The sequence below is a fragment of the Capsicum annuum genome, unplaced genomic scaffold (genome assembly GCF_002878395.1).
Source record: "Capsicum annuum cultivar UCD-10X-F1 unplaced genomic scaffold, UCD10Xv1.1 ctg3318, whole genome shotgun sequence".
Classification (NCBI taxonomy): domain Eukaryota; kingdom Viridiplantae; phylum Streptophyta; class Magnoliopsida; order Solanales; family Solanaceae; genus Capsicum; species Capsicum annuum.
The window spans coordinates 581,825-653,913 of NW_025839942.1; positions in this window are offsets into that span (position 1 = coordinate 581,825).

Consider the following 72,089-nt stretch of genomic DNA (forward strand, 5'->3'; position numbering starts at 1 on the left):
ATTATGCTAACTCTCACAATGAATTCACAAGTTACATAAGATGAACCATACGCTTGCCCTTAGTGTAGTACTCAACTAATATCAGAATGTTGAAGCTTAGGATCAAATAGGTCTTTATGGGTTATAATATAGGCTAAGGGATGGGTATAAATTATTCTGGCCAATAATAGTGACTATCTTACCTAAGTGCTTTAATACATCAGCTTATACAATTAAGACAAATCTCTAAAAACCAACTTACACCACTTCTATCTACCCATATTTTTTGTTTTGCCCTATCTTATTAAGCTCATTCATATACAATATGGTGGAAGTGTTGTCTATTAATTCAAAATTCAATTTAGAGCACAAATTTCTATCACTCCTGACCATAACACATTAATTCTACATACCAGTAACTATCATTTTGGGGCTTTATATTCACCTTTTTCCAACTTTTTCAAACTCCTTACTCAATTAATTTCAACTTAAGCACTTAGGAACTTTGGATTATATTAAGGTCAATCAAAAAAGGGGATTAGGATATATATGAGGCTACAAAAGATAATAGCTAAAGGCTCAATGAGGTTCACTAGGATTATGCAAACGTAGGTAAAAGAGGGTATAAATATGTCTATCTAGGAAATGCCTATATCATCTCCTAAAAGAACACTCTTTATTTCACTTTGCATACACACCAGACATGTTCTAGCACCAAATGTAATAAGGAATATACAAAAAACTCAAACACACATGGAACATGCTCAAATCAAGCAGGATCATCATAGACTCTCAGCTAAACACACATGAATTCAACATTAAGCCAACAAGTACAAGAGTCAGAAACATGAGCCTAGGAGTCTCAAAAGTAGTAATTCGCATAATCAAAATGCTTTTTACAACAAAAATACTCACATCATTCAATTGTATATAGCACCAAAAAGAATACTGCACTTATTCCTAACACAAAATTTTTAAATTACTCCTAAAAAGGGGATTTTCCCATCCCACATTTAAAAATCTACTTTGTCCCTAAAGTATACTTTAAAATTAGAGATAGAAATACTTCCTTAGGCCTCTAGGTATAGATAGTAGTATCTTTTTAAAGTAAAAGTGTCTTGGGACCCCACACTTAGTCTTCACTATGCTCCTTAGCTCAGGTTCTCTGGTACTCAAACTTCCTATCAACCTATGATTTAATGAAAACTAAATCTAGTTAAGTAAAAACTAAAAATACTGAAAATAAAGCCCATCTTAACTTGGGTTTCATCTAAAGAAGCATCTAATTTAGTATGACACCATAACTCAATCTTTAACTCATCCGTTTCCCTTCATCCTCTTCCTCTTACTTGAAGGCCATCATATAATTTATTTATTAACTCTTGAGAGTGAACTCTTAAGGTTAATAACTCTCTCAATAATAGTATTTTCAGGCTTATTAATCTACATCAGTTTGGGCTGTGGTGGTATTTGTAGCTTGGGCTGCTCAATGAGAAAGTCTAAAGAGGTCTTCGGCAAATAAAACTCCAACACCCCATACTTATCTCCTTCAATAAATATAATCATCCATAAATCTTTTTAGTGGGATAGTGATTTAAGTGGTTTGAATAATTTAAAAATCGCCTCTTCATCATCTAGGCTCATTGTGAGCATACCTTCTCTCATATCTATCAATGCTTCTTCCATCATAAAGAATGGATGTCTCAAAATGACTGGCACTCTTTCATTTGCCCAAAAATTTTAAATAATAAAATTAGCAGGAATAATAAACTTACAAACCTTGATGAGTATATCTTCTATGATTCCTTCAAGATGGGCTAGGGTTAGATCTGCCAATTACAGTATCACAAAGCTCAGTCTCAGCTTCCCCAAGCCAAAAGTGTTGAACAAAGAGAGGGGCATCAAGTTGATACTTACCCCTAAATCACTAAGTGCATAGACCACCTCTCCATTTCCAATTTGAATAGGGAGAGTGAAACTCCTAATTTTTTTGAACTTTTTAGGCATCTTCTGCATGACCACGGAACTAAACTCCTTAGTGAGTGCTTCTACTTCAATATCCTAAAACTTAACTTTGTTAGTGACCACGTTCTTTAAGTACTTAGCGTACTGGGGCATTCCTTACAAATTATCTAAAAAAAAGATGTTAATATGAAGCTCTCTAAATGTGTTAAAGAACATCTTGAAGCATGCATCCTCCTTTGCTTTTATAAGCCTCTGTGGGAAATGTGGTGGTGGTCTCTCCTTTACCTGTTCAACAACTTTGGTTTTTGAGTACTTAGAATTTTTTGAATATTTAGCAGCCTTGTCATCTATCTGTCTAGGATCTATCTTTACATCTACCTCCTTAGTTGTCTCTGGAGGTTTTTTATTAAGCTCCTTACAACTCCTCAGAGTGATTGTCGTTACTTTTTTAGGAGGTTCAGTGTTACTTGGAAAACCACCTTAAGGCCAGGCATTTTATGCTTGTTATATTTGCCCAACTTACATCTCAAAGTTCTTTGTAGCCACTTGCTGGCTCTTTATATCTACTGCCAATTGTGCTTGAGCAGTAAAACTTTGTTTCAACATCTCTTCCATATTGCTAATAGCCTAATTCCCTTGAACCTACTGCTACTGAAACTGTTGTTGTTGGTTGTTCCATGATGGATTTAGTGGCTGAGTCTACCACTTAAGATTGTAGGCATTCCCATAATCGGCCTTTGAGAATTACCCACAAAAATCATCGACTCAGGATTTATACCACACATAGCTGGAATATGACCGCTATTGCCATAAATCTCACACCAAATACTTGTTTGCTGAATTATATTCACTATTGTTGCAGGTTGTGTAACCCCAAATTTCATATTGCTAAGTTGAGTAGATAATTGATTCTATAGTGCCACAATCTGAGCAGATATAGTAGCAAATTGGTCTACCTCTAAAAAACCTGCAATGTTCTTTGTAACACTTTTTGAGTCAGAATGCTACTCAATATTCTCTTATGCAATCAGATTCAAAAAGGTCTATAGCTTATCATACATCAACTCCAATGCTTTACCACCTACATTTGAATTTAGAAATTTTTTTGTGTTATGATCAAGTGCTTCAACAAAAGTGTGAGCTAGTACCTTGTTGGACTATTGATGATGTGGACAGTCCTGAAGAACAGCCTTGAACCTCTCTCATGCATGGTATAAGTTCTTATTTGGATTTTGTTTGAAGATCACAATCTCATTGTGCGGTCTTATAGTCTTGCTATATGGAAAAAATTTGATGAGGAATTTTTGGGCTAAGTTATTCTAGGTTATTGTTGAACTTGTCGGCTCAATATTCAACCACCTCTTCGCTTCCCTCAATAGTGAAAAGGGGAAAAGTGTCAGCCTAACATAGTTAGTTTACACACTCATAGGGATGAATATGTCACTGATCTCCAAGAAGTTTCACAGGTGGACTTTTGGATCTTCATGTGAAAGCCCCGTAAACTGTCCACTGCTGACCAAAAGCTGCACTATGTTCTGTTTAAGCTCAAAGTTACCTCTAACAGTTTATTTTTGAAAAGGGGAGGTCAAATTCATCGGAAATAGGATTGCCACATTGTAAATTATCATGTGGGCTGGTTGATCTTCAGCTATTAGAGCAGGATTGTTTTGTACCTCTTGAATTTGTCGGATCTAATGAAGAAGGACTATTTCTCTCCTTAATTGATAAAAACGTTGCTCCGTTTTGGGGCTTGGTTGAATTAATTCCCTATACCTTGCCAACTTATTAGTCTGTAAACCTGTTTCCTGCAAATTCATCACTAAGACAAAGTGTAAAGCACCAAATAAATCTAAAAAGTAAAACTAAGACTAAAGTATTTTTGAAATTATAGTTCCCCAGCAACGATGCGAAAACTTATTGCGCCCAAGTGCACACGCAATTGTACATGGTCTCACCAAGTAATACAATGGCCTTAAATAAAGCTGAATATCGATCCCTCAGAGACTTGTGTTAAGCAACTATTCAATTTTTGTTTAACTATTGAGAAAAATTGGTGAAACATAGCCAAAAGACTTTTGAAAGTTTATAAACTAAAATAATGCGGGAAAGTAAAGACTTTGGAAAATCAATGGATGAAAATCCATGGTTAAAGAACTACAAAAGGTCATACTAAGCTATTGAACTTCATTCATTAGTTTACTTATCTTGGTTGTTGATTCGCAGGTTTACCATATGATCATGGTCTCCCGACCTTTAATCTTCTGCCTAATTGGAAATTAAAACTACATCATTGACCGGGATGTAATAATCTATTTAGATATATTAAGTTGTCATCCTACAATGAACCAAACAAGGTTTCTAGGTATATTCCTATCCCAGATGCTAATTCAAACTTCTTATTTTATAAAAAAATAAGAACCTAACTCTATCTATCCCCAAATTCTATCTTCTTATTCCCTCTTCCAATATCACAAATTCGACAATTGATATATTATAAGGGTCAAGAATCCTTAAAATAGTGATAAAAAGGATAAATAAACAACCAAATATGATAAGCATTCCAAACAACCTCAATGCAAAGCAAAAGTAATCAAGTTCTATGCCATAACCCCGAAAAAGCAGCGTTTAGCCTCTACTTGACATTACTGTAATCAAGATCAATGAAAACATCATATAATCGATAAATAAACTAATTTAAAGTAAGAAAAACCCTAATTGAAGTATTTTACAACCCCTCTCTAAACTTTCAAGATGTATAAAAGTGTTTAACAACATGTACAAGTGTCCTATTTACAGGATTAATGTTTGGTGGTGTGTGGGATAAGGGATACAGGGCATTGTTTTTTCTATTGGACTAATGTGTGTTGATCATTTCTTGCTCCCGTGTGCTGATAATTCCTTCTCCACTAGACTAACGTGTCCTGATGCCACTCAAAACACCATCTTGTAGTATTAGTGCTTTTATGTAGTTCATCGACCTTCTTCTTCTAAAGAACCCAGTGCACCTAAATATCTTGGTCCTATCATTTAAGGTATGGGTAGTTTGAAACTTTTGAAGGATATATTTTCTTGGACATCACTTTGCAAATCAAGTATGGGTAATGTGATTTGGTGACAAAATCATTCCTGCTGCATGCTCGATTAGGAGATAGTTTATTCTGGATAATCTGATTTAGTATAGATCTCTTTGTGTATATATTTTCCAAGGCCTTAAAGATGGAATGCCTGATGTAGCCTACTTATGGGATGGATATGTGTAGCCTTCTAACATCTTCATCAGTGATGAGAATAAGGCTTGCTTTAGGATGGGGTATCCTCCTAGCTCAAAGTAAATCTTCACCATCATTAGGAAGCGGATATCAATGACATCTTTGTCGAATGATGGGAACTTTATCACAAAAAGTTGCCTGCATAGTTTCTCTTATCTTTTGCCTATATCTTCAGAGAAGACCTTTTGTAATATTCTGATATTGAATGAAAAATTGTAGGACTTGAGATAGGTGTTCTTATTGACAATCCCAAGTGTATTTAACCAATCTCTGAGAATTTTTGAGAATCTAGAGGTGAATTTTGAAAGAATCGTGGATTTTTCTCGTTCACCTATATTCTTCATTACCATAAAAGTGGAGAATCCTCGAATCCATTAGGGAAAGCTCAAATTTTGATGTCGTCGAGAGTGAAGGTATGGAATCTAGTTCCAATGGTTTTCTTTGCCATTTTCATTTGCTCTATCCAACTTTTAGGGATTGTACCATATGTTATCTAATCTTGGATGTCGACTAATTCAGAGACCTCAGGTTCTTTGGATTGGTTCATAAACATGGGTAGTACTGTTTAGAAAATTTAATTAAAGATTCAGGAGTTTTCTCAACATATTCTAGAGAATCAAAGTGTCCTTGCTATCTTTAATATATTAATCAGCAGGAAAGTTATCACAGGATCTGAGTATTCATTTGAAGGGTAACCATCGGATGAACATTCTGCTTTTTCCATGTCAAGGTTAATGGGATTAGCATTCTGAATATCTTTGTTGCATTTTAGATATTCTTCTATTTGATTGGGTTTACATATAACCTGTGGACATGGGACAAGGTAGTCATTAATGTCTAGTCCATATAAATTTTTAACAACCTGATCACAGAGGATCAAGTCAATGATTGGATCTAGGGAACCATGATCTGATGATAACTAGTTATGATTAAGAAGACTATCTTTTAGCAACGCATTATATTCCTTATCTTCATATGGTATTTAGGGTTCATGGATTATAAAGTCTCATTTGGGAATGTGATTTTGTGGCTTGAGATCATCATGGTTCCTTTGTCTATGTCTTTTTTGCTATGTTCCATCTTTCTCTTGGACTTTTTATGGGTTACATCAGCCTTATTTTTAGTAGCTATGGTGTCCTTTCTTTCCTATGAAACTTAACAATCTCAAACTCTTGTTCTTCTTGAAATCTTAGAGAGAAATCCCTAGGTACATAAGAAATAGAAAGGAATGTTATAAAGTTGTGGCTCATCTTTAGTGGAGAGTATGTCTGTGGCAGCATAGATAATACAGTTGGTATTGGTAGTGAGATTTAGGTTCTCTGAGGTTTCAAAACTACCATATTTTAGGTGTTCCATATGTTTGTTTAGAGAAGCTATTTGTTTGTTATTGGTCTAAAAAATATGACAGTGAGGTTGCTAGTGGACATATAATAATGCATGGTTTGGAGCGTGAGTTACTTTTGTGTGATTTAGGGGTTTCTTCTTACTCATTGGTAGGATAATATTTTTTTTGGTATGCTTGGAGTGTGGCTTAGGCTATCCTTTTAAATAGTTACTTTGTGGGATGTCATTTTGATGACTAGAGCCTATGAGGAACATCATAAACATATTGGTTTTAGGTATATTTCTGGTTTTTGTTGTTTTATTTTGCGATGGAGTGGGTTAGGTATCCTCTTGGCACATATGACAATAGCAATCCATTTTCCATGAGTAGTATCCTAATATAGGACACTTGCGCCATATGTTGTTGTGACCCTCTTCATTGAAATATTTAATCCAATCATGCTCACTCATGAAGCTGCCGAGTAACTAGAATATCATTTTTCAAATAACCACATCTAGAAGGTCATCGGAAGGTTTGTATATGTGGATAGAGAAGGTCGTTCTTAGGGGCTTTGTGAGATGAGAGTGGTAAAAAATGATAGTAACTATGGTCAAAAGTGGGTTTAGTGGATTGGAGTGGTTGAGGATGGTCTCTCAAATTCTCATAACTTTGTTACCCATGAGTATGGAAGAAATTTGACAAGTTCTTCCTTGATATTTGCCTCAGGGTCTAGGTGCACTGGGTGGTTAAATTGGTGCCATGTATGTTTAAGAACAAAGCATTTTCGCCACCTGGAGGAGATAGATCCATAGCATGGTTTTGGACCTTCCAAGCTACCTGGTAGTAGAGAGTCTCCTAGATGGCATCTCTTACTTAAAGAGTTCTAACTTTTTGTACCTAGATCTATAATAGTTCCATCAGCTACAGAATAGAGCGGGGCATATTAAAGTTGGGAAATATACTGACAAAAAACTATCCTAGTGTTAGTGTGATCTGTGAGGTACCCGAATTTGCATATTGGTATTTATTTTAACTGGTATCAAGAAGGAAATGACACACCAATATTGTCTTAGTTTTTCTTCCTTGATACGTCAAAGCAACTCTAACAGCACCAAGATGAATATGTATACAGCCTTGTGTTTTTTACTGTTGTGGAAAATCCTCGAATATCTACAAAGTGATGAACTATTCCTCCTGAGTTAAAAGAATAGGATAAAGGTCATGTGTTGATGTAGCAATGTATTTTTTATCTCTTTTTGGTTTTTGGTGAACCAAAGAATGGATTTGCAACCACGGATTATAGACCTTCTTTACAAAGGCAGAGTAGGCATTCAGTAGAGATACTTATGTAGAGGATATTTTTCATTCAAGTAGTAATACAATATACTTCATACAGGTAGTCATATTTACATGACAAAGTTTTACTGAGGGGAGGAGACATGTCTAATCTTGCTAGAGATTTACACGTACTAGACACAGAGGAGGAAGACAGTCAAGACATTGCGATAGATATATTTTTGTTATCTTAGGAATATAAGGACTTGATATATTTGTTCTAAATATCTATGGAAAAGATTCAACAAAGTATTTGTTCTATTAACTAAGGGAAGTAAATACGATACAAATATTTACAAGTCTTTGGTAGTAAGAACGGAAAATAAAGGACTTTTAAAGGCGAACGTTGAAGTAAAGTAAAGATTGTAAACGTAAAGTTGGCTTTCGTACAACCACGATAATAAATCTTCTCCGAATAATTTCTTCCTCTCCCAATACAAAATGTAATTAGGCCCCATAAACTGAAAGGTTCAATCAGCACACAACATATAATAAAAAACACTCATAACCTATACCTATGCAACCCCATAGGGCTATAAATGTAGGAACTAAACAACATATTAGTGATAGACAATGTACATGCATAAATAAATGGAAAATAAATCCATAGTATCATAACCAATCATAGTTCCATAATGTACCAAGTATATCTAAGTCCTTCAGATTGACAGCTCATAAAGTCAGAACATATAATGATCTCTCTTATTCGGCATGCCGGCTCAAGAATGAAGGAGTCTTTAAGAGGTTCAAGAGTAGCCATATACACCGATATTCTTCTGATCCTGGGTTTCAAATAATTATCATCATCATTATCAATCTCCTCCGTCCAATATTGGATAGATGTATATAAAATTGATTCATATAGTCAAACAATGGATAAAAGTGTAACTCTGTTAATATATTGCTTGAAGTTAACTCCGGTACTAAATCATCATAATGTAGTTGAAAGAGTCGTAACATCTAACGATCAAAGTAAATATTAGTGGTAAAACAATAGACCGAAATCTATCTTGGAATTTCCAAAGCCATATTTTTAGTTCCAATATCTCATAAATCATCTATTAAGGTGGTACAATTCCTGTCATGAAAGAGTTCATTTTAAAATCTAAAAGTTGGATTAAATCCCCTTCTAGGAAAATAGTAGTAAAACCAAGGTTTAGTTGGCATCATACCTCTAAGTGAGCATGAATGTACCATAATCTATGAATGCCATCACATATATTAAAATAATATAATCATATGCATCGAAGAATTCATAGACTAACCACATCTTTTATATGGATAAAATACTCACTTGGAGTCCAACTGGTATTGTAACCAAGATCTCATGCCCAATAGTAGATAACCATTAAACTATCAGTACTATCATCAAAGAAACTATGATCCAATCGACTAAGTCAAGTAATAAACTTTATACCATAGGATACTTAACATTGACTATGGTTAACATATTTATAATCTAGGGTGATAGGTTTCTATCGCTATAACACATATATCATTATAAGGGTTGATTCACCCTTATATCCCCAAACTCATAAACTAGGCAAAGTTACGGTATCCTACTCATAATCATATCCTATCATACTTACCTAGAATTCAATATATATCATACACTTTTCAATGAAAAAGAGTATACCAAAGCCTACCTCGGTGTTGAACGGCAAGTCTCGAGTCGTCTTCCAATCATCCGCCTTTGCTGTATGATCCCAAAATGCCGCCATGATATCAAAATAATAATCTTCATGTATTTGGGAGTAATATGAGACCCATATTACTATATAAAGGGTCGATTGGAAATTTTGTCAAGAATGGGCATGGTCCCGCAAATGGAACCCAAAATCAAATTTGTCACGAGGTTCCTCGAAGGATAAAGAATGTATGCTCAAAATTTGAGCATAAATGGTGCATAAATTGGGTCCCAAAATCAATAACTAAGTTCTAAGAGTCTACAGACATAATTTCTAAGAATTTGAAATGAAATTAAATGGAAACTAATAGGATAAATAATAGGAAATGTACGAAGAGTATTAGGATAACTTACCATATCTTCAATGCATAATTCTCCACTCTTTCCTCTCTTCAAGCTCACAAAATAATGTAAAAATTAAAGATAAAATGATGGGATATTTGGGTGAAGAAAGGGATTTAATACCCTGCAGATGCCACTTAAGCGACCTGATGAATGCTTAAGCAATCAACACTTAAGCGGTCAAATGATATCTTACGCGATCCCCCCCCAAAAGTATTAAGCCTTCACATAAGTAGTTGAGTACCACTTAATCCACCTCCACTTAAGCGGTCGAGTACTAGTTTACCCACCTACGACAGCTTAAGCGATCAAGTACCACTTAAGCGACCTCTATTTAAGAAGCATGGTCATCGCTTAAGTTATTGGGCAGGTCCTAGGGCGATTGCTAAAGCGATCCACTGGTTTCTTAAGATACCACCGCTTAAGCAACCGAAGGTTCGCTTAAGCAGTTGCACCAGATTTTACCAAGTCAAAATAGACTTTGACTTGGTGCTTGGGATTCATTCAAAACAATGTGCGTGAAAGTGAATTGTGATACCATACCAAAGTAAATGCCAAAATTAATAAAACCATAAAGGATACTGTCCCTGCAACCCTATTACACTAAATTCAGAGAACTAATGCTGATCCACCAAAGTCCATCAAGTCCAGCATAAGAGCAATCTGAGAAAGTACTATCGGGACACATAAATTGGGATGATCAGTGATTAGAACTTACTGCTAATACTACAACTAATCTGGATGAACCTCAAAATATGTAGTCGAGATTCTAAAGCACAAACACTAACCACTGAAAGATTTGATCCAAGATGTCTTACTCATAAAGGATGAAATCATACTAAGCCCAACTTGGGCACACTACATCAATTGAGAAGACAATCCAAATTTTGATGAAAATTTGAAGTCAACGTCAAAAGCGAAAGAGACCACCATCAAGTGCCAATAGGATACCATTTGAACCTCTATCAACCATAATCCATTTGAAAAGAAGAAGACCGAATAGATAGCTAAAGGTAGGGTTTGCTTGTGCATAGGTGAAACCCCAACTGAGACAAATCTAAAGTTGAAGGTTGCACCCAATGTTATGACCTGATTTACAAGTTATGATGGCACCTACTTTACCCTGCCAATAGGTAAGACCAACCGTAGCCTGAACTTATAAGCAAAGGGCTAATCTAGTGGAAAAAGGTGTAAAAGCCAAAAAATCAATGTTCAAATACTTATAATAATAATAATAATAAGACAATCGGTTTAGTCTAAATTATAGATACAATATCAAAAACCATCCTATGACCTAGTATTATTGGTATAAAAGATACTATAAATGGAACATAAGTATTGAAATAGTCAGATACTATCTATATGTGGAAATAAAAGACTAAAAATATATAATAGAAGGAAAAAGGGTAACTCCAACTTCGAGAGCTCACCCTATCTTCGATATCAACACAGCACGATCATCACATCAATGACAAATACTAGTACTCGGAAATTTTTGAAAAAGTTACAGAAGTGTAGAATAATTACCAAAACCATGTGTACTCAGTAGGCATCCTTGGTCGATTGAGTTAAACATGATATAAATACGTAAAATGTGAGATAAATAAGCTAAGTTAAGGTAAAAGGGGAAAACATGGAAATAAGCTCCAACACTATTGTGTTCAAATAAAAAAAATTTGAATAGTAGCATAAAGATCACACAATTATAAATAGTAAATTGCAGCCCATAAGCTAATAAGTGGAAAAAAGTAAATAACCCAATGAGGGCTCTCATAAGCCCAGAGTGTGCAATCAAAGAGGAGTAAATAACTGAATAACCATAAATTATAGAATATCAAGTAATAACCATGAACCCATAAGTATCGTATCATGTTATAAATAACTCCTAATGGTAGACTCGAATCCAAACTTAATAGCATCATCATCATTGCCATTATTTGATGGACTTAAACCAAAACTTATATTATCAATATCATCATCAATTGTCGTACTTAAACCGAAACTCATTTTATCAGTATAATCACCAATCACCGGACTTTAATCGAAACTTAATATTAATAAACTACTGGGTTTTACCCAAAATTTACACCAACTCCTAAATACCAAACCAATGTGATCATTCAGTATCTCATCTTCTCAAACTCCCAAAATAAGCATTCCAAGGGTATAGCCTACGTATAGAAGTCTACAAAGCCTAACACAAGTCTTGGCTTATGGTGGGTTGGAGGGCCCCACTTTTAATCCCCAAAATCTATTTTTAAAGAAAATTCTACCCCGAAATATACTAAGGTATTTAAATTTACTTACAAATGTCAAATAAGCCATAAATAGACCTATGATAAACATTCTACCTAAAGCATGAGCAACTACGTTATTTAGGCCTAAAGTACAGTTTCAAGATAGCCTAAATAGTACAAATAATCCAAGCATTGTCAACCATACCTTCAAAACCTAAATTTCATCTCATATCTAGCATAATATAATAATCATTCTATGAAATATCTCAATATATGAAGAAGGTAAACCTAGCCTACTTGGATACCAGAGAAAAAACTAAAGAATCTGCTAAACCAATGATTTCCCCTTTTGAGAAGCTTCTGCAAGATGACACGCTATAAAATTCACAATCTACTCATCAAATCAAGAACAATGATACCCATATTTCACTGTTATGCTTTGGCTTCAAAATTACATAAAAATTCTATGGTACCCATTTGTTGAATCGCACTTTCAAAATTGACCAAACATCCCACTATGCTCAAGGAATATTTATCCTAAAAAATGGTTAAATTTTGAGCTCTAAAGGCGCAATAATCAGCCTACCAATATAAAAAATATAAAGGATTTTATCATAAAATTGATGGAAGCTTACCTTGTATTCAAAGAAGAAATGGGTAAATTTATGTTCATCAATGCTCCAAAATCACCCACAAATGATTCTCTCAAGTTTCCAAACTTTTTAGGGTTTTACATTTTTGATAATGGGTTAAAAATTGGAGAAATAGGGCTAAAGGGGAAATTTATAGGCTTCCCAGGTACATAGGTGTGTCTTAAGTGGTCACCGCTTAAGCGATCCAGTGTCTCTTTAGTGACATCTGACGTCTGCACATATGCCTCTTAAGCGGTCCCTTGCCGCTTAAGAGGCCATCTCTTAAGTGGTAGGGGTTTCGCTTTAGCGATATTCAACTGGGCCTGCCCGGTCGTTTAAGCGATAGGCTGGTCTCTTTATTGCCTCCTTTGCTTAAGTAGACCAAAAGGGTGCTTAAGAGGTACACGAACACCAGCTATTCTAACCTCTGAATATTGATCTAGAATTCATCCGGATTCCTGTATACATAAATAAACTATGCTAACCTATCAAATTTGATAATCAAATTAAATGGCAAAGTTAAGATTTCCATCTGAGGATATTTTGAGTAAAAGTGGGTCCCACACCCATTTGCAATTTTTCTTAACTTCTGGAAAATAGCCCGAAATGAGTCTAAGAGTATCAGGACCCAGACCAAGGGTCCACCTATCCTACAATTAATTTTTATAGTTGTTGAAACTATCACAATTGGTATATAAGGTCGTTTGGATGATGCTTTTCCCGGGTAGCCAATTTGAACCTACAAAGACTTCAGAATTAGGAATTGGCTCTAAAAACCAAATGAATTGCCCTGTAACCAAATTGTCAATTCCAAAAAGTCATAAATAACTTAGGGAAGCTATAGAAAATCTCTAAATGAAAAAAATGAGTTGAAATATAGAAATGACTCGGCGGGTTATTATAGCTAAGATGTATAATTCTCAACACCAAGGCTAAACCATTCGATCTCACTATCCAAAATAATCTTGTAGATAGGTAAACATTCACACTCCAGGTCTATCATAACTGTCAGTCTACCATTTTAAGACACTAAATCAAAATTTGATCCAACAAGTTAGAACCAAAGGTAGATACCTAACTCACCCTCATTATCCAAGATCATGCATATTATCACTGGTTCCTACTAGAACCGAGATCAAAATGTAGTTAAGAACAAAAATCACAATGAAGGATAAACCGCCTACTGAAAGCATAAGCAATCAACTCCATATTGGTCAAAGGGCATGAATTACCAAAGCTACCCAAGAAATCACCAAGGCTTGCAAACAATACTAATACTATCCAAAACTTTAGCAACTCAGACAAATGATAACTTAGCCAAAAACTGGTCAATACAACACTCCATCTCATCAATGACTACTCAATTTGCCAATTTAAGAAGCAGTCACATGAAAGTTCACCTATCTCCACCTCCCTTTACTCCATTAGAACAAGAACTATTTTATGGCATGAATGGACTATCCAACTCCACACAAATACCATGATAAAAGTTATTACCAGGAGAGAATAAACCCAAAAAACCTAAAATAAAAGCCCAAGACCTTTTAACATCAATATAAATACCACTACCAAAAGATGAACTATCCAAATTGAAAGAACCGATCCTACTAGTCAACCTCAAAAATGTGCTATGTAGAAGGATAGTCACTGTTAAAATCTCCACTAACCAAAAACCACTTCCTAGAATCACAATCTAAAAAATAGGCAATAAAACAAAGATGCTAATTCTAAATTCACCATAGAACCATAGAAGACCAACCTACCTTTACTTAAGCTACAAGAGAGAAAACTATACAACAGAGATAGCCTCCCAGTCCAACAAATAAGAATTGTGAGAAAGAAAATTCTAACTAGATAATGCTAGTCTAGTTTTCTTCTATTAAGAAAGGACCAATAAACATCAGATAATAAAAATAATGAAAACAATAATAGAAATACTAGTATAAGGAGTAGCTGGTACCAAACATGGAAATCAACAAAAAGTACCACTCTAGGACCATGAGAAGGAATATGCCAAGGAAGATGGGACTCAAACACAAATGCGAAACCCCTAGGGAAATATCAATACCAATCCACTCCATCCACTACTAAAAGAAATCATCTACGAGGGTAGTCACCTAATCATGAACTTTATGCCAAGGCATACAATAATTTATTTATATAAACCTACCACGACACATAATCATCAGTAGGTATGAAAACCTAAACACACATAATGAAAAGCTGAAGGAAGGAAATAAAAGGTGCATCTATCATGGTGAAATCCAAAGTCATATGCCTGATGTGATCGAAGGGGCACAAATCTGAGTAGGTCCAAGCTCGAAGTAAACCTTTGAATCACCAACTGAGGTACTACCTACAATACCCCTAATAAAAGGTTCCATAACATAATGAGAATGTTTTGGATAAGTTTAATGACTAATAATCCTATGCTGATGATAGTCTCTAGACGAGTGATCGATCTCTTTACAGTCGTAGCATGCCCTTAAAGTGCTAACCTAGAAAGAAACTTGAGCTGACCCCAACTAGATGACCAACTAATATTGGAGACACTTTCTACCAAAATAACTATTCTTTCGACAATTATAACATACCTCAGGTACTCTAGGTAGGAAAAAAACATATTCTAACTCTGTCTGAACAACTAACTCACGTATGGCGCACTCTTTAGACCAATTAATAATCTCACCACCCATGAGAAGCTCTTGAAATACATACCAAATCTCCAGTGGTTCCAATAAGAACTCTTCCAATCATGACCACTAAGATTGATCTTAGAGCAACCTATATTTTAAGACGCCACCTGTTTGGAACTAATAGGCTACAAGTGAAGCTAATTTCCATTAAAAATATCTTTACTCCAAGATGGAATACCAATAGCACTGTACTAATGGCATGGTTTCTTACTACCACCTCCATAAGTCTCTATAAATGCTTTTTCTATAGCCCTAACGTGACCAAAACCTAAGAGAGAGAAGAATCAGCTACTATCAAATGCTTAAAAGTGAAATAGAGCAGAAAAGATAATCCTCTAATAAATCCATGAACCATCTCATGCTTTAACACTAAAGAAACGTAATCTCATACTCTAAAATCGATACCAAGAACTGCTCAATGAACTAGAACTTATCTCTGGCTGTGAGGTGTTTGTAAAAATTCTTAGAATTCCCAATGCTAATACAAAGGGCTGAAGTTGTCTCATACTTTATCAGAGCTTAGGCTGGCCTCAAATTAAAACACGCTAGTTGTTGGACATTAGAAAATTTCCTGGAAGTTTGATCTCTGGACCCAATAAGACTCATGGATATGAGCCGTATATTGGGGTACAGATGGTATGGTCTAGTTTTATACTAACTAGTGTTGGTTGGTGGGATAAATTTTGGTTACTAGAATGGATAGGACATAGGGGTACGAGTCATATTGGTGGTTATAGATTTTTTAGTTCCGTAACTTAATATTGGACTTGGTTACTTAGTTTGGATCTGAGTATGAGAATCTAACCATGAGCTATAAGCTAGGGTACTAGTCGTACCTCGGACACGTATGGTAGACAGTGTCTAAATCTTCCTTAGTTATAAATTTGCTAGGGGTATGAATAAAGGGTATATATCGTATGTTGTCAATACAACTTGGTTGGATAAGTCATATGATGGACACTATTGGTTCCAAGGGTTGAGGCCAGGATATAAGTAGAGGATACCAATCGTATAAGAGGGTATCACTCGTGTGAGTTAGTCGTATCCCTATGAGGGGATTTTAGTAAAAATTAAGTGGGGATATTCTGGATATTTCCTCACTTATCCTAATAGGGTCCCACGAATTCTAACCTACTTGAGATGTTATTTACCTGATTATTCCATTCATTAACAGTTACAAACTTTTATAAACACTCTATAATTCTCTCAAGAGATTTTGGGCAAAGAAAGGTAGGGTTTTAACTAGAGGATCAATTTAGGGCTTGTCTTGGTGATTTCTTTCCATTATCATCTTGGTTTAATGCATGTTCTCTTCCATCATTATTAATTCTAACTAAAAGCATGGATTTTATGAACGTTTTCATAATTTTATTGATTGTATGATTTTGGTTTTAAAATATGAATTGGGGGTTTTGATTTTAAATGGTTGGTAATGGTTTCCCATGGTTTTAATTATTCTTTTAGGTTCATTAAAGTGGTTTTGGATAATTGGATTGCATGGAAATGGTTTTAAGGTAATTGGAATTGGTTTTGGTCATATTATGCCCGCAATGTGTTTGACAAAATACTTATAAAGATATGTTCATTGCATTGACTACTTTTAATTGAACTATTGGATAATTTAAAAACATGAGTTTAAATGGTTTGGAATGGTAAAAGGCTAATTGGTTATGCTTATGGAGAACAGGGAAGTCTTCCAAGTGGGTAAATGGAAGGGTACTTGAAAGTCTCCTTAAACCTATAAATGGTTGGCTATGGATGATACTTACATATAAGGGTTTTTATGATGATACCAATATCAATCGCTTTGGTTAATAAATGGATAACGGTTTGGTTATTTGGAAATTAGTTTTAATTAGGCGATAATGGTGAGAGGTATAGCTAAGCCATGGAAGGTTATGGTTCTAGGGGGGACCAAAACTGGAAACTCATATTTGCCGATATAAGGTTTGTCTTGGTGACTGTTTATATGATATCTTACTATATTTAGGAGATGTACTAGTCATCCAAAGGGATACTTCCCTGGTTGTGCGGTTACATTCACTGGGGCCCTTTTAGTAGGGGGAGCTAAACCCATATAGCCAGTGGGTGGTTTAGGATGGGAAAGCTAAATAGCCCAGGTAAAGGTTTTAAAGGAATTCTAAATCTGGTCCCTTTCCCTTGCATGATTATATATATATATGTATAAGTATAGTTTTGTGCATATGGATAATTTTACTTGGTTCTATAAATGGCATTATTTTATCCTTACCCTTAGATCATACTTGCGGTCATACACTAACCCCGTCTACCGGCGGCTATATACCCATGCTATGTAGGAATCAACTGTTCTACTCCTCCTACATAGTTATTGACTTAGGGACAACAATTGGACTGAAATAGTGAGCTTCCAACCTTTTGAAAGGCTCTATTTTATGTTATTGATATTTCTAGACATTTTGGTTTTATTTTGGGTATTAGTTTTGGCTATGGTTGGAGAATGTCCCAATTAGATTTCATTACTCTTTTGGTTAGAGGCTTTGTGGTACTTCTATCGGTTGGAATGGGCAGGATCGGTATAGGTGTCAGCCTTGGCATTGGAATAAGCTGGGAGGTTGGCATCATCATACATAATTTCTCACTATTCTATCATATTTAATTTTGGAATTAATTATATTACATTTTGGAACGTCTTTGGTTATTGCCTAGTTTATGGCCCTTATTTTGGTATGGTTTAGTATGGTTGGATTATTGGTATGGGATTTTTGGATTTAGTTGGATTGGTAATATTGTGATCTTCTCCTAGATCTTTGTGTGAGCTGTTACACTATTTTGTTACATGCTCAAAATTTAACAACTCAGGGTAGGCGGCTGGAGGTTAGGTTGGGTAATGCGGGTGGTCTCCAGTCCTTGATGAACTTGGGACTACCATTATGACAAGGATCTAGGATGGATCATTTTAAGTTGGTATTAAATCCTAGGTTCATGTTTGATTAGGAGTCTATAAAGCCATATCGAGTAGTCTCTTTTAGGGGTATGTAGCGCACCACACTCCTAAGGGAGAGGCTACAAGACATTTAGGAATATTTCACTTTCTTGGCATTCTATTTTCATTATTGGAGTCTTAGTCCTAGAATCTTCTGTAATCCTTGTTTTTTTGTCTTTCAGATTATGCCTTATAGATTTGGAACACAAGAAAATTCTTCTATCCCATATAGGAGTAATGCTAAAGAGGTGCATCCTACTTATGGGGTTCATCTTCGATCTTGCGGTCCTATCCTTCATAGTTTTGGAGTTCTACTAGTTTCTACTAGTCTTCCTCAAGATGAGGTGACTAATGCGGAATTTTGTCAGTCTATTCATACTATTACTAAATTAGTTGCTGCTAAGGCTCAGCGGAATGTGTTTGGTGCTTTGTCTGTTAAGTCCACAAGAGTTGGCCAATATATGAAGATGGGTCCTCCTACTTTTTCTGGAGTAAAGTTGAATGAGGATCCACATGGCTTTTTGGATGAATTGGAAAAGAGTTTTTGGGTTATGCAGACTATCAATGTGGAAGGGTTAAACTTTGTATCTTATAAACTCAAAGATGTTGCATATTAATAACATGAAGAGTGGGATAGGGATAGAGGGGATGTGGATGAGTTATCTTTATGGGATACCATCTCTAGTGCTTTTTTGGATCATTTCTTTCCCCAAGAGTTAAGGGAAACAAAGTTAGAGGAGTTTGTGAACCTAAAGTGTGGGGGGGGGGGGGGGGGAGGGGAATATCTGTTAAGGAATATGCCTTGAAGTTTCATTAATTGTCAAGGTATGCTCCTAATTTAGTGGCTGGCATGTGGACTAGAATGAGGAAGTTTGCTTTTGGGTTGAATCAGGGTTTGATTTTGGAAAGCAAGGTACCTTGATAATTAAGGATATGGACATCTCTAGGTTTACTATTATTATGCAGCATGTAGAGAATGAGAAGAGAAAGCAGGCAGAGTTTGGGAATAGATAGGGTAAAAAGAGCAGGTTTTTTAACCAAGGAGGTACTTAGTCTCAGGGTGGTCCAGATGGTGGAAAATGGCAGAAAAAAAAGTGGGGGAGTTCTGGTTCCTACTCTTCTTCTAGTTCTCCTTACTAGTCGAACGACGAGCGTCATCATGATGGTGATAATTTTCAGGCGTAGGGTGCCCAATCTCTGGCAAATAGAGGTCAGTCAATTTCCTTATGTCCTTCTTATTGGTCATGTGGTCGTCCTCATTGGGGTTATTGAAATAAAGAAAAGGAAAAATGATTCAAGTATGGCCAGGCAGGCCATCGACTCAGGGATTATTCATTTAATTAGGCTGCTTCGGGGGTGAATAAGATTCTTGTCGCTTCATCTTATACTCTTACACCTGGTAGTATTGCCTCTACTTCTGTTACTTCTCCTAGTTCTAGTGCTGGTCAGAATAGGTTGTATGCTTTGGCCTCCCGAATGGAATTTGAGGCATCACCTGATGTCATTACTAGTACGTAAAAACTTTTCTCTTATGACATATATTGTTTTCTTGATTTGGGGTCTACTCTCTCCTATGTGACTCTTTATATGGATGTATCTTTTAGTTTTGATTCGGAAGTTATTTTAGATCCTTTTTCTATTTCTACCCCAGTAGGGACTCAGTTATTGCTAAAATATGCTATAAGGGTGTATGGTATCTATTGGTGGCAACCATACCTTGGTGGATCTTCTTGAGTTGGATATAGTGGATTTCAATGTCATTCTGGGCATGAACTGGTTACCCTCTTGTTACATGTCCTTGTATTATCGAACTCATATGGTTATCTTTATGTTCCCTTGTGAGCCGAATATAAGATAAGAGGGTGTTTCTTTATCTCCTAGGGGGAGGTTTATTTCTTATCTTAGAGATCAGAGGTTGATCTCTAAAAATTGTCTTTATCACATAATCCAGGCTAAAGATTCTAACTTGGAAGGTCTTTTTTTCAAGTCAGTTTAAGTGGTTAATGAATTTTCCAAGGTCTTTCCAGATGATCTTCTAGTGTTCCTCCGTATAGGGAAATAGAGTTTGGTATTGATCAATTTTGGAAACTCGTCTAATTTCTATTCCTCTTTATAGAATGGCTCTAGTTGAGTTAAAGGAACTCAAGGAACAATTAAAGATCTTCTAGATAAGGGGTTTATTGGTCCTAGTATATCTTTTTGGGGTGCATCGGTGTTGTTTGTGGACAAGAAGGATGGTTCCCTTCAGATGTGCATTGACTACAAGTAGCTGAATAAGGTGACTGTCACGAACAAGTATCCTTTACGAAGATTATATGATCTATTCGGCCAATGCAAGGTGCCAAGTTCTTTTCAAAGATAGATCTCCGGTCTGGGTACCATCAGCTAAATGTTATGGAGGTAGATATCCCTAAGATGGCTTTTCATACTTGGATATGGGCACTTTGAGTTTTTGGTAATGTCATTTTGGCTGACTAATGATCTGATGACGTTTATGGATTTGGTGAATAGAGTTTTTCATCAGTATTTATATCTCTTTGTTATTGTGCTCATTGATGACATCCTGGTTTATTTGAAGAGTGAGGTGGATCATGCTAATCACCTCCTTGAGGTGTTGTAGACCTTAAAGAAATAATAGTTGTATGCCAAGTTCTCCAAGTGTGAGTTTTTCTTGAACGTTGTAACCTTCTTGGGTCATATTATTTCTAGTGTAGGGATCATGGTGGATATGTAGAAGGTTTCTTTGGTGAAGTGATGGCCTAGACCTATGAATCCATCCAGCATTCGGAGCTTCTTGGGTTTTTCACAACCCGAGGCAACCCCCTAGTCATGACAATAGTGCTTACGGTCGCAAGTGACCACAAGATAACCCTTGAGCTGCACCTACTGTAAGCACTGAATAAAGTAAAAAAAATACACATGTTCAGAAATCAAATGTCAATGCCGTAAGGTTTATATATTGAAACACGATTAAATAATAGATCTGAAACATCTAAAGACATCCTGAATAGACTGATAAAACAACTGATAAATTGACTAACTGTCAAAATTTCTAAAAAGCCTCTAACTGACTGAATGTGAACTTGATGGGACAAACCCCCAACTAACCCCAACTAAATAGAAATACTGAACTACTTGATAAACTAAAATAAAATGATCATGTCCTCAATAGATAAGGACTTATCACTATTGCTGCTACTAAAGCACTGGATTGTCTAAGCGCAGTTAGGAAATTAAGCATCCAAATCTACGATATAACACATCATAGCATGAAGAATAGTTTGTGGTTACTGCTTTAAATGTACTGGTATATGAGATGAGGTTAGACTGAAATACATGGGTTAACTGTGCATAAAGTAATAATTGACTGAATAGGATGGGATAACTGAGTATGTATGCATGAAAACTAAAATACTGAGAATGCCAGACCAAGCATATAATGTTTCTAAAATAATCTGTAAATTGAAATGCTGAAATCTGATAACAGAATAGTTGATAATCTATATACTTTGGTCAAGAAACCTGAACTGAATTCTATAGTGAATACTAAATTGAAACTATGAGAGGTATTATCTAACAGACATGCTCTAATCTAAGTTAATCGAGGTACAACCTATGACCCCAATTGAAAGGGTGTTAGTACCGTGCCACGGGTACTAACAATCTGAAGAGTCACCCTTATCTGGTAGGTGCTCTAATGAGATATGTATTACCATCAATTAGCAGGTAAACACTTTATCAACCCTCAACTGGCAGGTTGATATCTATAACGTACGTTGGATACGTAGTTCTGGAACTTAGGGACTGCTACTAAATATCACACCCTCTACTGGCAGGTGAGCCACTATCCATGGGTTTGCTCGGTGCTAGATCCTACTCCCAACTGATCTCACACTGGAATACTAACTAGTGTATGCACTGATAACTGTAAGTTTAGGTCATGGTATTTTAAAAAAATTATAGTGCATATAATTCTGAAGTGATCATGAATATAAAAACTGATAAAAAGCTCAACATGAATATGAATTTCTGAGCATACTGATAAGATTCATGGATTAACTATCTGAATACTTGAAAAGCTGAATTCATGTAAACACATAGGTATCGGGTATTCATACGCTCCATGGGTGAAAGAGGACCCATGGATAAACTCTCACATACCTAGAATTGCTTGACTTTCAAAGAAACTTGAACTTTATGGCTTTGGATATGACTTAAGAGAAAACCCTAATTTTGTTATTATTACGAGTAAAGATGGTAATGGCATTGGGTGGGGGGGTAAGGTTTGAGGAGAGAAAAAGACAAAAATATCCCTCCAAAGCTGAATAAAAATTTCTAAAATTTCTTTAGTTGATGACTTGGCTGATGGTTTATCAACTTTGTTGATATCCTATTATCCTACTCATAAAATCCCTTTTATGTTCTTGTTATGGGTGATGACTTAGTTGATGGATTGCCAACTGGTTGACAGCTTATCAACCTAGTCGTCAACACCTTCAAAGTTACTGCCTAAGGTTGACGACTTTGGCTGATGGCTTGTCAACCTATCAACCTAGTCCCCTTAAACCTATAAATAGTTGGTTATGGATGATACTTGCAAGTAAGGGTTGGTATGACGATACCAATATCAATGGCCTTTGTTAATAAATAGATAATGGTTTGGTTATTTGGAAATTGATTTTAATTGGGCAATAATGGCGGGAGGTGTAGCTAAGCCATGGAAGGTGGAGGTCCCAGAGAGGACCAAAATAGGAAACTCATTTTTATCGATATAAGGTTGGTCTTAGTGACCATGTGCATGATGTCATAATATATTTGGGGGATGTACTAGTCATCCCAAGGGATACTTACCTCGTCATGCGGCTACACATATTGGGACCCTATCAGCAGGAGGAGATGAACCCATAAAGCCCGTGGGTGGTTTAGGACGACAAAGATACACAACCTAGGTAAAGGTTTGGATATTTCTAAACATTCAGGTTTTATTTTGGATATTGGTTTTGGCTATGGTTGGGGACATGTCCCAACCAAATTTCATTACTCTTTTGGTTAGAGGCTTTCTGATACTTCTATGTATTGGAATGGGTCGGATCGGTATAGGTGTAAGCCTTATCATTGGAATAAGATAGAAGGCTTGCATCATCGAATATAATTTCTCACTGTCCCATCATATTTCATTTTGGGATTAATTATATAACTTTTTGGAACGTCTTTGGTTATGGCCTGGTTTATGGACCTTATTTTGGTATTGTTTGGTATCGTTGGACTATTTGTATGGGATGGTTGGACTCAGTTGGGTCAGTCACGGTTGTGATCTTCTCCCAGAGTCTTTGTGTGAGCTGTTACACTATTTTGTCACATGCTCGGAACTAAAACAACTCAGGGCAGGCAGATGTAGGTTAGGTTGGGTAACATGGGTGGTCTGCGGTCATGGACGGACTTGGGACACCCATTACAACATGGCCCCAGGGCATGTCGTGTGACAAATCCTCCAGCTGACACTGAAGATCTTTGATATTCGTGATTCACTACTTAGTTTGATGCTACACTAAAGATCTGGAAGCACATGTTGAAGTTTCATCCACATCTATTGACAACCTTGTATCCTCTCTCTGGGAAAAAATAGAGTTAAGGAATGTGCTCGAGCATTTTAGAAATATAGAAAACAATAAAGAGTCAAGAACAAAATTTCCTAAGAATTCCATCATGCCTCTTGCAGATAGGATACACATGTTTATGCACTGATTCGTAAGACTCTACCAAACATTTAGCTCATATACCAATATAGCAATGAATCTAGGCTGTGATCCAATTTGTCATAATCTGTTTTCTAAGGTCATATGTCACCTAGTATAATCCGCGAGGTAAGCCAACCCATAGTTCGAAACTTCTAGTAATGGTCTATCAAGAGATATACTTGAAAATAGCAGAATAAATATGATAAAACACTAGTACATATAACACAGTCCCAAAACCTGTGGGAATTAGTGTAAGATCTTTTAATTCATTACAAGTACAAGGTCCAATACTACATAAATATATAAATACAAAAGATATATGAATACAATATAAAGATAAGTTTGAAACACAAGAGGGAGATAGTAGTACTCCGAACACCATGACCTTACCCCAAATCTCTGATCCATAGCTGCTCTGCATAATGCACAAAACATTAACACAAACTCGTACTATGATATACAGGCTGTAAGAGTGTAGTACGAGTATCAAACATGTGGTAATCAATAGGTAACTACTGCCAACTGAGCTCCAAATATAATGCAAATACAGATAGTATGCAAGCAGGAATATAAACTACAAGTAACTATTTATGATACTAAACAAATAAGGGTTTGGAGGTAATAAGGATAAACTAGCCTATTTAGTCGTATTCAAGAACTAAACCACTATATCGTATATCACAAGCCAATATTTAAATAAAAAGTAGAAGAAATATGTAAAATAGTATACAAGGCCAAGGAATACATATACAATACGAATAAACATGGGGGGAAAGGGATATATGGGAATATCATAACTAGATATATGTATATACATATAGGTATACAAAGATTATTCAAAGGTAACAACCTAAGGTGGAAAATAAACATCATGTCATCTTTATCAAGTAGGAAACTAGTGCTATCATAATGAGTGTCCCTAATCATAATGTCTAACCTTGAGATAAATACGCATAATATAATAAATATAAATAAAAGAATCAGAATCATACCTCAAATCTCAGTACCAGTGCAAAATAAACCTACCACGAATTAACCATAATAACAATAATATAATAACAAGGTAGTCCAAACAAATAATACCTAATTGGACCCTATAAACCAAAAAATTCAATGAGCACACAACATACAAAAACACACACACATAACCTATAGCTAAGTAACCCACATAAGGCTGATAGATATAAGAACGAAACAATATACTGGTGATAGACAATGCACATGCATGAAAGAATTCAAAATAAATACATAATACCATAAAAGATCTAAATATCATAATGTACCTAGAGTAGACACCTCCACTAGCTCGATGGCTCAAAAAGGCATGCTCAATGGCAGCCTCTCCTTTTAGGCAAGATGGTTTACAGAAGAAGACCCCCTTAGGTGGTGCTAAAGTACTATACACAAACCTAATTTTTGTCCATGATTTTCAATCATTATCATTATAATCATCAATCGCCTCCATCCAATATCTGAGAGATGTATATTGCTAGATGCATGGAATCAAATTGTGGCTACTAGTGTAAGTTTGAAAATATATTGCTCGAGTTTTAATTTGAGACTAAATCATCATAATGAAATAGAAAGGGACGAAATATCTCACGACCAAAATAAATAATAGTGGTAAAATCATGGACCGAAATTTGTCTCAAATTTCCAAAACAAACATTTTTAATTCCAAAATATCAAAAATCATCCATTTAGGTGGTATGATTCCTGTTATGAAAGCATCCATTTTAAAAGTGAAAAGTGGGAATAAATTCCCTTATAGGAAAATAGTAGTAAAACCAAAATTTAATTTGAATCGCACCACTAAGTGAGCATGATTGTACTATAATCTATACATGCAATGACTAGTATACAAACAATATAATCAAAATCCCTCAAGAGTCCATAAACTAAAACACGTCCTTTAGAAAGATAGATTATCACCTAGAGACCAACAGGTATCATAACTATGATTACTGGCCCAATATAACACAATCATTTATTATCAATACTCTAACTCGAGAAACAATGATCTAATCCACTAAGTAAAGTAATAAACCTTACACTAAACAATACTTAGCATCGACTATGGTTAACATGCTTATAATCTAGGGTTATAGGCTTCTACTGCTATAACACAAATTTTATCTTAAGGGTCAGTTCACCTTTGTATCCCAAAAATCATAAATTAATCAAAGTCATGGTATCCTACCCACAATCATGTCCTTTTATACTTACCTAGAATGCAATTTATATCATACACTATCTCATGAATAAGAGTACACTGAAGCCTATCTTGATGATGAACTGCAAATCTGGAGTCATCCACTAATTCTTCGCCTTCGCTCCACAATCCTAAAATTACTCCACGATATAAAAATAGTAATATACGCATCATTAAGAGTAAAATAAGACCCATATTTGTATATAAGAGATCAAGTTAAAATTTGGGTCAAGAACAGGCCCACGTGGACCTCAAACAAAATATAAAATTAAATCCATCATAAGGTCCCTCAAAGGATGAGAAATGTGTTCTTACAGATTGAGCACAAATAGTGCATAAATTGGGGTGCAAATTAGCCCCTAAGGTCTAAGGATTTAAAGACCTAATTTCTATGAATTTGAAATGAAATAAAATTTAAATTGATGGGGAAAACAATGAGAAATGACCAAGGAGTATTAGGCTAACTTACCATAGCTTCAATGGGTAATTTCCCACTCTTTTATCTGTTCAAACTCCCAAAATGGTGTAAAAATAGAGGAGAAAATAATGCGATTTTCAGGTGAAGAAGGGGATTTGATCCTTGATTTAGGTCTCTTAAGTGACCCAATGACCGCTTAAGTGATCTTTGCTTAAGTGGCAAGGCTATCACTTAAGTAGCTGGGCATGTCCAAAGGCGATTGCTAAGACATCCCTTTGTTACTTAAGTGACCATCGTTTAAGTGGTTGCACCATATGGTGCTAATAACCAAATATTTCCATGTTAGATGGACTCCAATCAGGTGCTCGACATTTATTCAAAGCCCCATACACACAAATATACTTTGCTACCATGCAAAATTTGATATTCTAGCGAGAAAATACATAAAAAAAAATCCTGATCTTGTTTGAATTTTTCAAAAAGACACATAAACTTTACGTTCGACATATTACCACACGAATATTACTTAAATCATTGCAAATACACCATTTTGATCCTCTGCATGTATACACGCACAACAGGCTCATGAAAAGGGTCAAAATTGACATTTTCTACCAATTAAAAGCTACCACATATAAATATTTTGATATATAATTTATTTATTTTTTGTAAAAAAACCTTAATATTTATTTATTTTTTAAAGTTATTTCATACCCCCCCCCCCCCCCCCCCCCCCCCCCCCCCGCAACCCCCCAACCTATCATCATCTTCTTTCCCATTATTTTCTTCCCCATTGTCTTCTTCTTCATCACCATAACTCCCTAAGAATATCAATTACAATAACAACAACATCAATTACACCAATAACAACATCAATTAGAGCAGCAACAACAACATCATCATTACCTTAACTCTCTTTCTCCTCAATCCTCTCAATCATCACGATAATTTTACTCACCTTTTACCATCACCAAGTTTACTTTCTTTAATTTTATGTTCTTATTTCAGTTTTTTTTTACATTTGAACAATTTTATAAAACCCAATAAATATCCTCTTAAGAAGAACTATAAATCTCCATTTTAATGGAGTTTTGATCTCATCATTAGACAATCAACAAACACATAATTTTTCTTAAAGGTATATATTAATTTCTCTAATTTCGTGTTTATAGCAAATTGATATATTAATTTCTCTAATTTTTGGAGAAAATTTTGATATATTAATCTTCCTAAGTGTTTTTGCAGCAATGATTTTACCATAATAGAAATGCCATTTTGCTCTAAAATAGTGTGTTTGCAATGACTTAATTAAGATTCATGGGGTAACAGGTCAAAAGTAAAGCTAAGGTGTCTTTTTGAAAAACTCGGACAATATCAGGGGGGTCTTTATGTATTTTCTCTATTCTAGACTCAATCGAACTATCCAAACTTTCATCCGAGATTATTTTAACTCAATATAGGTCCCACAACTATGGTTTAATTTTTATAGAATGCACCAAATAGCCCAAAACAAGGTCGGATGCCTAGGTACCTTAACCAAGGGTCCCTCAGCCTAAAATCAATATTTCAGAGTTGATGACACAGTTAGAATTATTATCTAAGGTCATTTATTAGGATTTTTTTGTCCTATACAAATTCCTTAATAGTAAAAGCTCTAGAATAGGAAAATTAGCCTAAAACCCAAACAAACTATCCAATAACTTAACCAGTAGTTTTAGTTGGTCATAAATAACCTATAGAAGCTATGGGATGGCTCAAAATCCTAGAAATTAACATAAATTAAGAAATAACCTAGATGGTCATTAAAAATAGTTCCACACTCCCAACCCTTCAACCTTTCACTCTATGGTGGATTTCTAACTTTTCTATGCTTTTTTGAGATTCAATGGTAGAATAGGATTGATGAAGTTCATATAAGACTTTTTACACTAAAATAGGAGTGTAAAACAATCAAATTTACACCAAAATTGACTAAACTAATTTGAGAATATAACCCTTCACCTTCTATACTTCCATTGGACAAAATCCACCATGAACTACGTCAATCTTATGTGAGAAACATTGTAGGAGCATTTTATATGTAAGAGAATCTAACATCCTCATCATTTCGTACAAGAACACCATTTAAATATGATTGAAAAAAACATCTACCAAAAAACTATCACTATAATCTCAATCTATTAAGGTTTATTCAATTCTACACTATGAAATATGTAAACTAATTGGTAGAGATGAAAAAATTAAACTGAAACACCCTGGGTTTCTGGAACTTATAAAATTTCCTAGATTTTTGGTCTCTAGAAAGGATACGACTAGGGGAAATGACTCGTATATTGGGATACAAGTGGTATGGGTTATTCGTATGTTGTCCAATGTTGGCTGGTGGGTTGGATTTGGTTTCTGGAATGGGTACGACTTGAGTATTACAAGTCATATCGGTGGATACAGAATGTTTGGTCACTCCACTTAGTCTTAGACTTGGTAACTTAAGTTTGATCTGAGTACGAGTAGTTCACCAAAAACCGTAATCTAGGGTACGAGTTATTGATAACACTCAACTCACTCACATAATTGAGGGGTGAGGCAGTTGTTGTCAAGTAACCCAATTTGAATTGGGGTTGAATCTCAAGGAGTGAATTATAGAATTCAAACAATGTGGGTTCTCAAATTACTACAAGATTACCCAAAATGCTAATAAAAATGACATGTAAAAAAAATGGGAATTCGCCTGGTAACTTTTTGTACCATCTTTAGCAAATGATCAAGAAATAACACTTTTGTTTCAAGTAACAATATTACGGGGAATCTTGGGATTATGCTTACCTAAAGGTAAAAGTATATGGGTTAAGGAAGGTTTAGCATGAAATTTAGTTTTTAACAAAAGAATAGGTTAGATTGAAGGTCATTGTGGTTAATATTTTGATAAAACTTCAATGATTTCACATGTTGGCTCTTTCGATCACCTAACGAGTTCAAAATTTGTAATCTCCCAAAACCTCAATCAAGCATCCCTATTTCTAGGATGATGCTCTTGACATGATTTGCACTCTTATTACACTTATTTTTAAGATTCCAAAAAGAAATAAACCATAGGTATAATTGTCCACCATTGATTTCTCCCCTTATAACCCTCTTTTAAGGATGTTATGGGTTACCTCATGTTCACCTTCATCCCTTTTTTGAGGATGATAAAGGGTTTCTAGAGTTTAGGGTTTCCACCCATCCAACCCATTTGAAGATCTGGGGCTTTCACGCAAAAAATTCCAACTCACAAGCTCAAACAATGGTGAAATCTTTACTTAACAAATAAAAATCATGCAAACATAACAATACCCACACACAAATTACACACTAGTTCAACATAATCCCAAGACTAAAGAAGTTAGTTTCTCATTAGATAGGAAAAAAGAAATTTACCAAGTAATGCATCCATGAATTCATAATAAGAGAGGGCAAAATAATCTTTAATTCCGCATATCAAATTTACTAACTTCCAGTTGGAACAATAATTACAATACAATGAAGAACACCAATTTTCCACACTCTCTTCTATAGGGTTCACTCTACACCCTAAGTGTTTTAAATTCCCCATTATAAGTCTTGCTTCAGCTGTCTAATTTACCACAAATCCCTTTAATCATTCCTCGCATTAGGTCGTGATTGTGGAGCCTTAGCTACATTTGTACAACTTCTATCGTGACTATGAGTGAACGATCGTGCTGTGTAAGTCAAACTTGACTGACCATGACTGCTTTACTTGAGTCTAGGTTACTCCTTTTCTCAACTGACAGCGATTGCGGTGCACAAATCGTGACCGCAATAACTGAGGCCCTTTTTTGAGTCATCATCTATACTTTTCCTGCTCCCTTTTTCTCGTCATAAGATTCAATCTACGTCTTTTAGGCTAATAAACTTTGTACTTGCAAAGAGTGGATATTAGTGCATTTTCTCTTGAATATGTCTCATTTATTCATTCAAATTAGGTTAATGTTCACAAATGTTTAGTGGGAGTGAGTGGTAAAATCACCACTCCTCAACACCCCAATTTAATGTATTTACTTGTCCTCAAGAAATATTACCTCTTACCATGAGACACCATCATTTATGCCCAAACTGTATACCCTAAAGGCCATAATGACTACAACTTTAGTTTTGACCATAAGTACCTCATTGCACAAGTGTTAGGCTAACTTCACTACACACATTGTTATAAAATGCAATACTTAAAGAGTGTATAAGACTTTAAAGAGAAACTAAGCAACAACGACCAATACACTAGAGGTGACTCTCTATTTACCACAACTAAGATATACTCCATTTGACTCATTGCTGAAAGGTGACAAACTCATGGACCTCAACTTTTTTCACATACTGACCTTAAAAGAAAGAGAATTCCACACAGTAAACTACCGGCTATGTAGCAAGAAATTTTAAATGCACAAACTTTATCCCTCACAAAAGAAACCTCAATGCAACAAGTGTCATACTATATGCTTACCCTTATTTTTAATCGCGACTACAAAGAAACTAAATGGTTAGAGATCTCAAAGGAACTTCTAAGCTTGTAACATAGGTTTGGGTTTGGTTAGGATTCATTTAGGAACAACATGGCTACGCCCTTTCTGGAACATCTACATCAGCCTTTACAATTCTTCCCTTGTTGACTAAGGGCAACTCTTCTTCGTTTTCTTTTGTTTATAAATTTCTTCCTTTGTTCACCACTTTTCTTTAATTACTTTTTTTTGAAACTTATGCCTAATTATTTTCTTTGTTTGACTTTTTCTTCTTTTATTCATTCATTTTCAACACTTAGTCACATTAGGCATTTGACTAATACTTCGTGGCTCCAAACTTCCTTCCATCACTTTCACCACCCCCAACTTAGGCTTTAAGCCTCAGGTTATATTTTTAAGTTCAAGGAGGATACAACTCAAAAGAGGGATAGAAAAATCGGACATGACTTGTAATGAGTTTGCCAAAGAAAGGTCTAATGGCTCAAAGTAGGTACTAGGGATTATAATATGCACAAAAGGCTTTTTAGGCTAGCGTGGGTTCCAAAATTACAAGGATGGCCTAAGATCATTTATTCAACCAAATACCATCAATGTTAACTTTGAAAGACTAACGAGGCGAGTTTTAACCAATACAAGTATACAAGAGACAACTGCAAACAACTCACCACATATAGCATGTAAAAACTCACCAAAGAGGCTCGATTGTCCCTTCCGTGAAACAAAAGTGGAGTGTCTATAATTATTTACAAGTCAACAACTTGTGGATCCACAAAAAGTGAAAAATATTTATTGCAACATTGCTCACATCCATGCCCTTAATGTTTCAATAATTTTAGACGGGGATAGAGAGGGTTTCTTGTTCAACAATAGAATTGCGCATAATATTCTATGTTATGGCTACAACGAAAGCCTTAGTTACACATCATGGCTCAAAATGGCTATCAACCCATATGGTGACCACCATATCTACCCATTGCAATGCTACAGGTACTCAGACTTCCCTTGCATTCTAGAGTCATCACTAAATACATCATCAGGCAAGGTTTATTCATAGGTCATTCATAGCTAAAAGATCCCACATAGACTCACTGCAACACATACCCAACTTAAAGTCTTGAAGTGCCTTTATTGGAAAAATTAAAAGTATAAGGGATTAGAAAGGCTCCCGTAGATAGTAGGAATTATAGGAATCTAATGTTGCAATCACGACATCATGTTCTTGGTTGCATTGACATGATCGTGGTCAGATTACCGTGATCACAGTAACTGAGACTGAAATCCCCTATTTTTGCTCTATTTTTCATTTTCTACATATCATTTAGTTTTCTATATCTTCTTTCCCCCTATTTTTATAAGTACACTATCTATGTTAAAAGACCTACAAAGTATCAAAGAAAATAAAAATGAGTTAAGGATGGGTTACCTCCCATCAAGCACCTAATTTAATATCGCAACACAACTCTCTTCTTTCATCATTTTTAAAGTTCACGCACTCCACCTTAGCCGCTGTAGAGATGTTCTAATCATAGTGCTTCACCCTTTGAACATTTACTATGAATTTATTAACTTCATTGTCTTCCAACTCGACTGCACCACTTGAGTAGACTTTAGAAATCACAAATAGTCCTGACCATTTTGAACGGAACTTCCCCACAAAGAGTTACAAATGGGAGTTGTATCGGAGTTCCTACTCCCCCTCATGGAATTCTCATCGTAATATTCTATCATCATGCTATTTTTTAATTTTCTCCTTATATGGATTTGCACTCTCATAAGCATTTACTCTGAACTCTTCCATCTCATAGAGTTGTGACACCTGTGCCCCGGATACTTCTCCCAAGTTCATGTTTAATCTCTTCAAATCCTATAGAGCCTTATGCTCAAGCTTTACGAGCAAATGACATGCCATACCAAATACCAATTGATACGACGACAAAGCTATTGGAGTTTTGTAGGTCATTCTAGAGACCTAAAATGCTTCATATAGTTGCCTTGCCCAATTTATATTGCCTATATTTATAGTGTTTTTGAGTATAACTTTGATTTCACAATTTTACACATCCACTTGACCGCTCATTTGGGTGTGGTATGAGGTGGCAACTTTGTGCTTAACTCCATATTTGTTGAGAAAGGCCCCAAAAATACGATTGCAAGAATGCAAACCACCATCAATAATGATGGCCTGAGGGGTGCCATACCTTGTGAAAATATTATTTTATAGGAATGAGGTAACATATTTTCTCTCATTAGTTGGGAGTGCAATGGCTTCCACCCATTCAGAAACTTAGTCAACTGCCGCCAAAATGTACTTATTCCTAAAGGAGCTCACAAAAGGAACCATGAAATCGATTCCCCATACATCAAAGAGTTCCACCTCCTAGTTAGGCTTGAGAGGCATCTCCTGTCTTCTTGAAATACCACCATTCATTTGATAATTATGACAAGATTTAACCCAGACAATGGCGTCCCTATGCATGAAAGGCCAATAGAATCCACATTAAAGGATCTTGGCAGTAGTTTGGATCCCTCCATGATGACCACCCTAAGGTTACAAGTGGGAAGCCTCCAAAATGTCATTTTTTCAGAATCCATGACACTATCTAATAACTCCATTGGCACACTCTAAAAATAAAAATGGCTCATCCCAAAAATATCGCTTCGCATCAAATAAATATTGCTTATTTTGATGGTAACTTAGTCCCTCAGGGAGTACACCACTTGCTACATAGTTGGAAAAATCAGTATACCATGGAATATTGTTCCCCCTGATGGCCATGATCAATTCATCGTTTAAAGCATCATGAATTTCCATTTCCCTATGTTTCTTATTATTGTCTTCAAGTTGAGAGAGATGATCAGCCACTTGATTCTCTCACCCTTTTCGGTCTTTCACCTCAAAATTAAACTCTCGTAATAATAAAATCCATCCAATTAACTACGGCTTTGCAACTTTCTTTGCGATGAGATACTTAAGAGCGAAATGGTCCATATGCACCAACACTTTTGTTCCTAACAAATAGGCCCAAAACTTTCATAGGTATAAATAATCACCAATAATTCTAGCTCAGTGATGGTGTTCTTATGTTGGGCATCATTCAAGGTTTCGCTAAAGTAGTAGATAGGATGAAAAAGATTTTCCTTGCGCTGCTCTAGCACCGTACCTAATGTAATACCACTTGCATTGCACATTATCTTAAATGGGGATGACCAATCCGGAGCTATAATAATAGGGGATGAAATGAGCAATTACTTAAGATGTTCAAATTCTTTGAAATATGCTTCATCAAAGTTGAATTAGATTCTTTTTTCAAGAAGTTTGAACATACGGTTTGCTATCTTTGAAAAATCCTTGATAAGACAATGATAGAACCCGACATGGACAAGGAAACTTCAAACACCTTTGACAGAAATGGGGGGTGGGAGCTTGGAAATTACCTCAACCATAGCTTGATAAACTTGAATGCCTTTTCTCGATAACTTATTGCCTAAGACAATTGTTTCTTTGACCATGAAATGGTATTTTCCCAATTTAAGAAAAGGTTTGTTTCCATGCATCTTTCAAGATCCCTATTCAAGTGTTCGAGGCATGACTTTAAAGAATTTTCCACTACCGAGAAGTCATCCATAAATACTTCCATGGAGTCTCCAACCATAGAAGCAAATATTAATAGCATTCAACGTTGAAAGGTTGTCGGGGCAAGCATATCTAATATTTAATCCATGAACGGCATTAGAAAATGGTCCTTCTTAGTCCATAAGCTTAATTTTTGGTAGTCCATACACACTCGCCATCCGGTGACCATTGGATGAGGATGATATTATTTTTTCATTCTCGACTTTTGTGATACCACTATTTTTCAGAATGATTGCACTGGGCTCACACACATGCTATTGGATATAGGATAAATCACTCCCACATTAAGTTTTTTAACCACCTCTTGCATGGGTTGGTTCAATCTTCTTTGGTGTTCTGCACTTGGTATATGATCTTACTTAAGTTTAATTTTGTGTGAGCATATGCCGATGATATCCACTATTGTCCACCCAATGGACCAAATATATCTTTAGACAACCAACTTCAATGCTTCAACTTGAGAGGAGTTTAGGTCACTAGAAATAATGATTGGCAAGGTATCATCCTCTCCCAAAAACACGTATTTAAGATGAGATGGTAAAGCCTTTAAGTTGATTTTGGGAGGTTGAAGGATTGATGGTTTTGGCGGGTGGAATTTTTTAGTTTTTAAGATCAAGATCTAATTTAAGTAAGAAACCCTAGACCGATTAGAGAAGCCATCTCTTTATCATACTCTTCCACTTCTTCTCTCCTACAATTCAAAAGCACACTGACTAAAGGGTCGATCAACAAGCCTATATCAACATGTTTGGACACTGCACCATTAACAATATCTACTACCAAAATGACTTGTTAGTCCATTTAACTTTGGCTCGTCAACCTTGGGTCATTTTCTCTTTGCCTTTGTCTCTCCCTCATTATGCATTTTTCAGTTTGCCTCTTCATTAGATATTTCAATATTTTGCCTACTTTTTCTTTAAGTTGTTGGATAGCGGAGGAGTGAGACACAACCATTTAGTGGAGCATGAGAATTCACTTTGCATTTCGTTCACCATTTCTTCGATTCTCTCAACATTACTTAAGATCCATACCAAAATATCTCTATCGATCTCTTCTCTCCATTCAAAATATACAATGCTTAGCTTTTCCTAGTTCTGACCTTGATTCCTATCTTGTCCTTTTGGATCAATTAGGAAACCCTCCTATTTCCTAGATTTCATCCCTACATTAGTACTAATTGCCTCTTCTTCCTTGTCTTCATAAGTTTTGACTTCTATCGCATTTATTACACTTACGCTTTCCATTGACTCTCCCAACACATGCTCAATAAAAAGATCATGGCAAGACATTACTTTTCTCATCTTAGCATCGGTCTCTTCCTCTTCATATTTCCCCTATAACCCTCTTTCAATGATGTTATGGGTTACCTTATGTTCACCTTTATTTCTCTTTCGATGATGATAAAGGGTTTTTAGAGTTTGGGGTTTTTAGCCATTAAACCCATTAGGAGATTTGGGGCTTTCATCCATCAAATTACAACTCATAAGCTCAAGCAATGGTGAAATCCTTACTAATCATGCAATCACAACAATACCCACACACAAATTGCACTCTAATTTAACATAATCTCAAGACTAAAGAGGTTAGTTACTCATTAGATAGGAAAAAAGAATTTTACCTAGTAATGCATCCATGTATATTATAATAAGAGAGGGCAAAACAATTTTTAGTTTCGCACTTCAAATTTACTAACTTCCCGTTGGAATAATAATTACAAAATAATGAACAACACCAATTTTTCACACTCTCTTTTCTAGGATTCCTCTACACCCCAAGTGTTTTTGAATTTTCCATTATAAGTCTTGCTTCAGTTGTCTAATTTACCATAATTCCCTTTACACATTCCTTTTATTTGGTTGTTGTCGCAGAGCTTTGGCTGCGATCACGAAGCCACTATCGGAACTATGAGTGAGCGATCGTATTATGTCAGCAAAACTTAAATAACCACGATCGCGTTCCTCTGACCCCGATCGGATTACCTAAAGCTAGGTAACTCCTTTTCTTAGCTGACAACAATTGTGGTGCACAGACTGCAACCGCAATAACTGATGCTTTATTTTTAGTCTTCAGCTTCACTTTTCCTACCTTCTTTTTCACATCATAAGCTTCAATCCACGTCTTTCAACCTAATCAACTCTGTACCTATAAAGAGTGGATATTAGTGCATTTTCTTATGAATATGTCTCATTGGTTCATTAAAATTAGGTCAATGTTAACAAATATTTAGTGGGAATAAGTGGTAGAATCACCAATCATTAGTCATACTGTGGACTCATATAGAGTTCAATATTCAATCCTCTTGGGATTCCATTCTTCTAGGCATATGAATCATGAGTACTAGTCGTATACTTGGATAATACATGGTTTTGGGTGAGTCTTACCTTGGACAGTGTTGGGTCCAAGGAAGATGGCCTTGGGCATGAGTTATGGGTACAACTTGTATTATAGGGTACAATTTGTATGGATAGTCATACCCACTTGATGGGATTTTTGGGTGTTTAAGTGAGGGCAATATGGACATTTTTCCTACTTAACCTAATAAGGCCCCACGACTTATATTCCTATTTGGAGGTTATTTACCCTATCATTATATTTATTAACACTTAGAAACTTCTCTTAAATATTCTACAATTCTCTCTAAGGCTTTTGGGTAAAAGAAGGCTAGGGTTTCATCTTAAGAATAAATTTAGGGCTTGTGTTTGTGATTTCTCTCCATCATATTCTTGGTTTAAGGCATGTTATCTTCTCCCATTGTTAGCTCCAACTAAAGGTGTAGTTTTATACAATTTTTTCATGGTTTGATTATTGTATGGTTTTCGATTTTAAAATATAATTTTGGGTTTTGGTTATAAATGCTTGGTTATGGTATTCCCATGTTTTAATTATGCTTTTATATGCATAAATGGTGGTTTTGGATAATTAGTTGCATGGTAATAATTGTTTTGTAATTGGGTTTGGTTTTGGAAATATTATACCCCTAATATCTTTGATAAAATGTCTATGAGAATGTTTTCACTACATTATTGGATTTTAATGGAACTATTGCATGGTTTAAACTTTGTAATGGGACCCTAAATTGTTTAAATGGTTTTGGAATGGTTATGGTTAATAAACATTCTTGTAGGGTATAATGGAATCCCCTAATCAAACATAGTGGAACACTTGTGGGGTACAATAGAATCCCCCAAGCTAATACAATAATGAGACACTTGCGAGGTACATGGGACTTCCCCAAGTTAACTTGGTAAATAGGTACATGGGAATTTCTTTACCTTAAAAGGTTTGGCTCAGGACAATACTTGCAAGTTACAGTCGGTATGACCATACCACTACTCATAGCCTTGGTAAATAATAAATGGAATAATGGATTGGTTGGTTGAAATTGTTTTTAATTGTTCAATAATGGTGGGGTGTCATATCTAACCAAGAAGGTAGAAGTTCAATGAACGAACACTGGAAACTCATATTTGCTGACATGAGGGGTAGGGCATGGCAACACTTTTATGATACTATGAGGTATACAGGAATCCTCTAAGTACATTGTACATATGTATCATGAATGTTGAGGGTACTTGGGAATCTCTTACTCTTATGTATCTCCGGTTTGTGTGACTACATACATCGGGGCCCGTTCAGAGGGTTACACTGACCCATATATCCTGTTGGTGGTTAAGGATGATTAAGCTACACATACCCTAGTAAATGGTTTTAAATGAATTCTAAACCCGATTCGCTTTCCCGACATAGTTATATATATATATATATGGTTTGTATGCATATGGTTGGCTTACTTGGTTTACTGGTTGACATTATTTTATCCTTATCCTGAGTTCACCCGCTAACCCATCTTCGAGTGGCTGTATTCCTATATGATGCAGGAATTAGCTGTTCTACTCCTCCTGCTTAGCTATCGAACATTCGAGATCAGCTACTAGATTGAAGTGGTGAGCTTTCATCTTTTTGGAAGGCTCAATTTCATGGATATTATTTTATACTTTGGTTTATTTATGGATATTGGTTTTGGCTATGGTTGAGGGCATGTCCCAACTAGATTTTGATATTTTTTTGGTTAGAGGCTTTTATAGAACCACTATGGGTTGGAATGTGCGGGATCAGTATTGGTGTCAACCTTCACATTGGTATTGGTATTAGGGATGATATCGTAGGACTAAATTTCTCACTGTTCCATTATCTTTTATTTTGAGATTATATATAATTATTATGGAACTCATATGGTTATGGTTTGGTTTGTTTTGCTATTAGTTGGGTTCAGACAGTTAGACTCAAATGGGTCGCTCTAGATAATAGACCTATCCCTGAGTTTGTAAATTGCATAGTTATGATGTCTTGTTATATGCTCATAATTCAGAAAACTAAGGGCATGCGGTTGGAGATTAGGTTGGGTAATGGGGTTGGTCTCCGGTTGAACTTGGGACACCCATTACGATAAAGCCCCAGCTCAGGCCGAGTTATAAACTTATAATTAAAGTATTAAATAGAGAGAATTTAGAGAGTTTGGACTGAGGATTGAAAATACGGATATCATTTCCATTATCTGAGCTACCACAAACTATTGTTATGATAACGAAACACTGTAGCGGTAAAATCACCATATGTCTATTTTTATTCAAACTTTTTTATGTGTTATAGTGTTGTGCAACATTCATATATTTTGAAATAGTTGACATGGAAATATTTTTGCAATTTCCTATTATAGTCCTCATAAGTCAGGTAAATAAAATGTGAACAAATGCAAAGGCCTGCTAATATGTCAAGATGTTCATATATATGGTCGTGTTGTTAATTGAAATAGAGGTAGGCTAGTATAAACTAGTGAAAAACTAAGATTACCTTCCCTTTTAGGTATTATAGGACGAATATCCTAGTATAATAGTGTCAAATACCATCTGAACATTATTATTGGCTATTTGGGAATAAAAGTTTGTTAAATTGATGTCTAATGTAATGACCAAAACATTGCTATTTGTGATATTCCTCAAAAAACATTATGATGAATAAAATTCTCTCAATGGACCTAGGGGAAGATATTTCAAGGGGAAAAATATGGCCTAATTATTTCAATAAATAATTGGGTTGTCTACTGCACACTACTATAGTGATAAGCTAACCGATGCAACAATATTATAGTAAATTAACCACTGCCTTGCTAAACAGACATTAGCCAGCCCAGGGTAATTATAAAAGCCCTCTTTTATTTTACCCACATCGATCGTCTTTCCCTCCTATAAATACCTTGAATAAACCCCACCTCTGTAGCTATGGGACTTTAAAGTCTAAGCTTTATGAGGGCAATTTCAGGACGTATACTACTACAGTGGTAACCGAATGTTAGCCAACCTAAATTAATTTTAAAAGCCTTTTTTTACTTTATCTTCCTAAATAATATTTTCCCCCAAGAAACACCCTGAATAAAACCCACCTCCATATTTATGAGATTCTAATATAAGCCAAATCAGCATTAAACTTTAAAAGACTATATTTCAAGGTTGACATAAAGGTACCCAATCCACGATCACCTTAAGTCTGCAAGTAAATGTTTGGAGGACCTTTTTAAAGCTCCCAAGAGCTTGAATCCTTGTGTGGAAGATAGCCTTGTGCTGGGAGCCCAAATTAAATTCGCAACTTAAATAAGAAACCAAGCACGATAAATTCAAACACTCTATTTATTATTAATGAATTTAGATATGTTTCAAGCCATCTTGATACCTGTAAGACCCCATGAAACTCCTGAGCTTAATTTAGTCCCTTAAGCTTGTCAAGGGGTCCTAAACTTGGAAAATTCTAACCAAGTTCCCAGACATAGCCTATTTTGACCTTTGAAAGTTGGAAATCTGATCTCACCATCTTAATGTCCTTTAATAGCCCGTATTTTCATTAATTCATGATCAGGAAGATCAATAGGTGTTTTCGGACAAATTTTGGATTTTTCAGAACATGTTTAGATCTTGTTTGGAGTCCCAAAATAGTGGACCAATGCGATCTTGGCACGTTGCGTTGCCGATCACGTTGGTCAATATTTATACAGGCTGCCAGAGCCAGAACTTTTGAGACTCTACGTGATCATTGGTGCGATGCATCAAGTATCAAGTTGCAGCCATCAATGCATTGCTGGTAGCGTCGGCACCCAATTATTAGCCATTAAATGACCATGTCCTCAGGGGAAAAAGGGTTATTTGTCACCCCTATATGTCACAAACACATAATTTAGCCCTATTTCACCCAAACTATAGTGGTTTCTCTCACAAATCCATCAGTAAAAAGATTACGGTTTTCTATTGAGGATCCAATTTCAAGAATTTCACCATTTGTTTTCAAGAATCTTCCATCCAAGGTATGCATAGTGTTGATTTATGGATTCCTTTCATTCATAAAGCTCAAGAACCCTATTTTAAATTATAAATCATGATATTTATGTTGTGGGTTGTTTTGTAACCATGTTTATCTTGTTGTACAATTCCTAAGTTTGAATTTTTATGTGCTTTTCATGAAACTATGTTAGCATGTAAGTTGAAATCCATGAACTGAGTTGTTCATAATGTGCAATTTGATGATTTCACTATGCCCTAAGTTGTGCATGTAAGGTGTTTGATAAAATGCCTAAGAGGATAGAAATTGTGTATTATTGCTCAATTGTAAACTATATGATAAATGCATGTCTTACCCTTTTGTTCAAATGACTCCCATGTTATTGATGTGCAATATAGATGTTTGTTGGAATGCTCATGATGTTAGAGTATGAAATTATAATACTTATTATATGCATTTCTACCATGTACAAGTTTATGATAACTATGTGCTTCATGAAATCCCCAACTTATTATATTGTGGATTGTTGATGTTGGTTATGTATTCAAGAACATCATGCCTTGTAAAGTTTCCTTCTATCGAGTCCGGGGGTACTTGTACCTGACAACTTAGTTGTGTGACTAGAGCTAGTGTCATGTTTTCATGGTACTCTTAGTCAAGCCACGGTCAATAGAACTCAGTCAGTCATATGACTAGGAAAGCTCAGTAATTTTTAAGCCTTAAAATTTTAGAGGCTTCAAATGCTTTACTAGCCTTACCTCGAGCCACTCCCAAATTTTGAATCCTTGTTTCTCCCTTTTCTTTATCGGGAGGATGAAGACCTTATCATGAACAATAACACTAATCAAATTAGTACCTCTGATCCATTTTTATAATTTTATTTTATTAAATGGCTATTTACGTATGTAGCCAGGTGAATATCAATGAACTAAGTTTAAAGCCAAAATAATATGGTGTAAAATTAAAATATTAAATTAAGGTAGCTACTTAAGAAAATTGAAGAATAAGTGTCTCTTAAGTCTTGAATGAAGGATTGGTGACATTGACCAACAGATAGGGTCAAACATTATTAGGAAACTTGATCAAGTTAATTGGTGACATTGACCAACAGATAGGGTCAAACATTATTAGGAAACATTATTTTTTTTTCATTCTTACTATGCTTTCCTATCTTGATCTACTGGGCATGAATGAAGTGCCTGGGTGGGAAAATGGCCTGCTGATTGTTCTGAGCTACTACTAAATAGGATATAGTAAAAGAGTCAATTTTCAATTTGCTATGAAAGACATGCTCGTCCAGGTAATCTGCTTGGACAGGAAGAAGTATCGACTAGTTCTTGGTCCTTCTTTTCTTAGTCCTTTTGGGAGACATGTTCTATAATGAAAGAAAAGAGTGAATTAGATTGAGAGTTCAACTTGAGCTAGACTTGCTCATCTAGGTAATCTGCTTGGATGGGCAGAAGTGCCGACTAGTTCTTGGTCCTCCTTTTGTTAGTCCTTTTGGGAGACATGTTCTATAATGAAAGAAAAAAATAAATTAGACTAAGAGTTCAACTTGAGCTAATGCTCACTCGCGCGACATAAATACTGAAAGAAGGGAAACTGTTCCTAAAACATCTCATAGCCTCCTGTAAATAAGTATGGTGTACAACACACCCATGTACAAGACTCTACTAGATGTGGCTTTCAGACTTCCAAGGACACTATTGAACCTTAGGCTCTGATACCAAGTTTTTTATGCCCAGAATCTGGTACCCAGAATTCTACATGGTGCTCATGACCCCGAAGGACCACAAGCTAACCCATGACTGATATATGTACCTGAACACTGCATAATATACGTATATAAATGTGGAAACATAATCTGTAAGGCCATAAGGTTCAACTTTGATAAAACAATGTTTAAACATGGTATAGAAATACCATAAACTGAAATAAACTATCTTAATAAACTATAGTTTGAAAGACTTTAAGCTTTCTGAATAAGGAGTTGATGGGACATGTCCCCAACTAAATCTAACTACTGAAATGAACTAGTACTGAAATGATAAAGTAGTGATCATGTCCTTGAAGGATGAGGACTCACTGCTTACTCTGACTGTTGGATACTAGAATACTACTGATGCTCTGGAGCTCATGCTTCTGAACCTATGGCATAAAGTAAAACACCATAGCGCAAATGTGTCAGTATGATTGAATATACTAGTATGCATGTAAGGTAGGATTAATGCAAGGGTTCTTATGTATCAAAAATATAAAATGATTGTATATCATGAATGTGAGAATACATGCATGAACAAGTAACTATAACTGAGACCATACTGACATTGGGTACTGAGTTCTGAGTACTAATTTACCAACATCTGGGTTTACTAATACTGATAATTGAGTCTACTGAATACTGGGGAACTAATGGTATATTACGGAAAGAGGAATGATTGTTTCTAACAGTTTTGATTATAAAGAAGTGGTTTGATTGACTACATCTGACAGTCCTGAAACTGATTTTTGGTACATGTGTTACTGATAACTGACATAACTGATATAACTAAGATAATTGGTATAGCTGATATAACTGATACTTAGTGACTATATCTGACAGTCTATATTTTGATAGAACTAGCAGCGTTTCGTACACTTCCGAGTTTACTACAGCTGACAATCTTGAATTCTGAGAACTATCTGAGTTCTATTACTGAGACTGAATGACTATATGTGCAAGTCCTAATTTTGTAATTGAAACTAAGGGAAGTATTTATCTAACCAACATGCCCCAAATAATCAAAATATAGCTGAATTAGGGTCCAATCTGTAACCCTAATTAGAAGGGTTTCAATACTACGCTACTGGTAAGGACAATCTGTGAGTAACCCTTTTATAACATCTAACTCTAGTGAGAATGATGGGAACCCTAATATAATAGGTTAAGCTACCTTATCTACCCTCATTCAATAGGCTATGATGTCTCAACCTATGCTGGCTACGTAGTTCATGAATACAAGGATTCCTTCTAAGAATTACACCCTCATATAACAGGTGAGTTCCCATCCTTGGGTTCACTCAACACTAATTCCTACACCCATCTAATTAGACACTGAACATAATTAACTGAACTGGACTAGAATGAATTAATAGAGTTCCGTTTATTGACAGAATACTACTAAGATTTCTAATTTTACTGATATTCCCTGAGTTAGATGACTGACTGAGTTCTATGAATCATGGCTTGACTGAGGAAATCATGAAACATGACACTGGCTCTTGATACACAACTATATCTTTCGGGTACAAGTACCCCCAGGACTCTAAGGAAGGAAACTGACAAAGCATGACTTTCTTGAATAGATGGCCAATATCAACAATTCATACTACAATAGTAGGGGATATTTCATGAAGCACATGGTTATCATAATCTTGTATATAGCTTAGAATGCATATGATCACGTCTTAACTTCATCATTTGAATAGCATGATTATATCATCACGCCATTTCATTACCCAACAATCCTCGCAAAAATCATTTTAAACATAGGATACCACATACATTCATAACTTGGGTCACAATCTAACTATCAAGCATAACTTCTATTCTCCTATGCATTTTATCAAATACTTAGGTTACATGATTTAAGGCTTAGGGATGAACATGAATTTAATACAACCTTACTTTACAATTCAACCCAATTTCATGATTTCAGTCCACATATTAGCGTAATTTCATAAATGTATAATAAAGGTTCCATCTTAGAATTCATACAACAGCAACACATGAACATAATTCAATTCATAGAATGAATTGAATAATTCATAATTTAAAACTTGATTCTTTGGTTTCATGGACGAAAGGATTCCATGAATGAACACTATGCATACCTTAGATTAAAGATTCTTGATGATTCATAGAGAAATTTGTTTGAACTTGGATCCCTAATTACAAACCCTAATGTGTTCTTGAGAGGATTGTAAGAGAAAAGGGTATATTTTAGTGTAAAGGAGGCTTAATCTCATGTTTAAGCCTTATATAGGGTTGGGAAAATTACCCCTTTACCCTTGAAAATACGGACATTTAATGGCTAAATAAGTGGGTACAGACACTATAAGTGATGCGACGCGTCGAGGGATGCGATGCTATACCCAACACGGTACGCCATGAACGTGTCGAGCCTCAGTTGTTTTGGCTCTAGAAGTCTGCACAACTGGTGATCAACACGATTGACGATGCGATCCACCAAGATCTTGTTGGTCCACTATTTTGGACTTTTAATCTTGATCTAAACGAGTTTCCGAAAAATCCAAAACCTGTACAGAAACACCTATTGTCCTTCCTGATCATGAATCAATAAAAATATGGATCATTAATGGAAATTAAGGTGGCAATATAAATTTTCCAACTTTTGAAGGTCAAAATTAATCTAAGTCTGGAATGTAGCTAAAATTTTCTAAGTCTAGGACCCCCTTAACACGCTTAAAGGACTATATTAAGCTTTAGAATTTTACACGGTCTTACATAGGCAAACCTATTGTTGACCCTAGAAAAAATATTATATGACTTGTTAGGGACCCTACGACTCGTTGGGGTCCTAGTCATCACCCGGACAACAACACTTGGACATATATTGGTTTGACTATGGTTAGCACATCATGACTCATAATAAGTCCATATGGCTCATTGGGAGCCACTCGTACTTAAAACAAAAAACTTAAACACACACGCCAGTCAGTCTATAATTTGGGTTCTTACAACTCACCAAGAATCCCTTCGACTTGTAAGGGGAGTCGTAATCAAGACAGTGATGTTAACATTTTAGAAACTTTCAAGGACCAAAAATTTGGGGTGTTGTATCTTATTAATGACTTTTTATTAAGGGCATAGTTGTTTAAATGCTGACATATGGTTGATCAAATTGAATGAGAATTATGCAAGTAAGACTAGTAATATTATCTTGGCTCCTTAGTGATTCGATCGGTGTGGATACCTTGATGTGATGATATAACTCACTCTTAAAATTAATAAATAATCAGGTTTTGTAAGATGTTGATATCATAACCTATAAAATCATGTATTATGGTACTTATGGATGAACTTAGGAAATTTCCTTGAAGGATTTGCATATTGTAATTAAAATATTATGTAGTGGCCATTTCATTAATACTTAATGGTAGAGTAATTGATGATACAAGATCCGTGGTAACTATGAAGGCAAGAATTGGTTAAGTTCAAGAAATATAAATAATGATGGCTAATGGTTATCAAAGTGTGGATTAGTTAATGAGAAATGATAGGTGTTGAATATAGATTGATATATTTTGTGTTATTATGAGAGGGTGAATGAAAGTATGTATTATAACCATGGTTGAATACATCTATTAATGGTTAGTAGGCTTTAACTTAGTGTGGTGAAAGTTCTTAATAGAAAATATTTTAAATTATATAAATAAATGGTTGGTGTAAAGTATGTATGATTTATTCTGACTTGTATGTTTTGTTGTGTGCTTTAATCTTTGTCGGCTAATTATGACTACTAGTACATGTTATTCATTCTAACGCTACACATATTATATCCTATGTTAGGTTATAGCCTATTGCAATAATAGGTCAGGTTTTCTTGCATGGTGCAGATATAAATCCTTAGTAGCTTCTATCATTTCATTTTTATTGTGGAAGCTATGTCTTTTGTCTTGTATTTTACTATATTAGAAGATCTTTTGCATGTCTAGACTAGGTACTTAGGCAGAATGTTTCCTTTATTGTAACTTTAAAATATTATCATAAGTTTTAAGAAATTTAAGAGAGTTTTATGATATTTCATTATTACTTTTGCGTATTAATAATTGGATTACAGGGGTTCTCTTATCTAGGAAAAATAGAGCAGGCTTCTCCCAATTTGGATAGTTGGGTTGTGATATATGTTTCAATGCTACTAAGTCGATATAACCTTTCTCATTATGATTGGTGATGTTTGATGAAACTCAGATTACACCCTGTAGAATGTAAGTGATCATCATCAATATAGTAATCCAATGGAGGTTGGGGTCAAATCCACAGGGAGTGAAAACAAGTATATCATTATTCAAGAGTCCTAGAAGTCAACTAGAAGTTTACCCACAATGTGTAGTAAATAAACATGAAAGTAAAAATGGGGGGTTTGTTTTAATGATTTTGAATAAAAATTTTGCTATTTTGAGAATACGATTTCAAAGCTAAAAACCATTAGAGATTAATCAAGTGTAGATGACACTTAGGGTTATTCCAAACTAGGTATGGGTTCACACATGTGTATTTGATTATTTTTCCAAATATAACTAAAAGTCATGGGTTGGCTAGATCTAGAGGTTCTAGTGTAAATTCTCCAATCAAATACTAAATATTACAAATGGGTTCTTTCGAACAACTCATACGTGTATAACTTTTACTAAACTATGGACTTAATTAACATCCATATATCTAAGAGATAATATTAAATAAACTAATTTAAGTTATTTTTCACACCTATTCCTCACCCATATCCCCTCTGTCAAGGATTAGGGTTTGCAACCCGTAATTCATAGTTAAAACATAAAATGACTGAAAAACCCATATCACATACCTATTTAAGAAGAAAAACAAACAAAACCCATGGACTGATCATAACCTATTAAAGCGTAACCCCAAGATGAAGAATTAGCTACTTATAGAGAGAGAAAGTAGAGATATACCCAAATTTCACTCAAATGAATCCTTAGAAAGTAAAGAGAATATAATATAAAATATTTAATTTCAATAGATCTTCACTAAAAACTAGTAATTCTTCACTTGAAAGTCTCTCCAATGTTCTTATCTCAAGAAAAGTACAATAATAGTACAATAATGGTGGAAATGAGTTGAACCCCCCTCTCCCCAACCCTTGACTCTGAACCACTTTCTAGATATTACCAAAATGCCGCTGCATTGTTGATCTACTTGAGCAAATCCAAAGTAGGTTGGGCACACCTACGGTGCACAATAGGTTTATATGTCACTGTGTCGGCCACATTGGCCACCTGTATGTGCGGGTGGCCTCCTCAAATATTCGTGTTAACTTTAACCCTCCTTTTTTTGCATATTTGATCTCCTATGGACTTAAATATCTTACCTATCTTCATTTTTAACCTTTACCTATATAAATGAGCTTTACAAATGATATTAACACCAAATCGATGGAAAAGTATGATAATTCAAGCTTAAAAAGTGCAAAGAAGTCATCAAAGTGTCGATGTATTAATGTTTACTAAGAATATTCTTTTGTTTTACCTACTATTTATGTTATGACATAATATTAAATTTATGTGTTTTCTAGATTATTGTCATTGACAGTGGTGATGGCTTAGTATCTGTGAACCAACTTTCTTTGGCACGCGTAAGTATTGTAAATGATGTTGAGTGAGTTGTTACAAAGGAACTAAATAATCGTAAGGGTTGGGTGTGATTTTGGGTGTATCTTTATTTTTATGATTGTAACTGTTCTTTAATTTCCATCTAGGTCTTGAAATTTACCAAGGTAGCATGCTACCATTTAGTATAAGTTATCATGATTAGAAGTTACTTAAGATGAGTAGAAACTAAATTGTTAATGTATTTAATTGAGTTGAGAACTGAAGAAAGTATTAACAATAACTTAGAATTATGAATTTGAGCATTCTTGGTTTAAAATTTCTAAGGCACATGGGGTAGAGGTAATAAAAGTGTTTTTGGGATAACATCGTGTGAGAAAGGACCTAGAATTAAATAAAATCAGAGCACTGGTGGTCACCACAACAATAATAGTTTTACTGGTGCACCACCACAAACATAATGGCTCCTTGCTATATCCAATATTCTGCTTCAGCCTCTCCTTTGATACTAAAACAATGATTTCTTCATTATACTGATCCCAAGGGACTCCACTATTTCATGAGTTTTTGTGCATTTCTAAAATAACCGTCTTTGTAATATTTAAAGATAGAATTCACTTTCGACATGCATAGCAAGATAATTTAATGTTAATAAATATGTGGTAATATTAGTTGTCATAAAAATATGAGAAAATAAAGGAACAAATTGTTTATCGCAGACCCTAAATAGGGGAAATGCAAAATTGGAAAATAGTTAATAAAATAATGGAGGGGATCTAGCTTGTGTCACCATCACCTCCAAGGGTTAAGACATCTAAACACTTCTCCTTCATTAATATAAGAAAGTAGAATTCTTCCTTAGCCTTTATCTACAGCTTCAAGAGCTTCTTTATGGGTGAGGCACAGTTAAACATAAACTGCAGATCTTCACATTCTAGCCAATATGTATTCTCAAGAGTGGCACTTGTTATTCTTCTCATCTATCTCCTTTGGAGATCTACAAAGTCTATAAATGAATCTGCTATAGCAGTGGAGCTTGAAGGATCCAAATTTGGTAGAGGAAATAGGACCTCTCCAAGTAGCCTCATACAAAAGGGATGTTAGCCTTTCAGCTACGAAGGGATGCATGTGTCTGTGTGGAAGGGGTGCTAAACTCCTCACCCCTCCTGGCCTTTCTATTCTTACCCTTATCCCCTATTTTTTCTTCTTTGTTATCTCTTCCTACAAACCCTTACCTCTTAGTAGGATGAAGGACATCTCATATTCCTTTAAAGTGTCATAATCATCCTTTGGAACCTCTGGCCTCTTGCACATATCATTGATTAGAGAAGGCAAGAAGAGATCCCTTATATACCCCCAGTGCAGAAATAACTCCACTTAATAATAATCTGCATCTCCATATTTTTCTTAATACAAAAAAGAACTCAAAACGCCATCATAGCTCAATAAAATGTCACATTAGTTATATTTATCAAAGGATGAATCCTATAGGACACCAACTACAATAATATCTAAGCCTTCACTGAAAAGGGAGTGCTTCTAGTTTTTATGACATTTGTTCACTTTACCTTACCTTCCTCACCCTCTGGAGCAAAGGTTCATGCCACCCACTTCATGTTTGACTTTATTATCTTTCCCTTCAAGGTGTAATTGGTGGGGTTTGGAACCCCAAGGTGTCATTGAGAGTGGCAACATCCACCATATTCTTTCCCTAATATGGATAGGGGAAAGAGGCACAAACTAGTCTAAGATTGGAAGTCTAACATAGAACTCCCTAACTATATCCATATTCCATGTGGGACTAAATCTATTAGCATTTCCCAACCAAAAGGCTTTATATGGTTGTAAAAGTCAGATGTCTCACCTATGTATTCTTCATCAGAACCCTCTCTCTAGGAGAAAACTACTATTAAACCACCCTCCTCATAACATTCAAGACTGGTGGGGTTTAGAAACCTTTGATTTTAGGGTTAGTTAGCCATAATAGTCCTTGCAATATTACAATTACTTTTTAGCAAACTAATTTGGTATTCTACGAGTGAAAAGGGAATTCAAAAATAGGAAAAATAAAAAATCTGGTAGTTACTGCCCAATATCGCTACAACGACTCTTTTGCCACTATAGCAACGAATCCACCATATAGACAGTGGTGGTGCCATCGTCCACAACTAGTACCGCCCCCTTTCTACCGCAAAAGCTTGACTTTTAATTGAATTTTTTATTTATAAGTATAGATCGATCTTGGTAGAGTATGTATGAACACTTTTACACTAAAATATGAGTGATTATCACCCAAAGCCAAGCCCAAATTATTCTAAATCATTAGAAAGGGTAGGAGCTTGAAAATCATTAATTTTATGCCTAAACCAATGTAGAAGCCTTGGGGATGTAAGAGAATTTACCATACTTTTTAAATAATCTAAGAAAGATACTAAAATTCATTATTCAAAATTTCACCAAGAAACCTATCAATAAATCACTTTTCTACTTTAAATTTTCTTATTCTACGATGATAAGTGAATAAAGAAAGTACTAGAGACGAGAACTTACCTTGTAGTGTCATTGGAAAATGGTTTCTTGGGACAAAATAAAGTCAGTTTTGGAGATTGAGAGTTGAAAATGGGGAAATAAAAATTTTCCCTATTAGAAACTATAGAGCTCCACTACAGTGATTGGTCTACCTCTACAGTAGTAGGCTCCATAATATTTAATTTCATCTTATACTTTTTTGTATTGTGATATGCTTTGATGTTTGGGGTGTTTTAAAATGACTCATTGCATAAAATATTATCAATAAATTTTCCCTTAATTAATTATAATTATGCATCGAGTTAAGAAATTAAAAGAATCCTTATGTGCAGATTGGTCGGGTTTGGAGATTATAACTTTCATTAATTGAGTTCCATTGTAGTGTTATAAGGTAATTAATTAGAATAAAGGGCATCTTTTCATTAGAAATCACGGTATATATTGAATTCAAAGAATCGTGTTAAAACCCTTTTCTTCTCTGAATAATTATTTAGAGACAGGCGGTGGGTAAATTAGTATGTAATGTAACAATACAAATCATTTTTATGTTAAAACAATTTAAGATAAATGTTTCAACTAAGAAATTCTTGTTTCGGCTTTGTAGGGATTATTTCATGGGAAAAAAATAGCCCCAAACTAAATGGGCTAGAATTGGGATGAACTGTGCTAGGGCATTGATCTAGTGATATAGTGGTAGATCCACCATTACAGCAATACCAATGCAGTGTCACTTCCACTACCATAGAAATAGTCAAGTAGTAGCTAGCCCGAGCGATAATTTTAACCCTTATTTAACCGATCCTCAATTTGTTATCTCCCACCTCCAAAAACAACCCTAGTAAACCTACTTCCTTTATTGATAAGAATTTAGAGGTCCAACTCCATGAGGGTGATTTTGAGGCATTTTTTATGGAATTCCAATGTTATAAGAGGCCAAACGCATGTGAGAAAATTCTCCGCCCTCTGTTGTAGTGGAATTCATTTAAGAGGTAATTTATGGTTTGATTATAGTACAATTAGGCTAGATGAACATAATAATGATAGTAATGTTGGGAGAATTCATTCCTTATACCCTTGAGAATAGATTTCTTATGGATAAAATAATGATAACAAGACTAGGTTAATACTTGTGTGATATTAGACTATGTTATTGAACTGGTTTGTTTGTTAAGTTGTAAAAGGGTATGAGTTAACACCTATTTGTACTTAGGTCAAAATGGAAGAATATTTATAGGATAGTAGATGGATTCGGGGCGATTACTAAGGTACTTAGCATGATTTAGGGCCATAGTAGGTTTTTTGTTGGATTCATAGAAGTTCAGTAAAGTTTGGACTGGGTATGAGTGAGTCGGTAGTAGAGGCTTGAGTCTTGTGATGCTTTTTGGTAGGTTGGGGGAGCTATAATTGTGTATATGCATGGTTGCGGGTAGTTATAAATATTGTTTCAGATTATAGATGAGTTAAAGGGAATGAAAGTCGAAAATAAACTTAGTATCTAACATAGAGGTCATAATTTAATGTAAGTGGTAAGAATAATATTTAGGATTGGGGTTGCTATTGATGGCGTGAGTGTTTACCTGAGGGTATGAGCTTACATTAGCGGCTAGGAGTTGTCGAGTCACCAAGAATTAGTGGTCTAAGAATTCCTATATATGTATATATGTAAATCCATTTATATTAATGTTCAAGATATGTGCATAAATAGTATTTGGGATAATGGGGATGGTTTATTATAGTAAAAACTGGTCAAATTCTGTGCTTTTATTTAAATTGGGTATTTGTGATTTTTGTATTAGGCATTGCATATGATTATTGATCGCGACTTTCATTCACATTTGATATTAAGATGATGTGGATATTAAAATGAGTTGAGATGATATTATGATGATATTGAGATGATACGTGGATTAGGTATCATATTGACACTACTATCAGATTAAGTATCACATCGATACTGATATATAGTCTGAGCTCATCCCCAGTCTGTCTTATGTGAGAGTACTTGCTGACTTTAGTACGTATGTATACCTCGCATACATGCATTTTTCATATTCATTTAAATGTATATATATATATACACACACACACATATATATATACATACATACATACATTTATATACATGTGTGTGTGTGTTTATGTATGTGCTATCTTGAACCTGCTTGAAGAACCTGCATAAGTGAAATTAATGTATTGTATATCAGTGTCTCTTTAGCAGTAATGGGTGATGACTATACATAGTTTGTATTTAGGTTCATATATGTATGTGGAATATGTGGGCAACCCGATGTAGTCCATATAGTATGTTAAAATTTTTGGTCTTGAGATATTCAATTTAATTTTTAAAGGTGGGGTAGTGGGTCATGATTGTGTCAGTTTAAAACCATAGGACTAATTATGAGAGTAATAAGGCATACCTTAGGGTGCCCAAGGAGGGGCTAAATTATCAAAAGACAAAGATACAATAAAATGTTAAAGGAAAGGTAGATCCGAGAGATTCTAAGGGAAACATGTCAAAGTCCTAAAGAAAAGAGCCTTTGGAGGTTTAATTATCTTGTTATTCATATGATGTTATGATTTTTTTCTATTTTCTATTGTTATTATTTGTTTCTAACCCTGTACATCTAATTATACCTACCTGTACATGTGGTTGTGCTGATACTATACATACTATATAATCACTAGAGGTATAGCCATATTGAAGGTCAATTGGGGTTTCATTTGGTATGAAAGTGGTTGCTTTTCAGATGCTCTTGTCATATTATTCTAATATGTATATTATGTCCTGAATTTTAACTTTTACTAATAAAGTTGTTGTACTAGTTAGACGTGCATTTGGGGAATCATAGTTTGTTTATTTTTGCATTGTAAAAAGTTAATAAATGTATTTGAACAAGAGTTTGCTTATGGGTAAGGATTTTATTTTATTTACAATTTTTTTATTCAACTTCCACACATAAATGAATTGTTCGGTAATATGAGTTCTCCTATCAAGAGTAGAGTTGGGTGGATGCCCACACAATCCGTGAGTCTGGTCATGACAAAAATTTCGTGTTATATTCTCTTAATCATCTTCTTTTTACCCTTATTTCCTTTTTTAATATTAGGCTTACCTATCAAGTCTAGGTTGGGTTAGGTGCCATAACGACCTCACATTTTGGTTATGACAATAATGACGTGTGCACTATCATTTTAGTACCTATGTTGAATACAGTACTTTAAGGGTATAGATATATTCACTTTCCAAATTTTTCCCATGCCAAAGTAATGAAAAATTTATGATAATTTTAAGGACAAACTTATGATAGAGTTTGGTAACTATGAAGTCACAACAACAAATATACAATCTAGGCTCTAATACCAATGGAGGCTAATATAGGAGTGGGAAAAATAAATTATAAAATATGTTAACCAAAAGATATTGTTTAACTCACCTGTAATACCCTATGTCTGGGAACTACTCTAAATCATACCACTCATTTCCTTGAGTCGTACATACATCATATGACTCGTATATAGAGATTCATATCTATATCCATGTTGGGGGATGTGTAATCTATCTAAGGTATGAGTTGACCCTATAATTGTCAAGAAAGGTATGTGTCTGTAATACCTCAATCATTTCTTAAGCCTAAATCCATCTTTTGAGTGGATATGTATGACTTCTAAATTGATTGAGGTTTAAACCATGTTGTATTTCTCTAATTTCTACTTTTTGTCATGTATCATTGAATAAGATTTCCATCAATACCAATTTCATCAAAATCCGACATCGAATGAGTGAGTTATAGCCATTTTATTCAACGGTATTGGATCGCCCAGATTTGATGGTTGACCTGGTGGACCGTCAGGTCCCTGGTGGACCGTTAGGTCCCTAGTGAACCTTTAAGTGCCCCGTTAAGCCAAGGCAGTGAATTCTTTTTTAGGACATCATACGACGGCCAAGTTAGTGGACCGTTAAAAAGTTGACAGACCATCAAAGGGGTCCATCAGGTCAAGATAGACGGTCTCATTTCTTGCCCTCGAGTGACTGACAAATTGGTGGACCGTCAGTATCTTGACGGACCATCACTTAGACCGTCACATCGAAGCAGAACATTCCAGGTTTGGCACTCGAGTGATGGACTATCTGGTGGACCGTCAGGAGACTTGACGGACCATCAGATTGACTATCACAGGCCCCGATCAGCAAATTTCAGCATTTTTAAAAAAGGGCATTTTGGTCATTTCCTTCCCATGTGGTATTATATATATATCAAAGTGGAGAAGAGCCACTCATTTCCTTCTCCTTTCTCTTCCAATATTCCAAGAATCTCCTAGAAACTAGGGTTTCTACAAGATCCAAAATCTAAATCCTCTTCCAAGAAATTCAGAGAATCTTTCATGAATTTCGCCAAGTTGTTCAAGGACTAAGTTTTCCAAGTCAAAGGCATCAAGAATCTTGGCCTAATAGTGTGAGAAGAGTTCAAAACAAGTTTCCACATCTTCAAATCAAAATCCAAGGTATGTGGGGTTTGAATAAAAACACTCCTTTCGTCCTTGTGCCTAAAGATTTACTTTTTATTATTGATTTACCTGATTTTGCAAGTGGGTTTACACCCAACTTTCTTTATGTATGATTTATGAGACTTCAGCTGAATAAGCTTGATATTTATGGTTATTTAACCATCATGCTTCTTAAATTGAGTAGTTATTCCATGAGATGTATATTGTCATTGTATATTGATGATTTCTGAGTGATTTATGATAAGTTTCAAGATTTGTGTTTTTCTATGAGAAATTTGACTATTATATATATATATATATCGATATTTTAATTGAAAGCCAAGAATGAGTTTGATGATGTTTCATTGAAGCATTGGCATTTGAAATGATTTAATAAGCAAATGTACTTGATGTTGAGAAACATTGTTTGAATTTGAGTCGAGTTAGGAATCCACAGTCGTATATGATTTATCAATAAGATATACTTTTTTTTTGGTCATCATGATAGACCTATGAGTTCATGTTGATTGAGGTGGATTTCCTAACGCGTTCTAAGATTAGTCTGGGAGGAGTATTTAGCACCGTGCGGGAAATTTGGTATTTTTTCAAAACTACGTGCCACCGTAGGATTGATGTTGATAGTTGTGGGCCAAAGGCCAAGTATGAGATTATAATAATGAGATTGTGGTTGTACTCCCTGGCAAGAGTACGACACCCCTGCCAATGTGAGGTTCTCTCCTTAGGAAGGTAAAATGTTGGACTCCATGCGACACACATGGTGTAGTTATGATGGTTATAAGAATCTCCCACGGACATAATGATTTAAGTACCATGAGTTACCGAGTAACTCTAACTTATGAGTCAAAGAGTTTGGGTTGAGTTAAATGATTTACGAGATTTATGAAGCATATGTTATTACTAATGACTTTTGGAAATGAAGTTTTAGATAATTCAAGCGAAGAGAGTTGTTATTGTTAGCATGCATGATTTTCTTATACATTTATGATATTATATAAAATGATGCATCCACCCCTACACACTCATTAGATTCTCAAGTACTGACTCTCATACTCTTTTGTATTCTATATTTCCTCGTGATATAGGTTCAGGTGCTCAGTCTCAGCCGCGATAATGATCTACGAGTACCTTCATCTATATTTCTGCAGTTGGTGAGTCCTCATGGTTCGAGGACCTATGTTTATGATTTTTGTCTTGATAATTAATGTTTGTTTATTTTTTAGTTTGGTATGAGGCAGTTGGGGATCTATCCTAATGGCTCTTCAGTCTTATGTTGTAGAGGCTTTGTCAGATTAGAGTACCAGTATGTACAAAATGTTAGTATTTTAATTACACATTACAGTATTACTTCATATCTCAGTATGTTCATGTTATGATTATTCTTCCCTACTTTATGATGATTCGTGTCATAGAGAGTTCTGAAAGTAATGAGGCTTAGAGGGTTAGCTTGGGGCCGCGTGTGGCCTTGAGCACCATGTGAAGTCTTGGAACAGGTTCTTGGGGCGTTACAAGCTTGGTATCCGAGCCTAAGGTTTAAGGAGTCCTAGGGAGTCTGACAAGCCGCGTTATATAGAGTCTTGATCATCGGTGTGTAGTATGCCATATCAATGAGTAAGAGGCTATGAGATATTTTAGGAAAAGTTGTTTCTTTCTTTCAAGAGTCTGTTATGCCTATAACCGTTTCTCTCTATGATTAATTCATGCGCTTTTATGACAGAAAATGCCTCCTCATAGAGCTTGCAGAAATAACGAATGACCTCAACCCATTGATCCTTTAGGTGAGATGGTGTCCCATGCCAAATTTTGGGCAGCTTTCCAAGTGCTAGCCCAGGCGGTCACCGCCAATGCTCCAGCTAACACCCAGGCTATTATTCCACCTCCGCAAGGGAATAATTCCTCGGCAGCTCAAGTTTTGACTTTATACAAATAAATCCACCTGATTTCTTTGGGTCAAAAGTAGGTGAAGACCTACAGATGTATTTAGATAAATTGAGAAAGATCACTCAAATTATGGATGTGACTGAGGAGGAGAGTGTTGAATTGGTTGCCTATAGAATGAAAGATATTACTTATGATTGGGTGGAGATGTGGAGAAAGAGTAGAGGAGAGAATGATACTCCTATGACTTTGCAATTATTACAAGATGCCTTCTTAGACAGATTCTTTCCCCCGAAGATGAGGGAAGCAAAATTAGAAGATTTATGAACTTGAGATAGAGCACCATAACATTTTAGGAGTATTGCCATAAGTTTAATCAGTTATCTAAGTATGCTTTCGGTATGATGGCTAATTCTAGAAGTAGTATGATTAAGTTCTTGGTTGGAGCATCTGGTTATGTTGTGAAAGACTGTAGATTCGCTATGCATAATAGGCACATGGACCTTTCAAGACTAATGATTCATGCTCAGTAGATTAAAGCAGACAAAGTGAAGTAGAGAGAGAGAGAATAAGAGGGAATAAGAGAGTTAGATCAAACCAGCAGGGGTATAGTAAGGCGAGATTTTTTGTAGGGATCCACCCTCAGTTCCAGAGCCATTCTCTTGTGCCAGTGCCTTCATCAGCCAGTACTCCTACATTCAAAATTAGGTCGAAGCAGGGTAATAGGCCTACTATGTCCAGGTCCCAGGAGAGTGTGAGTAACAGACCTCGTCCTCCCCCATGTACGAAGTGTGGTAGAGACCATCTCAATGAGTTCTTAGTTGGTCAGAGGGGTTGTTTTGGTTGCGGTAAGTTGGGCCACAAGTTTAGGGATTACCCTTATGCTAGACAGGGGAGCCGCAATGTTCATCCCCAGAGTCATGCGATTAGTGCTCCAGTCCTTGTAGTTCTTCCTACTCCTCTTCAGGGTGCCTCGTCTAGTACTACAGGTGGTCAGCTCCAGAATCACTTTTATGCTATACCACCCCACCAAGAGCAGGAGGATTCACCAAATGTTGTTACTAGTATGCTTCGTGTATTTCATTTCGATGTGTATGTGTTGTTGGACCCTGGGTCAAGTCTTTCTTATGTGACTCCATTGGTGGCTGTGACTTTTGAAATTAGTGATGAAAAGATTTCTGAGCCTTTTCTACTTCTACACCAGTGGGTGAATTTATTATTGATAAGTATATAAGAAGTGTCCTATCACTGTTCTTAATAGAGTCATGTTTGCAGATTTGATTGAGCTAGACATGGTTGATTTTGATATTATTCTGGGTATGGATTGGCTACACTTTTGTTATGAGCTATAGACTATCGTACCTGGGTAGTCAAGTTTTAGTTTCCTAATGAGCCAGTCTTTGAGTGGTCTGGAAATTCTATATCTCCTAAAAGTCATTTCATATCCTATCTAAAAGATAGGAAATTAATACCAAGGGTTGTAATATCATTTAGTTCGAGTTAAGGAAACTAAATCTGAGACTCCAATTATTCAGTCTCTTAGTGTTGTGAATGAGTTTCCTGATGTTTTCCCAGAAGATCTCCCAGGGGTACCTCCTGATAGAGAGATAGAATTTGGAATTGATCTTTTCCATGATACACATCTTATTTCTATTCCTTCGTATCATATGGCCCCCGAAGAACTTAAAGAGTTGAAAGAGCAACTCAAAGATATTCTTAATAAGGGTTTTATAAGGCCTAGTGTGTCTCCCTAGGGTGCACCCGTGCTATTCGTGCGAAAGAAAGATGGTTCATTGTGCATGTGCATTGACTATCTTTAGCTTAACAAGGTCAAAATCAAGAACAAGTACCCTCTTCCTAGAATTGATGACCTATTTGATTAGCTGCAAGGTGCCAGCTACTTGTTGAAAATAGATTTGAGATCCGGTTATCACCAACTTAAATTCAGAGAGTGTGATATTTCAAATATGGCTTTCCACACTCTTTATGGTCATTTTGAATTCTTGGTCATGTCCTTCGGGCTAATGAATGCCCCGGCAGCTTTTATGGGCCTCATGAATCGAGTGTTTAGAGAGTACCTGGATATATGTGTTATTGTGTTCATAGATGATATTCTTGTATACTCCCGAAGTGAGAACGACAATGAAGATTATCTTTGAATTATCTTACAGACCCTTAGGGATCAACAGTTTTTTGCCAAAGTTAGCAAGTGTGAATTCTGGCTAAGGTCAATTGCTTTTTTGGGTCATATTATTTCTTCTGATGGTATTTGAGTTGATCCTCAAAAGGTAAAAGATGTAAAAAATTGGCCTTGACCTATTCCCCCATCTGATATTAAGAGTTTCTTGGGTCTAACTGGTTACTACCGTCGTTTTGTCAAGTTTTCTCTTCCATTGCTACTCTTTTGACCCGATTGACCCAAAACAAGGTTAAATTCCTATTGTTAGATTCTTGTGAGAAGAGTTTTCAGGAGTTGAAGACTCTACTTACTTCAGCCCCTGTGATGACCCTGCCTAATGGTGTAGATAATTTTTTGGTATATTGTGATGCTTCCAGAATTGGTTTGGGTTGTTTGTTGATGCAGAAGGGTAAAGTTATAGCCTATGCCTCCTGGCAGTTAAAACCTCATGAAAAGAATTATCCTACCTATGACCTCGAGTTAGCTGCAGTGGTTTTTGCTTTGAAAATTTGGAGATACTATTTGTACGGTGTTCATGTTGATGTCTTTATAGATCATAAGAGTTTACAGTATGTGTTCACTCAAAGAGAGTTAAATCTTCGGTAGAGGCGATGGTTAGAATTACTAAAGAATTGTGATATGAGAGTGTTATATCACCTGGGTAAGGACAATGTAGTGGCAGAGGCTCTTAGCAGGTCATCCATGGGTAGTGTAGCATATCTCGATGAACATAAGAGGGACTTAGCCCGTGAAGTACAGCATTTGGATAGGTTAGGTGTTAGGTTACTTGACTTAGCTGAGGGTAATTCTTGGGTCCAAAGTAGTTCCAAATCTTCCCTAGTTTCTAAAGTGAAGGAGAAGCAGGATAAAGATTCTCATTTGGTCGAACCGAAAAAATCAGTTAAATACCAAAAGGTGGAGTTTTTCTCCTAAGGGGGAGATGGTGTATTGAGATTTCAGAATAGATTATGTGTGCCTAATATTGATGATCTGAGCCAAAGAATTATGGTTGAGGCATATGACACATGGTATTCTATTCATCCCGGTGCTACCAAGATGTACCACGATTTATGGGAAATTTATTGGTGGAATGGTATGAAAAAAGATATAACAAAGTTCATAGAAAAGTGTGCAACTTGCCAGCAGGTAAAGATAAAGCACCAGAGACCCAGTGGTGTGATGCAAGAATATTACATTCCTACTTAGAATTGGGAAGTGGTGAACATAGATTTCGTGACTGGTTTACCTCTCTCTCATCATCATCATGATTCTATTTGGGTCGTTGTAGATAGGTTGACTAATTCAGCATATTTTCTGCTATTATATGCATCTTTCACCGCGGAGGACTATGCTAAGCTGTATATTAAAGAGTTAGTCAGGTTGCATGGAGTTCTGTTGTCTATCATCTCCGATAGAGGTACTCAACTTACTTATCAGTTTTAGAGAGCCTTACAGAAGGGTCTTGGCAACCAAGTTTATCTTAGCTCCGCTTTTCATCCACAGACAGACGGTCAGGCTGAGAGGACTATTCAAACTTTCAAGTATATATTGAGGGCTTGTGTTCTTGATTTCAAAGGAAGTTGGGATGAACATTTACCGTTGATTGAATTTTCTTACAAAAATAGTTTTCATGCTTGCATTAGAATGGCTCCATTTGAAGCTTTGTATGGGAGAAGAGGTAGATCGCCCATAGGTTGATTCAAAGTGGGTGAAACTGCTGTGATTGTACCTGATGTTGTATATGTGGCTATGGAGAAAGTTAAGCTAATTTGGGAGATGTTAAAAACAGCCCATAGTCATCAAAAGTCGTATGAAGATGTGTGAAGAAGAGCTCTTGAGTTTGAAGTCGATGATTTGGTGTAGTTGAAAATCTCACCCATGAAAGAGGTGAAAAGATTTGGAAAGAAAGGGAAGCTGAGTCCCAGATATGTTGGCCCTTATAGAGTTTTGGATCGTGTTGGGAAAGCAGCTTATGAGGTTGAGCTGCCTGCAGAATTGTCAGTTGTCCATCCTGTGTTTTATATTTCTATGCTCAAAAAGAATATTGGAGACTATTGTTGTTGATCCGTCGGAAGGTTGTGATGTTCAGGATAGCCTTTTGTATGATGAAATCCTGGTTGAAATCCTAGATTATTAAGTCCGTAGACTGAGGAAAAAGGAAATTCCCTTGGTTAAAGTTTTGTGGAGAAATCAATCAGTAGAGGGTGCCGCTTGGGAAGAAGACGCAGACATGCAAGCTAGTTACCCTCATTTTTTCCCCACAAGTTCGAATAAAGATAAAGGTACTATTCCCTTAATTGAGTTTCCTCCTAATCTTTTTTATTCAGCTATATGGTTATTCCATCTATGATTCATGCATTTGGTGAAGTACTCAAAAGTTTAGAGTAAAGTGAGCCCTTAGATCTGAGTCATTCCAGCTATACATCCTCATTTTCTCTTGTTCTTGGCCTACTTGGAAACATTGGAGGACGAATGTGTCTAAGACGGAGATATTGTAATGCCCTGATCGTTTCTTAAGCCTAAATATGTCTTTTGAGTGGATATGTCTGACTTATAAAGTAATTGATGTTAAAACCATGTTTTATTTCTCTAATTTCTACTTTCTGTCATGTAGAGCATTGATTAAGCTTTCCATCAATACCAGTTTCATCAAAATCTGACATCGGATGAGTAAGTTATGGCTGTTTTACTCAACGGTATTGGATCACCTAGGTTTGACGGTTGACTTGGTGGACCATCAAGTGCCCCATCAAGCCAAAGGTAGTGACTCCATGTTTAGCCCATCATAAACGGCCAAGTTGGTGGACTGTCAAAAAGTTCACGGACCGTCAATGGGTTTGTCAGGTCGAGACAAAATGTCTCATTTCTGGCCCTCGAGTGATGGACGACTTGGTGGACCATCAGTTTCCTGACGGACTGTCACTTAGACTGTCACGTCGAGTAAGAATTTTCTATTTTGGCACTCGAGTAACGGACAATCGGGTGGACTATCAGGACACTTGACGAACTGTCAGATCGACCGTCACTGGCCCCGATCAGCAAATTTCAGCATTTTCAAAAAAGGGCATTTTGGTTATTTTCTCCCTATGTGGTCTTATATATATATATCAAAGTGGAGAAGAGCCACCCATTTCCTTCTCCTTTCTCTTCCAATCTTCCAAGAATCTCCTAGAACTAGGGTTTCTACAAGATCCAAAATCGAAATCCTCTTCCAAGAAATTTAAAGAATATTCCATGAATTTCTCTAAGTTTTTCAAGAACTAAGTTTCCCAAGTCAAAGGCATGAAGAATCTTGGCCTAAAAGTGTGAAAAGAGTTCCAAACAAGTTTTCACATCTTCAAATCAAAATCCAAGGTATGTGGGGTTTGAACAAGAACAGTCATTTCGTTCTTGTGCCTAAAAATTTACTTTCTATTATTGATTTACATGATTTTGCATGTGAGTTTACACCCAAATTTTTCTATGTATGATTTATGAGACTTGAGTTGAATAAGCTTGATATTTATGGTTATTTTACCATCATGCTTCTTAAATTGAGTATTTATTCCATGAGTGTATATTGTAATTATATATTGATGATTTCTAAGTGATTTATTATAATTGTCAAGATTTGTGTTTTTCTATGAGAAATTTAACTATTAAATATATATATATATATATATATATATATATATATATCGATATTTGAATTGAAAGTCAAGAATGAGTTTGATGATGTTTCCTTGAAGCTTTGGCATTTGAAATGATTTGATAAGCAAATGTACTTGATGTTGAGAAACATTATTTGAGTTTGACTTGAGTTAGGAATCCACAACCGTATATGATTTACCGATGAGATATACTGTTGTTTTGGTCATCATGATAGACCCATGAGATGATATTGATTCAAGTGGATTTCCTAACGCGTTTTGAGCTGAGTTTGGGCGGAGTATTTAGCACCAAATGGGAAATTTGGTATTTCCCCTGAACTACATGCCACCGTAGGATTGATGTTGATAGTTGTGGGCTAAAGGCCGATTATGAGATTGTGATGATGAGATTGAGGTTGTACTCCCTAGCAAGAGTGCGACACCCCTGCCAATTTGGGGTTCTCTCCTTAGGAGGGAAAAACATTGGACTCCATGCGGCTCTCATGGTGTAGTTATGTAGGTTATAAGAAACTCCCACGTCCATAATGATCTAAGTATCATGAGTTACCAAGTCACTCTAAGTCATGAGTCAAAGAGTTTGAGTTGAGTTAAATAATTTACAAGATTTATAAAGCATATGTTATTACTGATGACTTCCAGAAATGATGTTTTAGATAATTCAAGCAAAAAGAGTTGTTATTGTTAGCTTGCATGATTTTCTTATACATTTATGATATTATTAAAAATGATGCATCCACCCCCACACACTCAGTACATTCCCAAGTACTGACTCCCATACTCTTTTGTATTCTATATTTCCTCATGAGATAGGTTTAGTGCTCAGTCTCAGCCGCAACAATGATATACGAGTACCTTCATCTATATTCCTGCAGTTGGTGAGTCCTCATGGTTAGAGGACCTATGTTCATATTTTTGTCTTGCTAATTGATGGTTATTTATTTTTTTGTTCGGTATGAGGCAGTTGGGGATCTGTCCGAATGGCTCTTCAGTCTTATGTAGTAGAGGCTTTGTCAGACTAGACTACCAGTATGTATGGAACGTTAGTATTTTCATTGTACAGGACAGTATTACTTTGTATCTCAGTATGTTCATGTCATGATTATTCTTTCCTACTTTATGATGATTCATGTTGTAAAGAGTTCTGAAAGTAATAACAGGCTTTGAGGGTTAGCTTGAATCCACATATGGCCTTGAGCAACATGTGATGTCTTGGGATAGGTTCTCAGGGCGTTACAGTGTATTATGAAAAGAAGTCGTAAGTACAACAGAATAGTTTCCCTAAGGTTCTATGCAAGATACAGTTGGCTGATCCCAAATCATATTGCAAGTAACGAGTCATAAGGTTTTACTCATATGTTGATTAGTATGGCTACCCTTGTTAGTTTCAAGCTTATGAGTTTGTAATTCAAAGTCGTACCCTTCCATACGAGTCATATAGTAGACTCGTATGAACTAATGATCAATTTTTGTAAAGTTTAGATAAGGGGCTTTTGTTCTTTTCCACTCTTATAACCTCCACTAACGACCTATATCCCTTAGAGAGGTGTTATTTTCCTTTATTCCTTAATCAAATAACATCCCTTAACTCTTCCCATATTTAAGAACATCATGATTAGGGTTCATCTAACCCAAATTCATCCTTCAAGTCTCAAGGTTCAAACTCTCTTCAAAAGTCAAGAAAATTTAGGTATGTGGGGTTTTTGAACAAGGTTATTCTTCCATCCTCATTCCCAAAAAACTTGATTTTAAGATTGAATTTACGTATTTTGAATTAAGGTTCATTCCCAAATAACCATATTCTTGAAGTATGATACTACCATGTGATTGAAAGCTTTAAATTCATCAACGTTCACATATATACATGTTTTGACTTGTAAGATTTATATTATGATTTGTTTTTCATTAACTTTACTGGATATTGTTGAATGATTTCAAGGTGATTATTGATCATGATGTTTTATTATGAATTTCTATGAATAAAGTATGCATTCTAAGTCCTATGTAAAAGCATTAAGTTTACAAGGAAGTCTAAGATTTTGAAACTTCATTAACAAACATTATATCATGATTCAAGAAAGATTGATCTTGGGATATAAAGATAATATTAGAAAAGCATAACTGGTTCTCATTCTATAAACCCTTATGCTATTTAAAGGTGGATTTTATAAGTATGAGCCTATATGTGTTTTGGGAGTAGTATTTAGCACCGAGAAAGAAATGTCGATGAGCGTATCCTAAATTCCTAGAAACTATGAGCCACTGTAGGTTAATATTATTTCCTAATATAGATAAAGTTCAGTGATCACTTAAGTTAAGTTTCTATTCCGATTACAAGAATAGAATAAATCTCCCCAATGTGGGTAAGACTTCGAACTCCATGGTAGCTCACATGGTTTATGTCGGTTAGAAGAATCTCCCAAAGAAAGAACAAAAGTAATGCTTTTAGAAACTAAGTGTTATGGTTCATAAATTTTATTACTATGCTTTATTATGCATGTTTATGATATTGCAGTCTTTGTTTTATTCAAGTTGAAGGTGAGTCATTTCAACTTGGCATGCATCATTTGAAAGTTTACATGTGTATTCAACTATTCTTTTACTTATGCATTCACCCTTACTTGCTTAGTACAATCCAAAGGTAATGACCGACATATATATCTATTTTCTACATTGTCTTATAATGTAGGATCCAATGCCTATTTTTAGCAGCACTATGGGCATCACCACCAACATCCTGATTTTTGGTGCGTCCTCATAGTCCGAGCAGCCAGCTTCTCAGATATAGATGACTCATTATTGAAAGTGTTTTAGTTATGTGATTTCTAGTTATGTTTGGGTCAGCTGGGGTCTATTCCATTAGCTCTCTAGTCAGTAGTAGAGGCTTGTCAGAATATTTATCTTTTGAGTTCAAAGTGTTGGTTTATGACTTCCGAGATAAAGACTCTTTTTAAAGTTATGAAGTCATTTACCTCTAGTTCCTATTTATATTAGTTCAATTTTCATATGACTTTTAAGTTAACTAAGCATTATGGGTAATCTTTGGACTATTTGTAGTCTTGAGCACCGTGTGACGTCTAGGGGGTACTTCCAAGGCATTACAAACTTGGTATCAAGCTAAAGGTTTAATGATTCCTTGGGAGTCAGACAAGATACTTTACATAGATTCTTGATCAAGGATGTGAAGAGAACCACATTACGGGACAAGTTAGGAATCATCATTCTTTGATGATCTATTATTCATACAATTGTCTCTATCTTCATTAACTCATAAATTTATGTGACAGAATATGCCTCCACATTGAACTGATGGATGCAAAAATAGTGATCAACCACCACTGCACACCGACTCTTTGAATGAGAATGTGTCTCATGCTGAATTTTGGGCCACCTTTTGAGAATTGGCAAAAGTTGTGAGTGCCAATGATTAGGGAATTCATCAGGAAATAGTTCCACTTTAGGAAAATAGTAATTTAGCTACAACTAAGATTCAGGACTTTATAACTTTGAATCCACCTGAGTTCCATCCGTCAAAGGTGTTTAAGGATCCTCAACTCTTTATAGATGAGGTGAGAAAGATTATTCAGATTATGCATGTCACTTAAGATGAGAGTGTAGAATTGGCATCCTATAAGCTAAAGGATATTTATTTTGATTGGGTTATTATGTAGAAGGAAAGTAGGGGTGATAATATAGCTTCTATTGGCAGTTAGTTATTTTAGAGTGTTTTTCTAGACAGGTTGGTTTAGCATGAGATGAGAGAGGCTAAGGTAGAGGAGTTCATAAACCTGAGGTAGGGCTCTATGATAATGAAAGAGTACTACCTTAAGCTCACCTAGTTGTCTAAGTATGCCCCTAAGTTATTATCTGACTCAAGAGCTCGTATGAGTTAGTTTGTTATGGGAGTGTCTGATTTAGTGGCTAAGGAGTGTATGACCATCATGCTGATTAAAGATATTAGATTGCTCAGTTGATGAATCATGCTTAACATATTGAGGAAGAAAATTTTAAGGAAAGAGAGAAGAGAAATAAGAAGGCTAGGACTTGATAATTTGAGTATAGTCAGCCAAGGTCTGGAGAGGGAAAACATTCATGTTTTCATGGTCATTCATTGGTTCCTATGCCATCTTAAGTTAGTTCCCCTACACCCATGACCTTGTTAGGATTAGTGGGGTAGGACTTCAAATTCCAGTTCTCAGAACAGTATAGTTGGGAGGCCTAGTTACCCAACTTATACAAAGTTTTGAAGAGCCCATCCTGGTGAATGTTTGATGGGCAAAAGGGGTTGTTATGGTTGTATCAAATTAAGACACAAGATAAAGGAGTTTCAGTAGAAAATAAGTAGGGATGTTTGTCCTCAAACTCATGAGACTAATGCACCAGCTCAGCCAGGTCACCAAGTCCCTTCACAGGGCACATCATCTAGTATCAGTGGTGGTCAGCACCAAAATTATTTTTATGCTTTATGATCCCATTAGTAGTAGTAGAATTCACTAGATGTTGGCAATGGTATGCTTCATGCCTTTCACCTTGATGTATATGTGTTGTTTGACCTGGGATCAAATTTCTCTTATATAACTCGATTGGTTGTTGTAAATTTTGGGGTAGGTCCTAAATATCTCTCTAAAGCCTTCTTAGTTTCAACCCCATTGTATGATTTAATTATTGAAACATGAGTCTATAAGAAGTATCTTATTGTCGTCCTCTATAAGAACATACTAGCAAATCTAATAAAGTTAGAGATGGTAGATTTTGATGTTATTCTGGGCATGGATTAGGTCCATTCATGCTATGCATCAATATATTATCGCACTTGTGTGGTGATGTTTTAGTTTCTTCATGAGGAAATTTTTAGTAGGAGGGTAGTTCTGTGTCTCCCAAAGGTTATTTTATCTCTTATATTAAGTTCATAAAATTAATATAAAAAGGTGTATTTTTCATTTAGTTTGAGTCAAAGATGCTAATTCTATAGCCCCAATAGCTCATTCAGTCTGTTTAGTCAATGAGTTTCCTAAGGTTTTCATTCGAGATCTGCCAAGGTTACATCCAGATAGAGAAATAGAATTTGGTATTGATCTTCTTCATGACATCAGCCCATCTCTATCCCTCTATATTTTATGTCGCTGGCCTAACTCAAAGAGTTAAAGGAGCAGCTTAAGGACTTCTTAGATAAAGGTTTCATCAGACCTAGTGTCTCTTCGTGGGGTGCTCAAGTCCTTTTCGTGTGCAAGAAATATTGCATTCTCAGAATGTGTATCGAATATAGATAGCCAAAAAGGTTACCATCAAGAACAAGTATCCTATTCCTAGAATTGATGATTTGTTTGATTAGCTTTAAGGTGCCTAGTTATTCTCCAAGATTGACCTTAGGTAGGGATAGCATTAGTGGAAAGGTAGGGAGCAAGACATTCAGAAAACATCTTTTCGAAAGAGGTATAACCATTTTAAGTTTATGGTTATGTTGTTTGGACAGACTAATGCCCCCGCAGCTTTCATAGTTTTGATAAGCTGGGTCTTCAAGAATTACTTGGACATGTTTTTCATTGTCTTTATAGATAACATAGTTGTGTATTCCAGATGTGAGGAAGAACATGCAAACTATTTAGAATAATATTGTAGACCTTCAAGGATGGTCAATTGTATGCAAAGTTTTGTAAAGGTGAGGTTTCGTTGGAATCTATTACCTTTTTGGACCATGTCATTTTGGGGGTTGGTATTTATGTTGATCCTTAGAAAATTGATACAGTGAAGTGTTGTCCTAGACCCATCACTCCATTCGATATTCGGAGCTTTTTAGGTTTGGCTAGATATTATAGAAGATTTAATGAGGGGTTCTCTTATATAGCCACACCATTGACTAAGCTAACCTAAAAGAAGGTGAAGTTTATATGGTCAGATGATTGTTAGAAGAATTTCCAACAGTTAAAAGTGTGATTGACTTTGGCACTAGTGTTAGCTATGCTAGAGGATTTATAAGGATTTGTCGTGTATTGGGATGCTTCTTGAGTTGGGTTAGGTTGTGTATTGTTGAAGAATAAGAGAGTGATAGCTTATGCCTCAAGGCAACTTATGGATCATGAAAAGAATCACCCAACGTTTTATTTGGAGTTTGCTGTTGTGGTTTCTGCTGTGAAAATTTGGAGACACTACCTTTATGGTATGAACATTTATGTTTTAAATGACCATTGAAGTCTTCAGTACGTATTTTTACTAAGGGAGATGAATCTTCATTACAGAAGGTGGTTGGAATTATTGAAAGATAAGACATAAATGTGCATTATCATCCATGTAATCTAACATAGTGACAGATGCACTAAGTAGGCGGCTTATGGGTAGTGAGTCTAATGTGAAGAAAGAAGAAAATATGTTGGATAGAGAAGTGCATAGGTTGGATCATTGGGGAGTATGTTTGCTTGACAGTGATGATAGGGGAGTAGTATTTCAAAATGATTCGGAATCATCTTTGGTAGTGGAAGTGAAGGAGAAACTTAGCCAGATATTGGACGCAGTTCAGCAATAGAAGGTTGAGGTTTTCTCCCAAGGGTGAGATGGTGTACTTTACTATTAAGATAGACTTTGTATTTTGAATGTAAATGGGTTAAGGGAAAGGATACTAGCCGAGGATCATGGTTTGAGGTACTACATTCATCCTGGTGCTACTAAGATGTACCACGACTTATGGGAAATTTATTGGTGGAATGGTATTAAAAGGGACATAGTCTAGTTCATAGAAAAGTGTCCCAATTTTCATCAAGTTAAAGTTGAACACCAAAGACCATGTGGTACACTTAAAGAGATCAGTATCCCCACTTAGAAGTGGGAAGTAGTGAATATGGATTTCATCATAGGGTTGCCTCGTACAAGACGTCGGGATGATTTGATTTGGGTCACAGTAGATGGAATGACTAACTCATCCTATTTCCTATCGGTCAAGACTTCAGATACCGTTAAGGATTATGCCAAGATGAACTTTTGTGAGTTAGTGAGGCTTCATGGGATACCCTTTTCCATCATTACAGATAAAGGAATGCGGTTCACTTTGCAGCTTTGGAAATATTTTCAGAAGGTCCTTAGTACAAAGGTTAAGCTTAGTACTGCATTTCAGACCCAGAGAGGTGATAGGACCTAGCACACACTTTAGACATTAGAAGACATGTTGAAGGCATATGTTTTAGACTTTAAGGGAGGTTAGGGTCACCACCTACCTTTATTTGAGTTTAGTTAAAATAATAGTTATCATGCTAGCATTCAGATGCCTCTATTTGAAACATTGTATGGGCACAGGTTTAGATCACATATAGGCTGGTTTGAGGTTGGTGAAGAGCCTTGATTGGGTAGGATAATGTTCTTGAAGCGATGAAAAAGGTTTTGTTGATTCGTGAGAGATTGAAAACAACCCAGAGCCATCAGAAATTGAATATTGATGTAAAGAGGAGAGAGATTAAGTTTGAAGTAGGAAATTGAGTATTCTTAAAGGTGTCACCTATGAAGGGGATAGTGAGATTTGGAAAGAAAGGGAAGTTGAGTCCGCGATTTGTTGGTCCCTATAAGATATGAAGAGAGTAGGAGTGGTTGCGTATGAATTGAAATATCCATCTAAGTTAGATGCAGTTCACCAAGTGTTCCATGTTTCATTGCTTAAGAAGTATGTTGGAAATCCTTCCTTAGTAGTTCCCTTAGAGAGTATTGGGGTCTAAGATAACTTGACATATGAAGAGATTCTATTTTAGATACTTGATAGTCAGGTTCAGAGGTAAAGGAATAAGGAAGTAGCATCAGTAAAAGTTCATTGTAGAAACCAATTAGTTGAAGGGGCCACTCAGGAAGCTGAAGCAGACATGATGACCAAGTATCATCACCTCTTTTCCTCCAGTTCCATTCCTACCTAAGGTAAAGTGTTATTTCCAGCAAGTTCTTTCTTCTTAAGTCTGTTTAAGTACTCCTATATCATGTTTTATGTTGTGAGAAATTGACTCTTAGTAGTAAAGGTAAACTTGGTCTTAAGTTCAATGTGGAAGTGTTGATTCTTGTCCAAAGTTCCAATCATAGACGAATCATATTCGATGATGAATGTTTCCAAGGGGGAGATATTATAGTGCCCTATCTCTGGGAGCTACTGTGCATTATACCACTCATTCCCTTGAGTCGTACATGCATCATACGACTTATATAGAGGAAGTCATACATATATTAGTGTGCGGTGGTGTGAAACCAATTGAAAGTATGATTTGACCCTAGAATTCATCAAGAAAGGTACAACTATTATGAAGAGTTGTAAGTACAAAAAAAATACTTTCCCTAAGGTTCTGTCCAAGATACAATTGGCTCATCCCAAATCGTTTAGACAAGTAATGAGTAAGAAGGTTTGGCTCGTATATTGATCCATGTGTGCTACCCCTATCACTTTCAATATTACCAGTCATTAATGCAAAGTCGTACCCTTCCATAACAGCCGTGTGGTAGACTCATAAGAACTGACGATCAATTTCTATAAAGTTTAGCTAAGGGATTTTTGGTCTTTTCCTCTCTTACAACTTCCACCCACGACCTATAACCCTTAGAGAAGCATTATTTTCCTCTATTCATGAATAAAATAACAACACTTACTTCCTCCCATAATCAAGAACATCAAGATTCGGGTTCATCACACCCAAATTTATCCTTCAAGTATCAAGGTTCAAACTCTCTTCACAAGTCAAGAAAATTCAGGTATGTGGGGTTTATGAACA